At 32.4% G+C, this 72,089-nt stretch overlaps 1 protein-coding gene and 2 long non-coding RNA genes across 3 annotated transcripts; 1 reads left to right on the top strand and 2 right to left on the bottom strand.

The window, feature by feature from the left end:
• Positions 1-34,661: 34,661 nt before the first annotated feature.
• Positions 34,662-35,264, bottom strand: LOC130649176 (uncharacterized). The gene is made up of 2 exons (XR_008983012.1): positions 35,183-35,264; positions 34,662-34,834 (listed from the first exon to the last, which is right to left on the bottom strand). It is a non-coding gene; the product is annotated as an uncharacterized LOC130649176 (long non-coding RNA).
• An 816-nt stretch (positions 35,265-36,080) lies between these two features.
• On the bottom strand, positions 36,081-36,416 carry LOC130649075 (uncharacterized). Its single transcript, XR_008982999.1, has 3 exons — positions 36,366-36,416; positions 36,193-36,256; positions 36,081-36,110 (listed from the first exon to the last, which is right to left on the bottom strand). It is a non-coding gene; the product is annotated as an uncharacterized LOC130649075 (long non-coding RNA).
• A 4,928-nt stretch (positions 36,417-41,344) lies between these two features.
• LOC130648639 (tigger transposable element-derived protein 1-like) lies at positions 41,345-41,866 on the top strand. The gene has a single exon (XM_057454694.1). It carries the CDS (start codon positions 41,345-41,347, stop codon positions 41,864-41,866), a length of 522 nt encoding a protein of 173 aa, XP_057310677.1.
• Positions 41,867-72,089: the final 30,223 nt, after the last annotated feature.

The raw sequence follows: 72,089 nt of genomic DNA, 5'->3' as shown, positions 1-72,089 counted from the left end.
TATATATTCCGCAATGAGCAATGAACTTTATTAGGTGCCTTGTAGAAATGTTTTAAATGCAAAAAAAATGTCAACGAAACAAAGTTGCTACATAACATCTATACTTTCGTTTTGCCATTAACATCAGAACTTCTTACAACACTCGATTTTACGTTTATGTTTTGATGATTGTTAACTCAGCATAGACACTTGGTGTTATAAATTGAGGAATGAGATCTGCATAATGAGACGATGTTGCGTCATCAATTCCATCTCCAACGTTTTGCAATGGTAGTTAGTGCTTATTAACAAAATCTAAATAAAGAAAAAATGGTAAGCAACCTTTTAGGTTTAATTTCTCCAAATAAGACGTCTTAGCGCAATTAGAAGTGTATACTATATAATAATACGCCAGTTCCGTGTCTCTGTGACAGGCAAAGTTGATAGGCTTATTTTCCTTTGATGTTGCCGTAAAAATCTGTGATGTTATGGAAAAAAATATGTCTATTTTGTTAGCAGGTTTACTTTGTTAACATCAGGTGATGAAAACGACTGAATTTGATTTGCTGAAATAAATTTAACGGGTAACCCCCAAAGGAACGATCTTGAAAAAAGTAAAATAAGTGGTTCAAAAAAGCATATTTAAAAAGAAAAAAGTCCAAGTGAAGAAGTAGAAAAGTAAAGTTGGAAGTGAAAGTGGAGCTACGTGGAGCTAGAAGTAAAGTAAATTTAGAAGTAAAAAATAAAGGCCACCAAAAAAAGGCACAGAAGAACGATCCCTTTACCTTAAAAAAAGGGGAAAAAGTGGTTTACAAAAGCATAGCTATATATTTAAAAAGAAAAGAGACCAAGCGAAGAAGTAGAAAAGTGAAGTGAGAAGTGAAGCTAGATGTAAAGTAAAGTTAGAAGTATAAAACAAAGGCTGGAGAATAAGGCGGATTTTAAATCACAAATAGTAAGAACTTTGATATTTTTAGACGTTTGGTTTTTATGTCAGTGGAGCAAGCAGACTCGCATTTCCCAGGAAAAGCCACAGTTTTATATTTTACTGCGTATGTAACCATATGTGTTTTACTAAGCATAAACAGCTAGCTTTAGTTTTAGCGAAGTATTCCCAGTTTAAGTATACTTAACTGGGTATCTTAGCTACTGTTAGCTAGCTAATGTTAGCCTCCAAATCCAGCTCCCCATGCCATGGCTAGCTCCAACCTATGACTTCTGTTCTTATTCCTCTTTTTTAATTATCTATAGCTAACTACTATAGTTTCCAAATTTCTCTTCTTTTATGAGCACGTTATTATGATGTAACAAGCTAGCTAGCTACCTACAAAATCTTTTAAAGACTTAAACTTTTTCAGAATAGTAGGATGTATTTTTATGCCCATAGAGTATACAGATGAATTCCGTTGTTTACATTTTCAGTGGTAGGCTTTTTCGGCTTTGGCATTTGCGTGGCAGGGAAAAAAGATTGGGGTGCTAGGTGAAGCAAAGTAATTATCAGTTCATTTCTTCAATTTTTTAATGAATTCAAATAAATCAGAAGGCATCAACCTACACTCGATAAAAGTTTGTAACCCCAACGATGTCCCCGTTAGAAGAAATCCACAGTAAAAATCTTTAGTCACCAAATCCTAGCATCTTTTTTCCTGCCACGCAAAAGCCAGAGCCAAGGAGCTTACTGCTAAAAAGTAAACAAATGCCGTCAGGCTGGAATTCATTTATATTTTTTTTCACATTGCCTGTGCACTTTACAAGGGGGGGACCACATGTAATATGAAAGGTGGAACGAATTTTATAGAATTTAATGTGTGTGTGTTAGTTATTTTTTATTGTTTAGTTTCTGATTTTGTAATCTAGTGCTCGATGACTGAATGCACTGAAATGACTGATTTTTCTAAGTTTTGATGTGTTTCATAACCTTTTTGTGGCAGATTGATGGGTGATGGCAATATACGACATGCTGAATGAAATTATTTTTATTGATTTAGATGTGTTTCTCAAAAACCAATCTGTTTCACATTTTGTGTAAACTTTTGTTTACGAACCGTATACAATGTTTCCAAAATAATGATCCTTGTTAATTCAATTTTATTCTTTGCTTATTGATTTTTTGACTTTTAGGTTCGGAATTGTTGGTAAAGGGCAGTACGAATCATCAGCCATGGTTCTAGTTAAAACGAAGTAAATTTGACCAAATATATATAGCCTGGCAGTGGGTAAATTTATTTATTTATTTATTTCTTTATTTAAAGTTGGATCCAGTATAGTTACAAAGTACTAATTTACACCAACTATCAAATTAAAACATGTAAATACTAAGTGATAAAAATACAAATGAAATACTAAAATAAATCATCGATTGATCCCCGAATGAGCAGCACATAAAACCTTGTTTTGGTTACTAATTAATTATACAGACTAGCTAGCTACAGGGTGTGCACAAGGTATGAACACACTAATCATATATATATACTAATTTAATTACTAATTACGGTTGCTTTTTTGTAGTGTATGGTAAGTATTGCTATAATATAGATGAATTCTGTTGTTTACATTCTCAGTGGTAAGCTCCTTCGGCCCTGATAGGAAAAAAGATAGCGGTTCTAGGTGAAGCAAAGTAATTATCAGTCAATTTCTTCACATGAAGGCATTTCTAGGACTTTAAATGAATTCAAATAAATCAGAAGGCATAAATCTGCACTTGATAATAGTTTAAAACCTCAAACGAAAAGCATGTAAACAAATAACGCCACGTTGGAATTCACCTATATTTCCTTTATAGGCACAAAAAGCTTGAAAAGTGTGAAAAAATTTTTTTAAGCTTGTCTGTACATCAATTGGTTACTATTATATAATTACAAGTTTTTCCCTCACTCTATTAAGCTACTAAATTTAGTAGCTTAATGGCTACCTGCACTGCATGGGATTTTAACTTCTTAATACCTGCTGTAAGGTGGTCAGAAAAGTAGAAAGAAAATGACAACACAAACGATTCTTATCACACAACCAAGACAAGCAAATTCGGAGAAAGACTTTAGTGGGCTGGAAAAACCTTGTTGGTGGCAGCACCACCACCACACAAACGGTAGCCAGCTAAGGTAGCTTTATCGTTGTGCTTTTTAATTTCCTTGGTAATTTTTATCATTATTTACTTATATTTAACCAAAGTGCCAGACAACGAACGTTTGTTTCAGAATAGCATCCATTCATCAGAGGAGCATCTGCCTACCATTTTTATGTTTGTGTACATTAACAAAAATAAAAGTGTAGACTTACCTTTATGATATTTCTATAGTTTCCCAAAGAGCTCGGCCGTATGTGTTTCAGAAACAAAACGTTTTGTTGTTAATTCCATTCAAGCGGGAATAAATAAAACTAATGTTTTTCATATAACAATAGACAATAGACACGTGCTTAAAGGGAATAATAAAAATTAATTACCCGTGACTTTCGTGTAATAAAGTTTACATCACAATGGTTTTTATGAGAAAAATAAAATAAATTAACCGTATTTAAATCAATTTGAAAAAGCACACAAAAAAGAGAATAAAAATAAAAGTTCAGCAAAAGTGACATGTTACCGCGGCTGTTTTTTTTTTTAGAAAAAGCAACACATCCACTTTGCCTGTTACAGACACACGAAACTGGCGTATTATTATATAGATATTCAAACACAAAATTACAAAACTAAAAGAGGGCGAATACAAAACTCTTCATACCCCACGATAGAAAAACCTATCTGTAGGGTACTGCACATAAATTAGACAATAAAACTGTGAGAAAATTAAAAAAAATACTGGTGACGAGGTTGAGGGGTTTATTTATAATAATGGAACATCAAATCTTTCAGAAGACTTTAGAAAAACAGTAGTGGTTTTTAGTACAAAACAATTTTGTTCTGTATTATAAATATCATTGCCATAGAGAAGTAAATTGACTAGTTTATAATCCGAGAGGTCTGATATTGGACCTATGGTATTTTTGATATTGTCAATGAGTGTTTTTCTTATATGCGTGTAAAAAGAACAGCGCAAGAGATAGTGTTTAGAAGTCTCGATTTCAAGACGACAACTGCAAAGAGGATTTAGGGTATCGCGAAAATTATGTCTGAATTTATGCTCTCTAAGGTGACTAAAGTTTACGCGCAATCGGGTTAATAGTGTTAGTCCACGAGGATCTTGGGTTTTTTACACAGGACGCATTTTTAGCCTAATAAAATTAAGAAGACCTGTTTTAAATTTCGAGATTGATAGTAAGTTTTTCAAATCGGGCCCAAGTTTATTCCACTCATTTACTGTGTACGGGAAAAAAGAATTCTTAAAATATTCAATATTGGCTTTGAAATTCCAAAACAAATTACTTCTAGCCTGATCATAGGAACTTTGCTTCAAGGGAAGCAAATGAACCTAGATAGCCAGGTGAGGGGATACAATATTAAAAAAGAAAACAAGTCTGCGATACCAACGCCTGTTGCTAAGGCTCTCAAGACCAAGTTCTTGATAGAGACGCTCGCGAAAAGTACCTTTGATAACCTTAGTATTAGCAAGAGCAGCATTGTATTGGACAGATTCTATCTTATCGCAGAAACTGTCATTATGTGGCTGGTCATATATTACATCTGCGTAATCAAGATGTGGTCTAATAAATGACTTATAAATACACAATAATGACTGCCGTGGAAGATAATTATGAAGTCTTTTTATAAGCAATATACCTTTGTTAGCCTTACATATCTTCTCATTCAAATGATGATCAAAACTAAGTTTATTATCAAGAATTAATCCGGGATGTTTCTGTGTTGGCAAAGATACTACGGTAGAGTCATTAAATATAAAGGAGGATGGTTAATGGACTTCTTTTTGCGGGAAAAAATTACCTCTGTAGCTTGTTTGCTAGGATCAGGGTTGAAAGCCATCGTTCATTGAAAAGCCCACTTTTTAACAGTAGAAAGATCATTATTTAGGTCTATGCTAGACTTTGTAATGTCATAAACAGTAGAAAATATAGATGTGTCCTCAGCAAACAGTTTGGATTCAGATACAATGTTTTTAGGAAAATCATTAATATAAATCAAAAAAAAGTATTAATATAATTATGCATTTATCTGAATCACTTAATTTATTAATACGGGTAATTAAATAACTTAAATATATAAATAAATTTATTAATTTATTTTATTTGATAATGAGATTTTTTGATTAAACAACCCTTTTGCTCCTAACGATTTACGGAGAGGTCAAAGAAATGCCATTATAGAAATATGCAACATTCTTGTTTTTCAAAAATAAGATGATACAACTGTCTGAATATAGAACAAAGAATTACCGACAAAACAATTTTTAAAATTAATAAAAATATAATTTATAAGAATATAAGTTAGTTAAATTTTTCAACAGCTAAAATTTTGATGACAAAATAGTTTTCTGACTAAAACTAATTATTGACCATTTCATAAACAAATATGCACATTTTTGTCATCCTTCAGATTCAAAACAAAAATTGCAACTTTCCTGTCAAAGATCATCTTCCCCTTCGCTAAATATAAAAAAACTAAACTAATGTCGCAAAAATGAGGAGAGAGAGATACATAAGTGACTCCCTCCATTGTCCCACTTCCAGATGTCAACAGGTTTTGATAAAATGTAAAAAATCTGCATATCTGGTCAAAAACGCTCAGCGATAACATGTTTTTATTTGCCGTCATCTCCCATATCAAAAAGGAAGAAACCAATGTGTGTCTTCTAGGTATAATAGCGAAATATTAGTAATTCAAATAAACTCTTTGTCTTAGGCGATCAGTTCGTCTCAATATGTACTTATAAATGCTCTATATAACTGACCTTCATTTTCGCATGATTTTCATCCATTTCTTGTATATGGAAGAAAAATTCTGATCTCTTTATTTTGACAGAGATAGCGCTGAATGTTTTAGGTTTTTGAATCTTACACTTTGGTGTTGAAAATTCTTACTCTTATAAATATTCTTATTGCTTGGTTGCAAGGAGAGACTACGTGCAGTAGACGAAAAAGGAGTTTCAAATTTTGTAATGTTTATTTTAAGTTTGATTTTAATGAATTCACGTTGTGGTGTTTTTCATTATTAAGTCCCTTAAAGCTTTTTAAACCCAAAGGAGACTTCATAAATTTAACCATATTGTAACTGGGGACTCTTGTTCTAGCATAGCAGCGGTTGTTGGGGGCAAAACTACTTTGGTGTTAAACAGATTTAAGGAAAAACATACATGTAATAAATAATTACATAACTTCGTGGATGCATTTCAACACTATTTAAAGTTTGCTAAAAATTACCCCGTCTGGAAAATACCTATGCAAGATATAATTTTTTTTCCAAAATGTTGTTTCCAGCCCTAGTTGAAACAAGAAAGAGTCACAACAACAAAAAACAGTTAAAAACAGTTATGCCAATTCAAAAAAAATTCAGGCGCTTAATACCAATCTCTCTACCGGCAGTGCTAATAAATTTATTTCTTATTTTATTCCTTTTCATTTAGTCATACCTTTATTTTTAATTTTAACTGATGGGGTCACTATACTAAATGGCACTAAGTTACCATTTGAATGGACTGTAAATGTATCTCCTAATTGGAATGGACTTTAAATGTATCTCCTGGTGATACTATAGTCCCGAGAAGTGTCTACTTGTCACCGAACTTTACTAACCCAATACTAGTTGACAGAATTATCAAAGAAAAAGGTGTAAAATTATTTGATGAAAACAGGAAAACTTTGAGACATTAAACAGAATGTAAAAGTTCGCTTTAGAAATAAGCAAATAGTGGCATTTTAAAGGTTCGATAATTTTAAACAAAAAGTGCTGACATTAGCAGAAACTTATTTCTGCCAATTTTTTCTCTTTATGACGTACTGTTAGTGTTCCAACTAACAGTGTTAGTGTGGTTGAAGATAGCTACGAGAAGATCGTGTTCTGGCGCCGAAACCTGTTCAAACTACCCAGTGGAGGAGCAGGAAAAGATTTCATCAGAGAAGTAACTCGACTAACGAACGAACGCATGGACGGAAAAGAGTCCCCCCTGAGTTGTCCCATTGAAAGGTATCCATATCATGCTCGCCCTGCTTCTGCAAAAAAAAAGCAGGACCTGAAAAGCGAAGGACCATAAAGAATCATTGGAAAGGCGATGAAGATATGGCACCAGGGGAACATTGCAGACCTTATAGACGAAGCAGCTACGATTCAATCAAGGCTGCCAAAAACAACAGACAGAAGAGACATCTAAACGGTCTCGAAAATGTTTAAAAAATATGCAGAGAGGTGACGTGAATGGCGCTATCAAGATCATGACGAACAACATGCGAGGTGGGATACTGCCTTTAAACGACGAAACCATCAGTCTACTACGAAACAAACACCCCAAAGCAAAAGACGCAAACGAAAACAACAATTTGGGAGGTCCTTGCGAAAGAGTGAACCCGATAGTGTTTGAGGCGATTGACGAATCACTGGTCATGAAAGCAGCACTCGAAACCAAAGGAGGCTCTTGAGCATCGGGTTTAGATTCACAGGGATGGAGAAGAATCCTGACATAAAGAATGTACGGTGAATGTGGTAAAGTCTTAGGATCGCGATAGCGAATGCAACCAAGAGTCTTTGTACGGAAAGTCTCAGTGACAAATCCCTTGAAGCTTTCATTGCGTGCAGACTTGTCCTGTTAGACAAGCAACTAGGTGTCTGACCAATCATAGTCGGTGAAGTACTGCTGAGAATATGTGGTAAAACGGTGATGGCGGTGATCAAGAAAGACATCATTGCTTTGAGCTGTAGAGTGCAGATGTGTTCTTGGCAAAAAAGCAGGAGAAGAGGCCGCAGTCCACGCTATGACGAGAGTGTTTGAAAGTGAAGAAGCAGAGGCAGTTCTCTTGGTAGATGCATCAAATGCGTTCAACAACATTAATCGACAAGCCCTCCTACACAACGTCAAAGTGGTATGCCTAGTCTTTGCAAACTATGTTTCGAATTGCTACCGCACCAGCCAGGTGATTTGTTATTGGGGGCGTAGAGCTAAGTTCAAAAGAGGGAACAACTCAAAGTTATCCGATCGGCATGGCAGTCTACGCTACGGGAATAAAACCTCCCCTGGACGAACTCATGTCAATCATGGTGGAACAGGACCAGATGGCCGCCTATGCTTACGACATAACTGCAACAGGGAAGCGCAGATCAGTACAAACCTGGTGGGATAACCTTGCAACTCAAGGACCTCATTTTGGTTACTTCTCTCAACCAAAAAAATCTTAGCTAATCGACAAAGAATTAAATTTGGCCAACGCCATGGAAAGCTTCCGGGGAACCAACATCCATTGCTATAAGGCATTGCTGCGTACTAAAACCTCTCCGAAAACTACACTGCTGCTTGTTAAAAATAGGTTGAAAAAAAGCTTCAATTTGTTCGTATAAGCATTTTTCGAATATCTTAGAGATATTAGGCAGTATACTGACCGGGCGGTAGTTACACTTGTCCGTACGGTCCTCCTTTTTGAAAACTGGAATCACGTCTGCGTTCTTAAGGCTTTTTGGAAAATTGGATTGGTCGATGTTATAATTTATGCTATTGCACAAAACATTTCCAAAAATGTCAGAATTTTCCTGTATTATTTTCGTTGGAATGTCAGACTGCTGTGTAGTTTTATTTTTATCCAAATCTTTAATTTTTTTTGTAACATCAGATAGGCTGACTCGTCTAAAAGAAAGCTTTTTACCAGACTCGCCATAAAACTGTTTGATTTTGACAACACTTGGATGATTAGCAAATTTCGATAACGAGGTCTCAATAGATTTATCATTAAAAATATTATCATTTTGTGGATTTTCATTTAGCTTGATTCTAAGATTGGGAACAAGGTTGCAAAAATAATCATTGAAAATCGATGCTATTTCAAGGTCATCAGTGATAGTTTTTCCATTTTCAACTAATGTTATCAGCTCTTTGTTTTTGACTTTCTCAGTAAAGCAAGGTTTAACTGTGTTCCAGAATTTTTTATTATCTGTAACACTTTTAATCTCTAAATTGTTAAAGTAGGTTTCTTTACTTTTTTGTACTAGTTTGACACATTTATTTCTTTGCTTTTTAAAAGCAGTTTTATTTTCATCGCTTTTGTTTTTTAAGTATTTATTTCTTAGTCTAGATCTAGTTATTATTGCCTTATTTAACTCTTTATTCATAAAAGGTGCTTGGTTGGTTCTAAAATATTTCGTTTTCTTTGGAGCATGTATATTAAGAGTGTTCATGACTTTGTTCAAAGATGCTTCAAGATCAATACCTAAGAAATCGGTTTCATTTAACGATTTAAAAAGGTCCCCCCGGAAAGTTTCATGGTCAAATTTTTTGTAGTCCCTATATTGTTGTATGTTCGGTTTACCCTTTTTAAATTTAGTTTTCATAAAAGTCACAGTCATCTTGTGGAAGTCAGATAAGCCTGTTTCCACAACATTAGTGTGTTGAAAGCTTGATGATTTGTTAGTAAGGATCAAGTCGATGCAAGTTGGGTTGCATTGGCTTTTAAAACAAGTAGGCTCTTTTACAAGGTTATGCAAACCATACATTTTTGCAAAATCAGAAAGTGGAATTCGCTTGGTTCAGCATTGAAATCACCGATCACAAGAAGATTGTCATAAGTAGCAGAATGTTTAGCAAGTTCCTCTTCAATATATTGCAAATGTTTTTTCAAATTTTGTTTATGAGGGTTGTATACGCAACAGAGGAACCACTTTTGTTTCCGCAGATTTATTTCCACTAATAAGTATTCTGCATGGTTTTGAAATTTACAGGTAATGGGTCGGGATGGAATATCTTGCCTTATCTTATATATAATTATGTTGTAAAATATTGCACGCCGATTGAAAAAAAATTAAGTTAAAGTTGCACATTTCTGTGAGATAATTTTAGCATTGTTCAGTAAAAATATTCGCGATTTTGCAAATAAAAACTGGCTACATTTTCCTTACACTGTACCGGCAATGGATTTATTTGACCTTCGTCACGCTACCCAAGAGGATGTTCTCAAACATTTGAATTCATTGAGAAGTGATTGCTCTACTGGTGGTGATAACATACCAGCGAAATTCATAAAACCAGTCGCAGCCCAATTGTCGCCAGTCCTAACAAAGATCTTGAATAACTGCATCGATGCAAACGTATTTCCAACATGCTGGAAGAAATCACGTATCTGTCCGGTACCTAAAGTTCCAGGTGCTTCACAACTAGAAGATTTTCGTCCAATATCAATACTTCCTGTACTGTCGAAAGTATATGAGAAAGTCATTTTATCACAGCTCTGTGACTTCATTGATAGATATAACATTTACGCTTCAACTCAATCTGGTTTTCGCAAAGGTCACTCGTGCATCACGATACTCTTAAAATTAAAGGACGACATTTTGAAGGCTATGCAAAGAGGTGAAGTAACTTTATCAGTGTCAGCAGATTACTCCAAAGCATTTGATACTGTGAAATATGACGTTCTGATTAATAAGTTGAAGAAACTCCAAATGTCTCCTGCATTCATCAATTTGATCTCTAACTATTTGTCAAATCGCCAGCAGTTTGTGCAAATTGATGACAAAAAATCGGATACCTTGCTGATCAAATACGGTGTTCCCCAGGGATCTATTCTTGGTCCGATCTTGTTCAACATCTATGTCTCTGACCTATCGTTGAATTCGTCGTGTAATTCTATCCAGTACGCAGATGACACAAATCTTTACATACACTTCAAACTAAAAGAAATGGATATCGCAACAGCAAAGCTTCAAAGTGACATTAACCAAATAACAACATGGTCAAAGATAAACAATCTGATGTTTAATTCCATAAAGACAAAATCAATTATGTACTCGACAAGCCAGTTAAGCTGTATAAACAATTTAAACTTCAGTAACTTATTCAAATTCCATAGTAATGGTGCTGAGATTGAGCGGGTATCCTCTCTCAAAATACTGGGCATAACATTCGATGAACATATGACGTGGTCTACACATGTGAATAACATCATTAGATCATCATACGCTACGATTTCGACATTAAAGCGATTGAAACGTTTGGCACCTTTTCACGTGAGAAAGAATCTCGCTGAAGCACTGATATTATCAAAGATAGACTACGGAAATCTTGTCTATAATAATATTCCACAATATCAAATGAAAAGGTTACAAAGAGTTCTAAATGTCGCTGCCAGCTTTGTTCTTCAGAGATATGCTTCCACTAACGATGTGTTAGTAATACTGAAATGGCTGCCAGTGCAAGAGCGTGTAAATTTATCGATACTAAAACTGGCACACAAGGGGTTGTATGACGAATGCTCACCTGAATACCTTACACTGAAATGGTACAAAAATGGTCGAAGCCTGCGATCTGATGCAGAAAACAAAAATAAACTACAAAGCGACACATTCCGAAAAACGTTTATGGATTGCTCATCAGCGTTGTTTAATGATCTTCCTGGCAATATTCGTTCCGTTGTCAACCATAAAGAATTTATCAAAAAAGTCAAATTATTTTTACACGATAGTGCTTTGTGCAAACTTTTATCCAAATAATGTGAATAACTCTATGCATGTAGGCTACCTATTTCCCCCCCATCTTTTCATTATAGTTCTACCTTTTTTGTGTGTCCTTACATCGGTGCCATCAATTTATTTATTTTAATTAGTCTCTTCTTTTTTTTTTTTTTTTTTTCTTGTTCAATGTGTCTACTTACTCTACCGGCACCATTTCGTACTCTGTGAGCCCATTTATTTCATTATGCACTTAGATTCAATATATTTTTTTACTGATCTTATAGATTTTATAGATTTTTATAGTTTTTATTTTTTTGTAGGCAGAAGAACCATTTGTAAATTATGGATGCCAAATATATGTTTAATAATAATAATAATAATAATAATATACTTTATATACTTTATATATATTTTTGTGTATTGACCAATTTCATGAAGCTTGGTCTCTTCGGAACAAACTGGTCATTTTCTTAATCACCATTTCAAGAGCTATCTCCTTATAAATTCATCAAAAGTGCATATTCCTATACATTATTTCATCAGCGTTTTAAGCTCTGAATATTACACGCAAGAACTTCCGTGTCCGTTCATACCGATTGCTACAACACTCATATGCCGTGTGTAAGGATGAGGGAGAATATGTTCCTCGATTTTCTCAACATGCAAAGATATTGTTCCTTCGTTTTTTCCTTTTTAACAGTGGCTACGGATTTCTTAACTCTCCCAATATTTGAAGCGACAGCTACTGCTTTCTGTTTGTTGCTATATCTCAACAATATTGACTCGCTTTCTCTTCCAACTAAAAACAAAATTAAAAATTTAAACAATTTTTTATGTGAAACAATATACAACATTCCAATTTTTACCATCATGTTGCTTAGGGTTTGATAAACTGTAATAAATTTCATATCATGAATTTCAATGTAAATATATATTAAAATAACCGAATTAACGAACAAACTAAATGGAAAACTTAGGAAAGAAGCACAAAAAAACTAGCTAGCTGTCTGTCCGTCATTGGCTAGCTGCACTAACTACATTAGCTGGCCTATAGCCAAAGTAACAGCAAAAAAAGTAAAAATGATTTTTCTATTGTTAAAATATGTTATGGTATATTAATTAGCATATAGCTATAGTATAGACAAATGCAAAATATTGACAATAAGAGCAGAACTAGAAGTAAAAACTGTAAATTAAAATTCCTAATTATCAAAAGCGTACTTCGGAAACTTTCCTATTTTTCATGAGAAACTGTTAGCAAAGGGGCTGAGAAGGCACATGAACTTCTGGAGGAATATAAAGCTGTTATCACTTTTTTCTTCTAGTTCGATCTAATAGAGACTTCTCTCTGGCATCAACCGAGTATGAAGTACTAAGAGCAGCTGCTGGAAGTTTTTGCATCCATCCTAAATGTATAACAAGGCTTTTAAATTTCTTACAAAAACGAAATTTTGTAACTGCACCCAGATACTGACATCACATTTTCCTCTTCCACATCTGTGAATATGCTAGAAAGGGTTGCACTCAGATTTGCAATGCTTATGGTCAACGGAATTATTCGCCGCATTATTATCATTTGTTGGTGCACTGGGTAAAGGAACATATAAACTGTGTTGGCTTCGTATCTTACGTTACAACCTGGTACTACTGTTTATCACCTATTTGCATGCATATGAAAAAACGTCATGTGGTATAGAATATAATACATACAGTCTGTTACTTACTCTTTATATCGTTGGTTGTGTCTTACTTCGAAATAGTTTGATCATCAGCATACATGCCAGAAAATTTTCGTGTGATATAAATAGAAAAAAAACAATTGATATTACTTTGCGTTAATAGATGTTTGTAGTTCAGATTTATCGGAATTTTTAAGCATTTTACAATAAAAACATTCAGACTTGTTTGATTTCGAAAAATTGTAAATAAAAAGACCAGAAAATTAAAAAAATGTTGAAAAATAACTAGAACGTTATGAAATGTGATGTTTGATCAAATGTAATTTCAAGTGATTTAGATAAGTAATGATACTTTTCAGAATTTTGAAATGGGATTTATGGACAGTTATACGCAGAAGGACAAAAAATGCAAGTAGCAAACACGGCGAAAGCCTCAAAATCGTTGAAGTGGGCGCATTAAAGCATAAACTGTATACAAAATTCTATCTCAGAAGAAAGTTTTGATGTTCTTATTGACTAATAAAATTCATTTATTAATCGACACTCTGGATTAAAAACAACTAAAAGAACAACAACAACAAAGCAAAGTAAAGGTATTTACTTCACTTCATTCACAAGGCAAATGCTACATTAGTTTTTTTCAACTTTTATGCTATAAAAGAAGCCTTACAAGGTTGGGAGTAAACGATTTAAAGTAATTGGATACATGCAAAGTCAGATTTTATTAATATGCTCTTATAAAAACACAAACAATTAACAGAACCAGCAAACAGCCACACTAAAATTCTTGCTTTAAAACTGAGTTTATTGGGTTAATACAACTTACTTGCAGAAGAAATTTAAAATTAGAACTAAAAAAATGTGGCCTGAACGTTTTAGTTCTTTCTTTTTTTATTGTAGCATCGTGAAAATACTGTCTCCGAAAACGGTTTTGTAGCTTAGAGCCTAATCTTCCTTACGGAAAAAATACAGCATAGATTCTGCGAGCCATTTCGTTGTATATATATTCAATTCTCACTAAAAGTACACTGAAACACAGTGGCCAGCATGCTAAAAGACTGTGGAGGATGTAACAGATGTATAACAAAGTCAAACAGTCGGAAATTAAGAAAGAATTTAAACGTTGGGTAAAAGGCTTCAGAGATACATAATAGTTCTGATTGAGAGTGCAACTCTTAATATTTACACTACAAATTTATATCTATTTAATCCAAGATTAAAAAAAAATTGGCAGAAAATAAACTTGCTAATTTCTACGTACTTATGGCTATTTGTGGCTACGAGACATTTAACAATATTCGAATTCAATTTTCTTAATAGAAATGTGTAAATTAAAACATTAAGTGATGCTCAAATGAAATCATGAAATCTAGTTATTCCAAAACTGTTCTTGTGTAGTCTTATATGCTGCTCCGAAACAGGTGATTGACCAATCTTAGGGAAATTGTTCTAATTTTGATCCCAAGTATTCCCTACTTACCCATACAGGAGATGATGTAATTTATCTGAACCTGTTTCTAACTTTTTTAGCCTCTAACTTATAACTGCAATATAATCTGACACCGCGTTTGTGACAAAATAAAGACTGGTAGTCGAGTAAAACTGATGAAACTTACGAAGATACTGAGTTTCAATAACAATATTAAGCATAGTTTGGCCGCCGGATAGAAAAGAAAAGCTAAAACACAATTTAACCCTATTCGGTCCGGGGTTTTTCGAACATATTATGACCGGGGGGAGCGGAATCAGCCCCCCTCAATTACTTTTATAGGGTTGTTTAAGTTGAATCAGACTTGGCACACCTATAGTACGTTATAAAGAAAACAAAATGGCAGCAATAAATTTATTGCTTGCATCAGCACATTTTCTGTGACGTCATCAGAAGCTTGAAATTTGGTAAAAATGCCACTTTACTTAAAACTTAATTACTTTTGCTCCTGAGAGAATTATTGCAAGTTTCTGAAAGCTTAATAAAAGTTATTTAACATATTTTCTGGTTTTTACGTGTATCGCATAAAAAATTGCTAAAAATTGCCTAAATATCCGTTTTTTTCTTATTGCGAAGGTAACATCCGACAAAATCGGGAAATCGGAAATCGGATAATAAAACAAAGTTGTGTTGCAAGTTTGAAGTTCTAAAGATAATCCCAACAGAAGTTATTAAATTTTCCCCATTATAAGGATTTCATAGGAATTTTTGGGGGTAGTTTCGAGTAATGGCCAATATCAAAGCCTTTGAAAGGTGTAGGACCTAAAAATTTGGCATGCAGATGTAAGTTTCGTAGCCTTATAACATAGCAATAAAGAGTTATTGAAAAAAAACCGTCAGTAGGGCGGAATCCGCCCCCCGGACCAAATAGGGTTAAAAGAGCTAAATTTAGAATTATATAGTATATTGTTTAGTTACGAACCATTTATTCTTAATTTCGTTAAAAAAAACCATAAAAAATCCTCTCACAGAATTGTCTTGATTGTCTGTAACTTTTTCAGTGTAAATGCTATGCGGGAATAAAAGTTGAAAGCCCATAATATTTGCATAACAAAGTTCTTAAAGGTTTAGCTAAGGTGTGAGATGTTATTTCCATTATTTATTAATAAAAAGACAACACATTTTTTTTCCTGTCACCACTATAGTTCGTACGGGAAAAAAAGATATTGTTTTAAAAAATTATTATCTAATGCACAACAAAAACAACAACAGCAACAACAAAAACAACGATTTAAGAGATGCAATTATTGCATCTCTTCCATATGTTCCTAACAATTCGAACCGAATTCTTCTCTAATATTACTGACGTCAATAAATGACGTTCAATTACTCACTTTGTGTTTTACCAGGAGATGGGGTCGGTAAAAATTAATTTTACAAATTTTGTGCTGTTGAAGTGTTAATTTTAAAAAATTATTTTTGGGCCAATGGTAAAATGACTATATTAGTTTAAGAAAATTGCAAGATATCCGTCATAGTGCGCATTGTATAGCTCAATAACGAGTGGTTAGCCAAGGGGCTGCATAATTATTCAGGGTAGGGTGTTTTATCATTGATACATATTTAAAACCACCAACTATGATCAATATTCCTTCAGAAATTTCTGTTACCTTTTCGTAGCCGCAAATCAGCAGAATTAAAGCAATGAGTAGAATGTACCAATCAGAAAAACATATGTTATGTTTATTCAATATTATATCTAAAGCTCAATTATATATCTAAGGTTCCATGACATAATTTTGCATATCTGTATGCTAAAAATTGCTGCATTTTAAAAAAGGTATTTTTCCTTTACCTTAACTTACAGGGGTGCTAACAGCAAGTTGTCCACTGGAGAATTGGAAAAAAGGTGTACCTGAATATTAGAAGAGTTTTTATATAGTTTTATATCTTAGTGTAACGCACCTTTTTTGGATTAGTGTTGCATGATGTTTTGGAGCTTTCATCCAGCAACAACAAATAACCTGCTACAATAATCTCATGTATTTATAATTCATCTGCACCACATAACAAATTTTAACAGTCGGAAATGAAACAGGATGTCACCGTAACAAAAATCTCGCCAAAACAACACAAAAATATTTACGTTATTTCACAGATAAAAGTTTTGCAAAACTCATTTTTTTGCAGAACGGAACTGATTTTTACAGAACACATTTTTCATAACTTATTTTAGCACCTTAGATCCTATTTACACAATTAAGCATTAAAAAAATTCTTAAAACAAAGATATTTAAATACTGTGTTAATGTTTACCTTGAAAAATGTTCGTTACATTATGCGATTATATCAGTGCAAAGAAAATAATGGCTCAGTTGTTGTTTTTGTTCAATTTCCACGCCAATTTTCGTCCGTTTAATAAGAAGAATAAGCCCCTGATTTTAATTTTACTGCAACAATTCAAGGTACCAAAAAATTCAAGCAGTTCTAAGTACAATTTGAAAATCAAAAAAATTCAATACTTTATAAATAAATGCTATAAGTAAATCTTTCCTTTTTTCGTGTTTGAATTTTAACTTTGGTTATCGTTCTAGAACTCAAAAAGTTTATTTATATTTATATATTTATATTTTATTGCAAATAAAAAGTGTTTAAGAAGAATTACATTTTGGTCAAAAAAAATAATAATTTATTACTATCATCTAAATCATAGGTCTGATTACCAGCCCTGTGTTAAAGGAGAAAAAGGAGAAATAAAAATAAAAGAGAAAATAGGTAAGGACAAGAAGACTTGCTTTTAGTGATAAAAAAATGTCTCAATATGAAATATGTATTAGTATTAGTATGGACTTTCGGAATTTACGACATGCTTTACTCACGTTACGAGAAATAAGTCGTTTTAGCCTTAATTTTGGTGTATATTGATTTGATCTTGTGCTATAAAAGGCTAGTTGTAACTCAATTCTGTGGAAGAACATTATTATGAACATTTTACTGGGCTTTTCGTCCTTGTAAACTTCTCACGTTACGAGAAATAAGTCGTTTTAGCCTTAATTTTGGTGTATATTGATTTGATCTTGTGCTATAAAAGGCTAGTTGTAACTCAATTCTGTGGAAGAACATTATTATGAACATTTTACTGGGCTTGTCGTTGCCCGTGGAAAAATCCACGGGTTCGCCCGTCCTTTTTATACCGCAATGCGTGCGTCTGGCTACCTGCGCAGCTAAGCTACCATTTTGCGTGACAGACAGGCAGACGAACGGACGGACGGACAGACGTATACGGGCATTATAATATAGATGAGCACACAATTTTAATTCTGATATGACGGATATCTAAATGTTAACACAATAAACTTTTTACATTCGTTTCTTATACTTTTTCAAGGTCCTAAGACAAAATATTAATACTAAGACAAATTTCAAATATACTTGTATTATAGAATATACCTATTCCAACCAATGTTTTAAAAATACTCACATCTTTTTTAGTGTCAACGAAGGTGTCAATCCACCCATTTTAGAAATCATCGCTGCTCCGTACGTATTATTTGATATATATATTTTTGCTACTACCATAGGGAGATAAAAAGGTGGATTCAAGACAATATTAACTAATTTTCATTCTAATATAACGAATATCTATATTTTAACCCAATAGATTCTTTACACTCGTTTCTAATACTTTATTAAACAAAATATCCAAAATTTGAAATATACTTGTAATATAGAACATATCTATTCTAACCCATGAATTTAAGAAAGATTCACATATGTGTTAACAACTTACTTTTTTTAGCGTCAACGAAAGTGTCAATCCACCCGATGCGGATATTATGGATTCGTACGTATTATTTGATGTATCTATTTTTGCTACTACCAAAGGGAGATAAAAAGGTGGATTTAACACACCCAGACAAAATATTATCTTGCAACCAAACGATTTATATTTATGTAAATATAAAACGAAGCAATTAGTAACATTAACATTCGCCGGAGTTTTTGAAATTAATTAAATAACATTTTTTCGCCGCAAAACGTAATTTTTCCCTCATCTTACACAAATATATCTGGTACTAAATTGGGACGAAAAAAGAACAAAAAAGAGACGGATATATAAATATATATAATGTTTTTAATTCGGGGTATAACTCCTGGTATTTACGTTAAGACGGCATGGAGTCAAATCATATCTCTGACTAATTATGGATTTCCTTATTTATCAAGCTGAATTTCGTTCTTGCCAAGATTTAACATCTAACAGGTTATAATTTAGACTCCAGTAATTCAGCAGTTCCGTACGTATTTTTTTCATGCTAACATTACTTAACAACAAAAATATTTATGTTACTTTTTGTTGATGTGTCATTACATCGTTTTCTTTTTTTTCAATATTTTTTGTTTCCTCCTTTTTTAAAATGCACCGGTATGGATTCAAGAATTTGTTGATTGACAATATAAGTAATATACATTAACTTACTTTTTTCCCTTTGATATGGTAATATGACATATATTTCTTTAATTTAAGATATTGTGTGAAAGCGGATATCAGATGGGAATATATATTTTTCTTATATTAGAGAAGTATGAGGAATAAACTCAAATAATCAAATATTCTAACTTTTATATCTACTAAAAACCCAAACTATAACTCGAGGTCTTATTTCGAAAACTCTGCAGCCTTCTTTGTTTGCCAAAGTTTTTCAATATCAAAATGACAGATATCATCTTTCTCCTTGGGGAGGGGATCCAATTTACACTGCAACAGACTTGTTGTAATTTCTTTAACAAGGTTCAAAGTAATTTCACTCTTAAGGTGCCATGTATAATTTATAAAAATTCCCTACTCATAGAACTCTTAAGCAACCGAAATGGATTACACCTAATTTTTGACAAGTATAAAAAAATTTTCGATAAAAAATTAAATGCAAATTTCACTCAGATGACAATAAAGTTACCCGTGTTTATGGTTTAAATCATTTAGTTTGTGTGTCATAGGGAAATGACTATACGATTAAATAAAGCTATGAAGTTTGACAAAAATTTCCTTCCCTTTATCTGTTTCCATGATTGAAAGCTGCATAATTTTTAAAACAAAATCATATGGATTGGGACGTACAAAAATATCCAGTCATACCACGTGGACACCCAGTTAAAAGAATAATTACGTAACATATTATCTCTAATTAATTTGCATGTTTTCTTCTTTAGAAAGAACTTTGACAGCAATCGAATGCAGTGTCGGCAAATAATTTTTTGTATTATAGAATTGATACAACAAATCTTTTCTACAAATTCGTATTATTTCCCGTTTTTCTGCTAAGTATTCCCTTTGTGGTATGCGCTGATATTTTAATCGAGTAAACTATTTTATGTAAGTACTTAATCTATTATCATTTCTTTGGACATCACTTACTTTTTGTACATGCACACCTTTTGTTGCAGACAAAAGGAAAAGAGAAAGGAGAATAAAAAAGTGCACGATAGAAAAATTGCTTTGAAATCCTTCTTTCTCTTTTCATTCCGTATCTTATAGTGTCTTCGTCATTGTCTACGTCAATGTCTTCTGCCGACACTGATTCTTATTCTTTTTTCGTCAGGCATTAAGTAATATAAGTGTATGGGTTCGCAAGCAACCTGGATTAATGCAGGCCTTTAGAAATTGACAAGATATGGGGTTTTTTAATGCAAAATATTTCATGAATCATTGAGTGGTTGTATTTATTTGTGCGCACATTTCTTATAAATTGTTTAAATTTTATTTTCAATAACATTTTTAGTGCGAGAAGTAGCTATGTATTGCTGCTGCTGGCAACATTTCTACACAGATTTTGGCAGAATATTTTTATGAAAACAGCAGACTGCAATAAAACTTTTCCATATCGCCTGAACAACCTATACCGCAAGTTCTTACAATGGTAAGTTTTACTATATAAAACTTGTTCTGCAGTCTGAAAACATTTTTAACTAAAAAACGCTTAATTTCAAAAATATGTTTGAACCTATTAATGTGTTAAAGCAGCGAATTTTTACTTTTTAAAATAAAAAAGTATATAAAGTATTTCAGGTGTAAAACCATTAAGAAGCGTTAAATTTTAGATTAATGTAAAATCCTGTTATTTTTTACTTCAAGTTTTTACAAAATCTTGCCTACGTATTAATACTACAATTGATTTTTCGTTTCAAGTTAGTTAGAAATTTTGTGGAAAAGAAAGTAATAAATAATAGTAATAAAGTCAATAAGTCAAAAAAAAACAATTAATTTGTGAAAAAATAGAAACGTGGGAATGACAATCCTTTAAGCTATTTGTTTTGTAAACGTACACCTTGTTACATTTCAACTAGTTAAAACAATTAAAACCTAACAATGTCCTCAAGATTTGTTAAAAGAAACCACAAAGAAAGAACAAATTAGCATACACCTATTGATTACGTGAATTTCTATTCTGGTAGTACCTTGTTACCCACTTAGAAGATGACGTCAGTTAGTCCCACTTTTTCAAAGTTAGTTGGCAAGCTTAAAATTACACTGCAAATGCTTCAAATTTAATAATGTCATTGAAATTATCTTTGTAGTTACGCAATGTTTGAATTCCTATTTATAAATGTTTTTTTATTTTATGTTTTATTGCCTCTTTCAGAACACAAACACAAAAAAAAAGAAAGAAAAAGAAACAGGTTCTCACAACCAGCAGCAACAACAACAACAACAACAACAAGTTCAGCAACAACAACAACAACAACAAGTTCAGCAACAACAACAACAAATTTAGCAGCAACAAGCTCCCATAGAAGTGTGGGGGAATGGAGAAAAATTTATTCTGCATTTAATTGTCCGAAGGGTAAGATACCTGGTATAAACCCTCATTCGCTCTAATGACCACTTAATACTAATGGTTTACTTATTTAATTATTTTAGAATCCGAGGAGAGCAGTGAAGAGAGTGGCGTAAGTTTTTGCTATTTATTCATCCTAATGTGTTATCACACTGTGTTTGTTACTTAATGGAGATAATCATTTCTGTTGCAGGGAAAATGATGGTGCAACTGTTTTGGTGAGAGCGGAGGAGGAGGTTAAACCCAGAGGATATTCGCGAAATAGAAGAAGACGAGGATGTCCATATTGGGTAAACGTTGTACAATGATATGGTTTTCTCATTTTCTCGTGTTTATTTTTTTACCTGACAATGTAAGAGTACTTACAAAAATCTTTGTATTTTATTGTGCATTTTGAATGTTTTTTATAAAAAGAAATTATCATGGCGAAGAAAATAATTTCTGTATTGAGTTCCTTATAACGGAAATTGTATACGTTGTATCATTGTATAATAATTTTATTAAGGGGCCTTTGAGCAACCACTAATAGAACCTGAAGCAGTAGCACCCATGCAAGTGCAGGAGGAGGATGGTAAGTAAACTATAATTTAGTTAACAGAATCCTGGAGTATGGCATAAAAGCTAATAGTTAAAGAAGGCATACTACTACCTCAGCCATAATTCCTATGAAAGAACTTACAAACCCAAAAATATGAAAAATGATTTACACAAATTCAATTTGCATTAGGATTCCGTACTTGCCATGGATGCTCACGTGTTTTAGGCATTTTGTTCAGTATCAATTGTCAGTTTCGTAATTCATTGCGGAAATAATACATTTATGAAATCTAAAAACATACGTATTACATCGTCGCTTTCGTGTAATTCTACAAATCAGTTTTTGCGCCTTTTTCACAATCTTATTTCGTCCTTAAAATGTTAACGTAACAATGATTTATCTGAATCGAATTTATTGCACAAGTGTATAGAAAAAGAAACCACGCGACTTTAATTATTTTGATGTAACGCATAAGTTCTATTTTGAACGTTTCAAGTCAATCAAATACTGAGACACGAAAAAATCAGGGTGTTTTGTTTTCTCAACTGGATCAAAACGCTACACCTTAGAATATCTTGAGGTATTTCTACGCAACGCAAAACTGGCAAAACAATGGATGATAGCTATTGTCGTGTTATGTTAGATATCTCATTAAACTTTTCCAGTGAACTGATTTACCAATTTTTCGAAGACAGTAAAAATTCCTTAATTATCTCTCATAAATGATTTCCCAGTATTATGACTTCATATTAATATCATATCACAGCATCTACAAAAGCGCCCTGCATAATAAAACAAAAACAAAAGTTACAGACAGTATGTTGAGAAGTTAAAATTCATAAATAACAAATAATGTTGAACATCAGTAAATTAAGCTGTATACTACATCTCCTAATTTGCTGTTCCACCATATCGCCGGTGATTCCAATGACTCCGTATATTTTTAATTTAGAATTGATCCTCCTGTGAACCTCCAGAACTGGCTTTACGCAATTCTTGAGAGCGGAGCTTACGCATTACAAAATTTACGAAACGTTGCATTAGCAAATCTAAAAAAAAGCTTTTAATTGTTTGCATTGCTTTATTTATTTTGTGATCAAACGAATCCCATAAAACAATGAAGGCAAGCGGCCTATAGATTGTCTGCTTAGGGTTTTGGTAGCTTCGCGTCATTCTTTTCAAGAATGTGCCCTTTATGGTGTTCATTTAACTTACGCCTGTTCTTCACTTAAGAAAACTTCCACCAAACAGAACCGAGAAGAACACTACTGCTTGAGATTTCCATATACTGGTGCACTTCTTCCATACAGAAAATAAAACAATTCTCAGTAAATAGAATGATGTGATTGGTTTACTAATTTTATACCGGTTGTTTTCGCACCAAGGAAGTTGATCTCGATTCTACTTTCCCCGGATCAGAACAGGAAGGAAAATTTTTAACTCACGTGGTGTGAACATTTTATGCATGCTTAGAAGCTTTTCTGTTTCTGTCTAGAAGTGGAAAATAGCTTTTACTGACTGAGGCCATATTTACGTCAAAAATTGACAATAAATTTGAAAGATGTTCTGAAAATGATTACTTGTTCGGAAATAAGAAATGTTTTGTTTTTTACAAGATTTGTCATTCTGATCAAAAAGCATAATGGACATGAATTTTTTTTATAACCTATCGGTACGCAAATTAGAAAACAGGATTAACTTTTAAAACCTACGCACAGCAAAACACAATATTGATATCTGTCCTCTTTTCTAAACATTTCCAGCTAAATCTTGTCCTGAAAGTTAAATCAAAAATTGGGTAGATATGTATACAATTGATGTAATGCAATAAACATTTTTTTACCTTTTGTTGAGACTCGTGAATCCATTCCTTATTTTTATGCAATTCTCATATTATTATTGAAAAAATTATCAAAACAATAAAAAAACCAATAATTTATATGGAAATATGACTTTTAAGGTGTCATTTTGATCAAGTGTTAAGACTACTCTTAAAATTTTCCTAATTTTATAGATATTAAGAGTGATGAATCTACCTATGTGTTTTTTCTCTTAAAATCAGCTATCGTGCATTATTTTATAACTTCGTAATTGGATGTATTCTGATGGTGTGGTAAATTGCAAATTTCAATTAAAATTTAAGAGATTAGCTAAAACAAACCGCCGTTTGTATTTAAAACAAGTCGATAAGGCCTGTGGAGTAATCCACTTAGGAAAAGGACAATAGAAATATAGGTTGTTTTAGACATTTTGCTGACGCCAGCAGTACAAGTACACAATAAATGAATTAAGAAACTTGTTTTCATGTTTCCTCCATTGTGTAGAGCTTACACTTCTGATCAAGAAAATGTATATAATCGAGTGGTTTTGATGAGTGATTAAGGAAATATAAGGGTTTAAAAATTTTGCTGACGTCGGCATGGCCCGTCAAAACACAAAATTTTTGTTTTAAAAATTTGTATACCTGTTGCTTTCATCGTAAAGATTAAGAAAATGTATAGGATCATGTACTGTGGATAAACGGTTGGAGAGATATTGGGTTTTGAAGTTTTCTTGATGACGTAATCAACCCGTCCATTCCGAAACGGATTCGGGGACCCAAGTTTATAAAAATTACCCAAATGAATCCTAGGTGGTCCCTAGTTACCCACGCGGTGGTTATTGACGTCACCACCTCGTTTCCAAGTTATTTGGCCTCAAAATTTTAAGTGCGCTGTAATGGCTTCATTAATTTAACATAGGATATTGACGTTAAAGTAGTGTTATTGACGTCGCACCGTATTCGGCGACTTTAAAGAAAATTTACGCAACTTCAAAGGAAGATGTCAATATCCACTATGATCGTCACATACACTTCGTATTGTTACATTAGACTAAATAAATTTATCGCATAAATATTGCAAAAATGCTATTATAACTTTCTTTCTGCCTTTATAACCATATATTTATATACCACGAAAAATCCTACAATGCACTTTTCTTAGAAATCTAAAATAGATTGCTGGAAATCTTTTTAGCTCGAGTCTTAGCCCTCAATGTAAAAAACAAGACGTTCTGTAAAAAAGATGCAAAGGTAGCATACTAACTATGTGTATAAAATGACAGGCTGATCGTTTTACAGCAATATATGTGCGTTCTCTATTTTTAGCAAAATATTTTCGTAGAAAGAAATGTTAGCATGACGCTTAACAGGAATGTAACAGTTTTGACATGTTGAGTAAAAGCATTGCTGCAGTAACTGTACACAAGTGATATCTGTCTGCATTCATCTCTTCGGTGTATTGCATTATTGTCTTGCTATAAGATTGATTGAGTTAAGCTGGGCATTTGCGCTCCCAATACAGAACTGTGTATAAAGGTGTATTGCTCCGAAGGCAAAATAAAATAATCCAAATCTATAATTATTAAAATAACCCAAAAAAATGAATGAAACTATTTTTTATCCTTATTATGTTTAATTAACTTTCATATATATTATTTTATTCTATCTGATCTTATTACCCATAATTTTATATTTATATTTTTATTTATATTTTATTATTTTATTATCTTTATCATAATTATTTTTATTTCATTATTTTAATTTTATTACGCATATTATTTTATTTTATCTTTTTTTATTTTTACTCCATCTTATATTTTACTATTTTACATTGTCTTTTTATCATTGTCATTTTAAATTTTAATTTTATATGCATTATTTTACTTTATATTTTTATCTTGTTATTTCGTTAAGTGTCTTAGAAAAACAAATCTCACATCTAAATAAATTAAACCAAACAACACTAAAGATATCACAAGACTTCTTAGAATATTCTAAATCCGTCACTGTCTATCTCATCATTTTCTTCTTTCACCAATGCCTCTCCCTCTGTACCCTGGGTTTTCCAATGATGAAGATGATAGCTACAGATGCACGTCTCCACATGCTCTCTGTAATCCTCTAATCAATATGTGTCTTCAGCAAATATGGTGAGAAATGTTTATTTTATTTCTAATCTGTATTTGATGTTCAAAAATGTCTTTCTTGCATTATAGTGACTCTGGTGATTGTTCAAGCTACGTCCTACTGTTCTCGCATGGGTGCTGCTGTTAATATCAGAACATATTTAAATTTTAAACCTTTTTTTTTCTCCTAATTTTGTTTTTTAAATATTTTTAAATAAAATTTTAACATTTTATCTTTTAAATATATTTAAATGCAACTTTAACATTCTAACATTTAAATAAACTAAAGGTATTCTATTATATGTAAATACATTAACATTTATTAACACTACGCAAGCATCCGCAACAAACAAATTTCCTCATTATCAGCCACTTAACTCCTCTCGGTTTGCTGAACTCCTCTGCCAAATTGCTCGCACAATAACACTGCACCACCTCCACCTCTGCACCACATCCACCTCTTCTCGGTTCCAAGGGTTGTTGACATGTTTTTGGTGTCATTTTTCTTTTCTTTGCTTCTTGTTAATTACTTCGCGTAACTCTTAAATAGTGCTAACAAATTATTTTTACAAAACTAAAGACATAAGAACCTGAAATTGTGTGAATTAAACGCCAACATTTAGTGAAATGAGACTTAAATTAAAACATAATAATTTACGTTCTTTTACTTCTTTTTTTATTATTTTTATCATTATTTTATATTTTATTGTTTTATTGTATACTTTTTTCATTATTATTTTAAATTTTACCTTTTTATATGTATTCTTTTACTTCATTTTTATCATTATTTTACAATTTTAGCTAAATTTTATTAATTATTTGTACTTTTATGCTTACTGTTTATAATTTTACCTTTTATCAGTATTTTTTAATTTTATATTTCATTAATATATTTTATCAGTTTTATCATTGTAATTTTAAAAGTTTTCCTTTGTTTTCGGCTTTCCTATTTTATTAAATATTCTGTTGTTACAAATGTTAAAATAGAGTGAATTCCATCTCCTCCATTCTTTTTTAACAAAAGTGTTGTTGCTACTTAAAATTTGATTTAATTTTGTTGTTGCCACTTAAAATTTTTGCTATAGGTGAATTCCATCTCCCTAATCTTGTTGTTGCCACTTAAAATTTGTTGCAATAGGTGAATTCCATCTCCCTATTTTGTTGTTGCCACTTAAAATTTGTTGCAATAGGTGAATTCCATCTCCCTATTTTGTTGTTGCCACTTAAAATTTGTTGCTATAGGTGAATTCCATCTCCCTAATTTTCTTGCTGCTATATAAAATTTGTTGGTATAGGTGAATTCCATCTCCCTAATTTTGTTGTTGCCACTTAAAATTTGTTGCAATAGGTGAATTCCATCTCCCTATTTTGTTGTTGCCACTTAAAATTTGTTGCTATAGGTGAATTCCATCTCCCTAATTTTCTTGCTGCTATATAAAATTTGTTGGTATAGGTGAATTCCATCTCCCTAATTTTGTTGTTGCCACTTAAAATTTGTTGCTATAGGTGAATTCCATCTCCCTAACTTTCTTGCTGCTATATAAAATTTGTTGCTATAGGTGAATTCCATCTCCCTAATTTTCTTGCTGCTATATAAAATTTGTTGCTGTAGGTGAATTCCATCTCCCTAATTTTCTTGTTGCCACTTAAAATTTGTTGTTATGGGTTAATTCCATCTGCCCAATCTTGTTGTTACTTTTATAATTAGTTGTTCCGGGTGAATTCCATCCTACCTTGGTTTTTGTTGTTGTTGTTTTTTTAAAAGAGTGAATTCGATCTCCTCAACTAATTATACTGTTATTTCTATTTGGTAAACTCCATCTCCCATCACAAAATTTTTATATATAAAAATTTTTGTATATAATTACTATAATTTTTCTACGTTTTTAGAATATTTTTTAACAAAGAAATATTTTTTTCATATATAATCAATTTAAAACCAAAAAAATACTTTTAGATATATAAAAAAGTTTTAAATATTAGAAAAAAGAACCAGAAAATGCCACATTTTTCATAAAGTCGACTTATTATCAAAACGTGCTTTTATTTCCACAACATACAATACAAGTACAGTTAATAATATCAGCAAAAAACCTTTACACGTATTTACTTAATTTTTTATTAAAAAATATGCCAATTAATTAATTTGTTCCTTGAAAACATTTTTAGACAAATAAATTTTTTAGACAAATAAAAATAAAATCGAGCAGAAGAAAAATCCTACACCTGATTTGCAGCTATGAACATTTATTTAAAAGATTAAGTTTGCACTTGGTTAATTAAGCCAAGAATGGAATACAAGGTATCAAATTTACAAAGGTATTGTTCACGCGAACTTGCGATACAGCAATTCAATCTAACTCGTTTGCATAATTGTGTTTCCATTAAAATACATGTTTCTGTTTCCGATAGGTCATATTGAAATAAACCGATTTGATGAATTCTTGCCGTACAGTATGTCATACACATAAAAGATTATTTTGGTTGATTTTTTCAACAATTAACTTCTGAAATCCGACCATTATTTGAGAGTTAATAAACGTCGCTATCAGGACGGAAAAGCGTGGTATAACCTGCTGACGAGTCATATGAGAGACCGATTATATAAGTGTACATAGAAACTTTCTGGGTACGGATTACGATGAGAATATCATTGATATCTTACTCAGCTTTCCAATCAAGCACTGTCTGTGCTTTCATGGTTTGTGTCTTGCATAAAAACAAGAGTTGGGTAAAGAGAGTATAGAATATTTACATGGCAATGCAGATTAAACTAGTCTTCGGGAAGTTTAGTGACAAAAAGGGAAGGTTTCCCTTAAAGAGTAAGAAGCCGCTGAAGAAATTTTGATCAGTACGGGACAGCTATGTAGATTATGTCACATGTTTTATTCAACCCATTGTCTTCTCTGCCATTTAAATAACCTGTTACGCTAAAGAATACTGCATTATTTTATGGCTTAATCAAGTCTGAAAGTATGAATGCGAAATGTTGCTATATTTATTGTTGTTGAAATGTATTTAACCCGCCAGTCTTTACTTGTAAGCGAAAAAGAACTTTAACTGTATTAAAGTTATATGTAGTTCCAGGTTCTGATGGGCATCACAGAAGTGAGAAAACGACTGCACCCTTGCAATCTGACAAGACTAGTTAATTTCTTCTCGTGGAAGAACATGCCGTACAAATGAAATCTCCTGCAGAATATGATCAATAATTGAAAGGTTATATTTAGTGCTAAGGAAATGTAATTATTATGCAAGTCGTATCTATTATGACAACTTATTGTAATACTGTTTTATATCGACCTATTTTACTGACACTGTTGTCAGTATTGCCAGATAAATGTATTTCAGGGGAATACAAAATGTATTGTTTACTACATGTTCATTAACTGTGTGACACCTTTTTGTTCTACTTTTTCTGTTTGTTAAAAATATACGATATCATTTGCACTGGATGGTAATGTTGGAAGCGCCACAGATAACATGCACGGCAGTACGAAAAACACTTTATAATTTTTCACATTTTTTTCGTTGCTGTATGTTGTTAACAACAGTCAACTTCTGACTTGTGTTAAGAAATTAGACGAGTTTACGATTAGCAAAGTATAAACAAGCAGGAAAAGACAACCAGACAGTTATTTCAACTTTAGAATAGAGTGCATTGAAGTATATCGACATTTTTCCCTTTTCTAGTTTCTTCCTCTGTAATAACTAAGCTTAAGACTTTCGGGTGTTATTGCAGCTAGGTATAGAGTGGCCACACAGACTGTAATTAAGATATCAAAATTGATATTGAAATTGAACGATGCGATTGTGACTCGACGAAAATACGACTACTTTTTGAATGTGAATTAAATTCGTGTGTGGAAGTTGTCTGCCTAGGTGACACGTAATGTGAAAAACAAAACGACTGTATAACGAATGGTTCCGATTAAATTATGTGTGAACGTTGGTTTGCAAGTAATGTGGAAATTGATTTTTGTTGCTCGTGTAGCGATATTAATACAAAAACAGATGCAGATCAAATATGGCTACCGAAATGAGTGGGCGTGATACACATGACTTCAACGAAAATGAAGTTATTCGCTAAACAGTCACCGCCTAGCGAATACGTACGACTTATTCAGTATGAACATTATAAGGGTGACGAGAGATAATTATATAATTGCTTGAAATGTAATCACACTATTAAACTTAATTCTATTCAAAAAATTCTGCAGTTGCTGTTCTTGCTAATGGAGAATCGTCTCCAGCAAAAAATAGATTATTGTAATCAACACAAAAAGCATCAAAAATGTTTTGCATAAAAATGAACTAGTTGATAAGATCAAAGGAACAATCTACAAGGGCAAAAGAAAAATGTTTTTCAATAATTTAGTAAACTAAACATCTTTACCCGTCAAAGAGCGTGTAATTTTGTATTACTTTGTGTTGACATTCAATAAGAATTTCAATTTGTAGCAAAGCTTTTACCATGAGTATAGTTTACACGATATTCTCAATTTAGGTCCTGCTAAAAGTTACGAAAACGTTTAGGCATGTGCATGCAACAAGAGACTAAACAAACAGGTATTTAATGGTATTAAGATTTTTTTTGCGTTTCTTAAGACAGTTTTGAATGTTGGACACAAAGAAAATGATATGTCATTTGGTTCGGAAACACCCGTCATTCTCATCAAAACTAAAGCGCGTAAGCTCAAGAATAAGATGCTTGGAACGTAGCTATGAACTTCTCGTGATAGAGAATTTTCGTGGAAATTAATTCTTGCGAATTTAGCGAGGTGGTGGTTTTTGCGAAAATTGGATTCGCCAAAATGTTATTATGAGTATATGGTTTAATGTGAGTATTAATATATGGATATTTTTTAATTAAAAATATAAAATGATTTTCTATCAAATAACTCTCCAACATGATGTTTGAGTAACGATTTTGTGATGGCCTAAATTTTCAGAAGAAGATAAACATTACATACAAGGAATGACTTTATTCGGATGTAGGTGGTAATATCCCTATTTTATGTGCAAAAAAATTATTGACCCGTTTTTGTCGCATTTAGCTTTGAATTGGCTTGAAGAATTTACAATATTGGAACAGAATTAGGTGGTTGTGTTTGTGAAACGGAGTTTATGTGATTGTTACTCTAAATTAACCGCAGAAATCATTTTGAAAATTTCAGTTCATGTATGCCGTGAATGTTTTTATGAAAGTATAGCATTTAAAAGGACAGTCAGGATTTCAAATATTCGAAATCGCTACGTATATATCTATATTAAAAATATTTGAAAAGTTCTTAGTTATGAAGTATTCTTTTAAATATTTTTAAAGTTTCAGATTTAATTGGATATTTCCACATAATGTATTCTTGAGTATCGGAAAAGCAATCAACTACTACCAGCGGATTGTTGTGCATAAAATCATCAGTCGAAAGGAATTTCTTGTAGCATTTCCCGTAGGATACATCAAGTCAAAATGCTGCATCTATACCAACTGTTGCTTTTAACGAGTCGTGAACTTCATAAGATATGTATCGCCTTGTTATCTTAAATTCTTTAACAGGAAAAACATTTGTCCATGTTTGTATGAACCATTCCTTGTATTAGACAGCACCAAGTGAAAGATAACTGTATTTACATTAACACTGCAATGCGATATGCCACATTTCTGGTAAATGTAATACATCAATAGCCAAATTGGTTTAAGTCACTGCGTGATTATTTTTTATTAATATGAAACGGCAGCATGGTTCAAATTGCGTTTTTTTAAGTTGATAATAAAGATCCTATGCAAACAATTGGATTATGTCCATCTACAGGAATTGCTCAAAGAGTTCTTTGATTCCATCAAAGTAACAATTGTTCTTTTCTAAAAAAATACAGGTATTTTAATATTTAAATATACGTAAACAAGACCTTTAAAGCAAGAAGAAGATACTTTTCGACAGTTCAGTTACCAAAGCACATGCGTAGTAAAGTTAAAAAAACTGAAAGACAAAAGTATAAATTACAAGTAATATGATAAAATTATATTTCTCTCACCTTGTGAAAAATTGACATCCATGAACTGAAAATTATCTGAAATTTAAAATACTACGACACAAGTGCACACCAACTGCGTTTCACAAACGTTACCACCAGTCGTAAAGTTATACTTTGATAGAAATAATTTTAGCGATTGAAAACGCGGATGCTATGTTTATTCTTAGCTCTGTTTATATACAGTGTACCCAGCTAGAATTTTGAGCGAGTAAAACTAGGAGAAGCGATGCAACCAAAACATAGTTTGTAGTATAATAATATCCTAGTTAAAATTATTAAAAATCATTACAATTGGTACTTCAAATCCACGTCAAAAGGCCATTGATAGTAATTTTAGTCCAATTGACAATTATTCGACAGGAACTTTCAATTGGTAATAAGAATTGCATAAAGATCCAATATACGCTATTTCACTGACAATTATTGTCTTCTTAGTTATTGTTTTTACTTTATTTTTAAATTATTCACCTGTAATATCCTTCCCAGTTCCTATTGGTAGTACTATCAACAAGAGTTCTGGGAAGGGCGTCTATTGCGTTTAAAGCTCCTATTTGATCTACAAAAGTCGTGCAAGCAAAGCAATCGCTGAACTAGACAACTGTATAAGATATCAATGCTATTTCTATGCTGAGCGCTAAGCAGAAAAGACAAATTTACACTTTCATAGTTTATCGCATGACTTGGGCAGGGTTCACACTAAGAAAATCCGCACTGTAAGCAAACGCTATACCGCAAGACTAAATAAAGCTTTTTGAAATCAGAAACATTTCATAGTGAATTTTCAGGACTGAATCTTGCCATTCTTGGCACAAAGAAAGTATGTAGTATAGAACTGCCATCAACGTGTCAGTAATTTTAGCTGAGAGAATTATTTTACAACTCTTAATCCGCATCTGTGAAAACGAAAAACGGTATTTAATTTTAGCGTCAATTATTTCCCGCAAAATTGGCAAGTCCTATGTTTTGCAAAAATATATTAAAGTATTATTAAAACAATCCGCAAAATATATTTGTTTTGTTTGGTTTTCCATACGCAAAATCTTTTACCTATATCTTCATTTTTACGTAGGTGTATGTATACTCAACATCAAGAGAATGGTGACATTCATTAAATTCAAATTAATTTCTTAATGCAAATAAATGTTTTAAAAGATATTATAATAACTAGTCAATTAGGCCCTTGGAAAACTCCACTTAGGCAGATGGAATTTACCAAAAATGTTCTAAAAATCGTACACAAGATGTCAAATGTCAAATCGCAATAAATCCAACATACAACCGACCAAAATGTCAATAAGAAAGACTTGCAAGAGTAAGCATTAATCTATGAAAATAAGTTCTTAACACATTATGTTACCAAACTAAAGAAAAGGATACACGAAACAATATACGAGCCGTATCAACTTTACGTCATATAGAAAACCGACCCAACAGGCAAACTATTTATATCATTCTTGTATAACAGTCCCTCCAACTGATTATTAAAATACTGTGTACAATATACTGTAATACACTTTAGGGCTTATATAAAATCTGTAAATGGATATTACACTAAGAAAACATTAATTTAACATCGTCGAAATTGTATCGAGCGTAAAATATAGAATTAATTATTTGGTAATTTCTAGCTTTAAATGAATACCTCCAACGTTATAATTGCATTGTAAATGAGGTATAACCTTAAAATGTACTTACATTGTGCTTTTCGCGGGCTTAGTGGGTAATAGACTGGGTTTAGCACTATATTAAACAGCAGAAGCAAGCTAAAGTTTTACGACTACTTCGTAACAGTAGGAGAGCCTTGTTTTTAAATCATCGAAACTACATCCAGCGTAAAATTAACTGATTTCTTTTAAATCGCGAATTTCTTTAAAATCCCGAATATTGATAATTGACGAGTAGAATTTATATACACTTTCTGTTTATTTAATAGAACGGCCGTATATTGATGGAAAAGGAAATTGAAAAGCTGAGCTTTTATTTTTCTACTTATTGTATCTTTGAAACAAAAAATATATCACAACGCAGAAAGTACATTCATTTTTTGTACATTTATTACCTTGTATTTAGCGCAAATAAATTATGTTCTCAGTCAAAGACCAGTTTCCAGGTCCATGTTTTGTTTTAATGTAGTCCACTTTATTAGTGTGATGTTCTTTTTCATATGATCAGTAAGTATATTCTAGCTTTATTTTCCGGAAACTCGAGAGCGATGTGTTCGATCTAGATTTCCACTGAACAAAGAAATGTTAATCAAATTTTTGAAAACAGACTTATTCATTTGAAATTAGAAATAATAGAAAATTAAATGTACTATCTATGAAATGAGAAGTTAATAAATTTACAAACCGGAAGCAATGTCCAGTGGTAAGCCAGGAGGCAGAGTTTAGTAGGACATGAGACGAAGTTAAAATGTCGGAGAGATTGGGTTACTTTAGTGTCGTATTGTGTATAACAACAAAATACAAAAGTGTTTTCACTTTATTCTTGTCGTCGATATATTTCCTTTACCTGAAGAGCACTATACTACATTTGTATTGTAAATTTTCAATTAACATATTTTCTGCCGATATCTTCATTCTCATGTACCTATTTCTTTATTTAGATTCCGAAGACTAGTGTCACTCTGCGGCGTAACTTAGTAATATCGAGAGTTTGTCGCTACATTCCTGTTGGTACGAATATGTCGCAACCGTTGAACGGTAGAAATTGTCCTATGATGTCTAGCCACAAAAGACAAATTACGCAACATTTTCGCAACAACTAATACTTCGCATAAAATAATTTCAGTTTTGTTCATACTTTTCACTTTTTTAGCGCGGAATTGGTACCACAGTGAAACTCCACAGCGCGTACCTAAAAGCGTCGGAGAATTACTGCAGAAATGAAGTCTCGTATTGCTGCCAGAGTTAATACTGCCGTCCTAATGTTTTAATAAAACCCAAGCATGCGATAGGTTTGTGATTACAAATTTTCTTCCATTATAATTCTAGCTAAAAACTGATAGAATGATCTGCTTTGTCGCCGTTCTTAACAGCGATTTGAAGATGATATATAAAAAAGTGATGATCCTAGCTACATATCTTAGCAGAAAAAAATACACAGAACTAAGTTTACTATAAATGGCACACCTACTGCACGCTGCTATTTGCTTATTGCTTCACAGTATAAAAATGAATACACAAACTTAAAAACATTTCATACCACTTTGGAACAACCTCTCTGCGTCAGTCAACTTTTTTTCATAGCAACTTTTTGTTGTCATCATTATCTTGTTAAAATCATCTAAATAAGTAAATACAAATTCGTTAAAGAACTGATAACTGTCGTATATTGTAGAGCAGATTTAGCTTGAGTAACTGAGACCTTATTAGTTAACCCCAAGTATTGTTTGCATTTTACATTAATTGTTAAATCCTGATTAACAAAAGCAGTGGCGAAAAGTTAATTAGAAACATAAATATTTCCATTTTGATATCCGTAATCATGAAATTCGCATTTATTCCATTTTCCAACCTGCAATTAACTTTGATTGTTTCAGTTATGTTTAGCAAGTCATTCTGTCATCAAGACCTTTGAAAAAAGTTTTTACCTCGTGTGTTTTATAAAATCCAAGTCCTATTAGTATGTTCATACTTTGTTTTTGTTTTCGTACAAATTGTTATACAAACCCCCACAGAAAATAAATAAATAAAAACAACAAATCGGGTTAGAAAAGTGTGATAAGCACAGACGTAAAAAATGAGCGACTATAAAACCGAATATTTCTTTTTACTTTTAAACATTTTGAAGATTGAAAGACAAAGGTAGTTTAGGCCTTCTTCAATTTACTGGATGCAATTTATTTTTCCATTGAAAACATATTATTGTGCACAACGTTTAGATAATTTTCGGAACCCGACAATTTATTTGTCTTGCTTCCGTCATTTCGCATATTTCCGTATTGCTTTTAAAAAATGATTTGTTATTTAGAATATAAGAACAATTTAGGTTTAACCTAAATATTAACAAGCGCGGATAAATTGAATTTACTAACAAAAATCTGCACTCACCATTGTTATTTTACACCATTGCCACTTCATACACCGTAGTTTTCTGATATTTCGCACCATTTTGTATATTCGGTTATTGCCTACAAAACGAATAACGATGTTTACACAAAAATCTACGCACTTTAAATACTAAGAATTGATCGCTTTAAAAATATTACTTACTTTTTTGAAACACGTTGACTTTGTTGCCTTTAACTTTGGTAAAATTCTGCGATTTTCTTTTACACTATAAACGAACATTTTTTGTAATGTTTCTGTATTCAGAAAACTTATGGACGAAAAATAGTTTTTAATATAAACTTTGCTTCTGAATGAAAAAATAAAAATTAACTCACCATATAAAACACTTTAATTCCTTCCTCTTGCACCTTGTGTAAAAATGTTTGTTAAGAATCATGGTTTGTCTTACAGCTTTAAGTAAGCAAATTTTCTTGGTTCATTAATTTTTGAAAACAGAAAATTTCCATTGTGTCAATTTATGGTAACTTCACTAACTTTATATGGGCTTAGAGATTAGTGATTATCAATTTCATTTAGAAGGCGGGAGTAAAATCGACAAGAGACCATTCAATGTTAGTTTCATGTGACAGTCGCACAGTGCACGCTATATAACGCTGGATTTAAGGATAGGATTGTGATCGAAATCAATATAGAAAGTGTTGCGGAGAGGTTGCCAAGGCAAAGCACGGCAAGGAAAGGGCACGGCAAAGGCAGGCAAGGAAACAGGAAGAGGAATCAGCAAGGCAGGGTTAGGCAAGGCAGGGGCAGGCACCTTAATAGAGAATCCCCCTACAACTCAAAGATTCGTATACTCGATATATCTAAGATATGTATCATATTAATCCAGGAGTATAGAAAATATTGAGATGCAAATATTTCAAATTCAGTAGCTCAAACAAAGCTCTCAAATTTATATCCGGTCAATATATATACAGTGAATCATGTTAGCAGAATTATGTGCCAATACAAATATTTAAACAATCGGTCATAACGCCAAAAAAACTATCAATTTTTAATAAATCTGAGATTAAAAGTTAACTTGGTTCCAATGACAACAACATTAAAAAGTCAAGATATAGAAATAATTAGAGAAGTCCACGAAAAAGGCGAAACATTTACCTGGTTGTTGTAAGTGCAAGATAATTATGTTTTTCCTAGCCCTGTCCAGGATTTGAACCTGGATCTGTCATTTTAATTCGAAAAGTCGCCCGAACTCGCCCGTATATATGCGGGCGTTTGCGGCTTATCGGCACCCTCTTTATTTAGCTAGAAAATCTGAGCCACTAAATTATGTTTTATGCTTTAGTTAGGGAGCTTTTTAGGGGTGTGAATGACCTAAAAGTGAAAAATAGTGATAGCTCTACATAACCTTCCATTTTCACTATATTTTTCAAAATAAATACTATGGACAAGGTTGCAAAAAACACATTATGGAGGTTGCATTTATTCTTTTATTTATAAAAAAATCCAGGCTCTTCTGCTAAAAAGAATATATGTCTATACCAATGTTCTTTTGCTGATTTGGCTAAACTTTTGGTTCTTAGTTTTTTGTCTAAAATTGTTAGAACCAACATATTTTGTGGATAATTGTAGATATTTGATGGTACTTTCCTAATCAGAGCATAATTAACTCATTGTGCAGTATGTGTATGACTAGAAAATATGTCTTAAGGATCATTTAAATCTAGCTACATAGCTAATTTTATGCCGGCCAAGTAGCCAGTTTTATGTCAGATAAGTAGCTAGTGAGAAAAACAGTTTTGTGCTGGTTAACTACCTAGTTTATGTTCCTAGCTAGCCAATTTGGTTATACCAGCTTATTTTGCCACATATGTTGGTAGTTATTTGCTAGTTAGGTGTGGGTGAGAAGAGGTTCATTACATGTAAAAAATAGTGATATACTAGCTAGCTATTCATACTTCCCTCTTTCGTTTTCTTGAAAATATCAGTTCGTCCCCATTTTCCGCTTGGCACCATCTTTAAAAAACAACAAACACTCCATCGCTTTGCTCCTGATAAACACGTTGTCTCGCTTACTATAAACTGTACTAAAGAATGACCACATTAAATTGCTGGATTACTGTGATTTTTTGTTTGAATTTTTATAATTCGGATGTATAGGGACGAAAGCTCATAGAAATGCTATATACTCTCCATCGTACTTCTTTTCCCTTATATTTGGCTTATATAATGAGGAAATAGGCTCCGCTACTCTCCGCAATTATTAATATGGTATAAAAGCAAATTATTTCTTTAAATACTTGTGCCAGGAATAAATATTTCAATTAAAAGGAAGAATGTCTTTCTCGCAACGTCTTCTCAACGTTGAAACAACGTTGCAAGACGTTCTTTCAACGTTGAAAAGATGTTGATGTTCGACGTTGAATAGACACCGGAAAAAGACGTCAAAAATCTTTCATTTGCAACGTAAAATCAACGTCTTGTCAACGTCACAAGCTACGTTGAAACAACGTCCTGTCTTCAACGTTGAAATAACGTCTCGCTACGTCTTTTAAACATTAAAATAACTTTTCGCAACGTCTTTTCAAGGTTGAAAAAACGTCTAACAACATCTAATCAACATTGTTTCTGCGTTGTTTGGAAATACTCTCGCAACCATTATTCAGCGTCTTTTCAACGCTTAAGAAACAGACAAACTTGACTAAATCAAATCATAATCGCCATCGTGGCTTCAGTTTCATATGTCCATAGTTTACATGTCCATGTATCTATTCCCTAGCATGATTCCGACGCTTATATTTGTGTTACGTTATTTGTACATGGTTATTGCGAAAAAGAAATAAACTCATTTCTACGATATCTTATTTTTTTATTATAAACATCCGCAGTATATGCAACTTCTCCGCTTAAAACTTTGTAAATGAAACTTAACGGAGTTTTATAATACAAAATATAAAAACGATATTTCAAGTATTCACAACTTGTACTATGTGAGAATCTCCAGTGTTCTAACCCAATGCAAAAAATATAACTCAGCAATGACGAGGTTGTTAAACAGTGCAGTATTTGCAAATTTATAGCTGCGACTTCATGTGCCCAGCACGCCTCCTGATAAGGCAGCCTGTTAGTTTGCTCAAATCACCTAAAGTGTCAAGCAAAACTGTTGCACCGAAGTCTTTAATCAAGCATTGGTTTGAGAAAAAGTATGTTTTCTTTATGAAGTGGTGTTTGTTAAGAATACCAGTTGCGAATAAATACGATCATGATGCTATACTATATAAAAAGTGTGAAGAGCCACCATCCTCACCAGGTGTCCAGGAATCGAGGTTGAAAATTACAATAAAAATATAATGAATATTATATATAGCACTGCATTTCCTTAGAAAAGCACCCACTCATGTATGTTCCATACTTTTTCTAGTCACAAGTGCGATTTCTAGTAGAAACACTAAAAATTGTTGAGCTAAAATCACTTTAACATTTTGCCATTCTAATTTTCTGTCACCCAATCAAAATTAATATAAGCTAGAAGAATTTATTACGGCGCTTGAAAAATTTATAATCCTCTCTGATATAAAAGTTGTTTTTGACAAGTTGGCAATTATTTATTACTAGAAAACTATTACTAAACACCAAGGTGATAAATTATTTAAAAATTAATCGACTTAATATTCTTTGGCATTAGTTCTTCCTGCTCCTCCACATCTATCAAGCGCATATTTAAAGATTGATGCCATACACGCACGAACTTCCCCTTCTGTTGCATTCTTGTCCAGTTTGATGATTTCTCAACACTGCATCTAAAAGGGTGTTTAAACTCAATGAATTTGAGATAAACTAAGAAACATTTCACAATTTTCTGACTCGTAAAAGTTTTTTTTAAAGTGACTAAAATAAATACATTTCTCTCCATTGATAGCTTTGATAATGTTTAACTTTTCAAAGAAAAGTTTCCCTGCATTTCAGCCCATACTGTATTTCGACTGTAAACTGTTGGCCATAAGCCATAAGCCTATAAACAAATTTAATCTATACTTGGTTGACAAAAATCATTAACGTGTATAAAAGGTTCCTCTTTGTGATAGCATGTGTGAAGGAACTAAGGGACAGTTTGTTTGAAATGACGAATGTTTAAATTAACGGCATTCAAATTAGCGGATGTGTACTGTATTAAACTAATTATCCAAATTTTAAAAAACTCCAGGCTCAACCAAATGCTTCAATTTCATATAAAAAGCTGCACAACTAATTTCATACTTAGGCCACCTTATTGTTCGCGTGATAAAACGTAGTTGGGTGACACTAACTAAACATATTTTTGAGTGAAGCCTAATCAGTACTGTTGAACTTATGTTAAGTCGTATTACAGACTAAAAAGTTAAAAAAAAACATAGTACCATAGCTAGAGCTAACTATCTACGCCTTTTCTTTTTTCCTTTAGTCAGAATATAAGATAAAGCTAGCTAGCTTTTATCGATCAAAAATGTACAAAATAGTATATAAAGCTATACAGCGTTTATTAACCCCTAAAAAATCACTGCTTACTTCCTTAATAAAGCCTGTTCCTTTCTTCTTTATTCCTTGTGTCTGACAAAGATCTTGTAATGATGCTCTTGCCGATCAATATTGATTGACTAATTTACTCTTTAAATGTTAAAGTTTTAAATCAAAACAAATTAAGGTGAATTTACCTTCCAACATTCAGTTTCAAATTTTCTGATAGGAGTAACTAACAAAACATTATTGCCAAATTATAATTAAAAGTTTATTAAAGCAAATTTTCTTGTTTGGCATGCCATTTAATTGTAGGACACAATTTGCTTGTACATCTAAAAAGGAATTCCCCTTTTAGATTTACAACCAGATTTCGTGAGATTTTATCAGACAAATTGAATAATACTGCACCTTGCACACTATTTAAACAATAAATTCTCTGCTTAGCCAGTCTTTTATAATTGCATTTCGTGTATTTGTGCAACAATCTTTTTTTTTTTTTCGTGCAGTACTAGTAGGCTCGAGCATAAGCCAAAGTTACCCGTTACGTTTTAAATCAAAAATTCTAGCGACTGCCCAATAGCGTTCTCCTTTAAGTTTTGTAAAATACAGTGGGATCCCGTTAAAGCGGAAACCCTCTAAAGCGGACAGCCCGTTAAAGCAAAGACTAGCACCTGGAACGGACTGATTTTAAGTCAAAACTCTTATAAAAAACTCTCTATAAAGCGGACAGTCATAAAGCGGACACTCGTTAAAGCGGACGATTTATTTTGCACCAAATTAATATTTTCCCTATAAAAACTCCCTGTATAGCGGACAGTACAAAACAAAAAATTGAAACAAAGATCCTAAGTCTCGGATGACATCGGATGTCATGGAAACCGTATTGACACGTTTTAACAGAAAGCTGGTACTCGAAGATAGAAAAGTGATCCTTTTTCTCGACAATGCTCCCTGTCATCCAGAATACATTATTGGTCAATTCTCGCAGATCAAGATCGTCTTTTTACCGAAAAATACAACTTCGAGGTTGCAACCACTAGATGCAGGCATCATTCAAAATTTCAAGGTCAAGTATAGAAAAAGACTTGTTAAATACGTATTGGCAAGAATCCAGGAGAACACATCAGCAACTGAAATTGTGAAGGCTATCAACGTGTTTGTTGCTATTCGCTGGATACAAGATGCGTGGAAGGAAGTATCCAGCTTGACAATCAAAAATTGTTTTCAGAAATGTGGCATCACAACGTTGGACAAAATGCGCCGTTGTACCGTCTTCGATGAAGAAAGTCAAAAATTGCTGACGGCAGTTACAAAAAAGATTGAGGATCTACAAATTAAATGCAAGAAGCAAGCCTCTATCAAAGACTTTTTCTTGTAAAGTTTAATTAATGTTTCTGAATATAGCTTATATACCCTCAAATCCTAGCCTCTTAACTTCTTACTTTAAGCCCAGTAAAGCATAAATCACCTTTTTCGGTCAAAATTCCATCTAAAATAAAATTTGACACAAACTCTCTATAAAGCGGACATCCTGTTAAAGCGGACAGTTTTTTTTGATCCCAATGGTGTCTGCTTTAACGGGATTCCACTGTATTGACCCAATTTCAATGAAAATTTCCTGTTGCGTTTTGCAAACGCAACAGGAAATTGTATTTGCTGGCTCCAATGCCATTGCAAGTAGCTACATTGCAAAATTATAAACAAAGATAAATAGTTTTACATTAAAAGAAGCTACTTTGCGCATAACTAACGTACCGCCTGGAAGTGCGGGGGAATCGTTCCGCGGACCGGGAACCGGGAGCTGCAGACAAATACGCTACACTACTTCGACAATTATGTTAGTGCACAAAGTACCTTACCTTCACTATATTATACAGAGATTATGATGGTCATAATCGAAGGTCCGATCGGGGTGAAACATTCTCTGTTGTAAATAAACAATGTACAAAAATAAAAAAAAACAGGTTTTGTTTTAGCTTCTGTTATCCAAAGCTACTAGAATTGCTGAACTTCCATTTTACGAACAATGACAAGCTATTAAATAAATATTTTTTAAAAAAAGGAAATAAGTTTTTATAATGTGGTTAATTATGCGCATAATAATGGTTGTGCGTGTTATATCACTCTTCTATGCGCTTTTAGTGTCATCTGCAAATTGGAGTCTTTATTCCTATATTTTGTGTATAGTCAAGAAAAGAAAAAACATATCCACAAATCTGATCAAAATTTATTGAGATAACACAGTTATATTTAAACCTCGTCACCACAAGTAATAAGAAAATCTTGTATCTTGTATAATAGATTTGTGTCAACGTTTATTACAACAAAATCACCCACGGCCTTGAGCCTTTGTTTCTACTTTTTAGTAAAATTTAATGAGATCAAATATTAAAGCTCCTAAAAATTTTTAAAGGATTTATGTTGCGACTGGCAAAGAGGGGCGAAAGTCCAGATAACAGAAAACGATATTCAAAAAATTGTGATAACATCATAAACTTGAATAAACTTTTTTCTGGAAGAATAAAAAACATAAAAATTAATCCTACTGCTTTTCAGATATCAATTAGGGGCAATTTTTGCAATGTGATTGTCGTCCTTTACCATCTCTTATTTACGGACTTCTACCGAATTCAATTATTATTAAAGCGTGAATATAAGTTTTTCTGCCATGTACTTTCAAGAATTGGCATGCTTTCGCTTAGATTACTGAAAGTTTTACAATTTAACATTTTGCTAAAACTACACAAAATCATCTATGTAACTTAAGCTGAGAAAATTCTTTTTTTTTTCTGCAACTTGGCAATTTCAGGACATTAATGTTAGATATTATTTTGTTTAGATAACAAAATCACATCCTTTCTTTTTCTTTCGATCATAAATCATAAAAACGTCTAGATACATATTTGCCAATGATCTTTTTGATAAATAAAATTCTGAAATATCAGATTCGTGATTGGATAATGTTTATAGCTCACACCACAATACATTTATTGGAGGATATTCATGCTTTTTTATAAGAACACTTTTATCAGAACTAAAGCCTCTAATTTTGTCAAAAAAATACGGACACAGTAAGAATGATCCCGGCTTAATACTGGAACTTAGAGTACAATTTTGCAAGAAAAACATCCAAAATATAAATTATCTTGCCATGTATGTGATATAGTCTGAATACCGTAAATCCTCTATTAAGCGCCGCGCAGCTTAATCAAAACTCGCTTTTTTGTTGCGGCGCGTAATCGAGAGCAGCGCTTAATTAAGGGCGGTGCTTATTCCAAAACTAAAGATTTCAGACAGACCCCTCTTTTTTCTTTAACTAAAAAAATAGAAGGTCATCTGCTTTACCAGACAATTTCGTGATGATAACATTCTACATCATGAACATATTCGAGGGCGGCGCTTATTCAAAAAGAAGCCTAAAAAGTGCGGCGTTTAATCGACGGCTGCGCTAAATCGAGGGTGGCGCCTATTTTCCGTCCTCCCCTTGCTTTGGTTCACAAGTAAGAAAATGTGCATATATAACTTGACGAGAATGGAAGACTCAGTTGAAATAGCCGACAGCGTTTGGCAAGAAGATTTCATAAAAAATAAGCAAGATTTAAAGTGTTAATTTTGTATTTGATTTAAAGGTTTATATTGTTTAGTTTACTTTAATTTTAGTAAAAATGAACAGAAAAAATGTAAGTATCACTTTCAATACAATAATTATTACATAATAATTATTACAGATACCACAAAAATGTTATGCACCAAAACTCTTGCAAGTCCACGGGCGGCATATGTGTGAAAAAGAGAAGACGCAATATGATTGTGCTGGAATTTATGACCTCAGTTTTCCAAAAGAAAATGAAAAACATCTTTTTAAAAAGAACCATTATTACGCTCAATAATTGTTGTATCATGGACTTACTTAGGCATCAACTTGAAACTAGTGGTGTTTTTCTTCCTATTCTTATTGCGTTGTCATAAATGTGTTTTTTATATATCCGTATTTTCCTCCACATCAATGTAACAAGATCTTTCCCCGAATACAGAATTAAAGTTGACATAAATGCAACAAAGAAATCAGATAAACATTGATTGGATGGGATAAACAGAATTCTATACGTAACTATATTTGTTAGATCAATAATTAAGTTCGATTAGACATTAGACAATTGTAGGACTGAGAGTTGTTTTCGGTGAAAAACTTTGGCGTATACCACAATAAATACCACTTCTAAAAAGTTTGGAAATTGCAAAGTACCACTGTCTTAGTCCGTTATAGAAATATCATAAATGAACTTGTTTTTTTTGTTTAGAGTCCGCGATTTCCGTAAGTAAACAGCTGACCACTTGTTTGGCTTTAAATTATTCATATATTCATTTTATTCCGTGTAAGAGAGCATAGTTTCTTTAAGGCATGTAAGAATATGGGTAAGTTTTTAATTGGTGATGATAAATCAAGGGGTTTCTTTGTATCCTCTATTTCAAGAAACAGTGGAGTAGTGAAAAAAAATTAATAGATCAAAAACATTTTGCAAAATGGAGAAATACAAAAAGTGATTGCTATTTATAAATATTGCTGAGTAAATGTGTAATTTTTTTAGATCAAACTTTGCCTGCACATATAGAGATTTAGAGGTTTAAAGATGAAAACTTCAAAAGTTGCTATAATGAAACCGCTGATAAACATATTTTTTCAATTCGTCACCTAAATGAAACGTCTGCGAAACAATTCAATGTCTTTGTATTAAGATGTTGATGATTGCTATTGCACATTTCTGTAATTACGAAACAAAGTTGGCATATGGAATATTAGAGTCATTTCTAATGCTGGAGAGTTTAATCTGTCAGGCACTTTCACAGATCTTATGATGCCAGAGAGGTCAGAAGAATCATTTTAATATTTTTGAAAGCAGAAATAAATAAATAGTTTCGGCTACCAATCAAAATCGTCACATAAAGCATTATCTAATTTGACTTAATGTTGGCGCTGGCGGTAATGGTTCTTATATTGAAGGATATATTCTCACTGCTCCTGAATATTTTAGTCAACAAACTAAATCAAATTTAAAGACTGAAGCAAAATTTCAACACGATTTTATTCAGATAACTGGTTAAAACATCTTTCCGGTAAAACAATACAAAGACAATGGGGGCAGTAGTAAGTATCGGTTTGTTGTGGTGTATATGTAGATGTGTTCTTATAATTTAAAATCCGCAATATAATTGAAATATCTACTCAAGCAGGAAAATATTTAATCTACATGTTTGGAACATCTTAGTACTGCTAGTACTGGTACTGCTTCTTTTAGCTTTAAATACTATTAGTTACATACATACCTCGTTCCCGGGATTTATTAGATATTTTATATATAATTTTGTCCAACTTTAAGAAGCCTTTTACTAATTTTTTTTCAGATGCAAAAACTAGGAGAAAATAAATGATTACAAGAAATCATTTATTTAAGAAAATATTTGATCCAGGAAATAAATGTTCTTCAAATTCTTAAGAAAATTTTGTTTCCTGGATTGATCTTTATGAGTGCTAGCGGAGAAAAAAAAAGGTTTTTAAGCTAATTGTTTTAGTTTGTACGACATGTTTACCGTAACGATTGGTGAAATAAATTATTTTTTTGACTTGCTTAACCAATCCTTTGAAAAATGTTTAGAGCAGTGGTTTCGATGTGTGACTCAGCAATTTTAAAATGTACAATATTGTATTTATTTGCGCCCCTTTCACATAAACGCCTCACTCGTTTAAACGCCCCTCCCATAACGCCCATCTCGTATTTGCAGCCACGTTTCTTTGTATATTTTTTTATAAGCATCTCTCTCAAATGATTTCCTAGGCGTGGTTCTTTGTTATTTTTGTGTTTGTGCAAATTGATAAAACCCTCTTAAACAGCTTTCTGCTTTCGTTGAAGCAGGTCGCTATTATTTCATTGTAAAGAAAATTTAAACATTTACGCTCAGAGACATGTTTTACTAGCTGATATCTGTTTTTATTTTGGTATTTTGTTACTATTATGGTTACATAAACACAAATATGATAACCACTCCCGATTTGCCGTCCCTCTCTAAGTGCTCACTCTAGAAATCAAAATTTGAAATAAACGCTTTATTTAACGTATCTTAGACGTTATATCGAGCACGTACATTTCGGCTATTTTTGTCCTGAAAAAATTAGATGGCAAAGAATTAAAAAGAAAACAACACAATTCTGAAAGAAACGAAGGTTTCAATTATGGTAAAAAAAGCCATCATTGTATTCTATAAAAAGTTGAATTAGTTCGTGACAGCTGTCTAACCTTAACGGTTTACCTAAAAGTACTGGAAACGAGGTTGAGAAATGGACATCACGCGTTCGGAGGAACATCCTCGCATTTTGTTAGTGTGACATTTCGATTACTTCTCAGTCAACGCATATCAAAAAGATATGCGTTGAGGCAATATGCCTTTTCGGAGTTGTGCAACCATATTTCATTTTTCACGCAAGTGGTGCAAGTTGGACTTTGAACCCTCTGTTCTCGGTAACGAATCATACAAGAAGTACTAAAAAAGAAAGGCTATCTTGATAGATTTATCATGTAGAATCTTCAAAAATTAAGAAACATCTGCTAATACATTCTATGACTATTTTTGAAATAAGAAACGTTTGGAACTAAAAACATGGAATTTCAGCCTACAACTAAGAAACTTTTAGAACTAGGCCTTTCGTCAGGTTTCTTATAAAAAACCCGTGTAATCTTTCTTTAAAACAAGGCTTAAGAAGCCTAAAATACAATGCTGATACATAAAAATAAGCAAAAACATCAAGGTAATCTGTAAATCTCATAAAAGCGCCTTCTCTACGGATAGCCGGAGGTCAAAGTCTAACTTGATCTACTTTAGAGGAAAAACATATGGCTGCAATAATTCAAAAAAGGCGCATGAGTCTTTAAATTTGTCCAAAGTAAAAAACATTAATTTGTTAAAATTAAAGTCATACGTAGATCTAGAAAATGTTGTCGGCCTAGAATTACTGAGACACGTTTACTCCAAACTGTTTGCAACCTCGTTCCCAGGATTTATTAGATATTTTATATATAATTTCGTCCAACTTTAAGAAGCATTTTACTAATTTTTTTCAGATGCAAAAACTAGAGAAAATAAACGATTACAAGAAATCATTATTTAAGAAAGTACTTGATCCGGGAAACAAATGTTCTTCAAATTTTGAAGAACATTTTTTTTCCTGGATTGATCTTAATTTTTGTCAAAATTCAGATACAAATTATGCTATAAAAGCTCCGAAGGCGCACATCATTGCTTTCAAAATAAAAGCAATTATTTACGCTTGAAAATGTTGGTACACCTTTTCAAAATTTAAGCCTGGTATTCTTATAAAATTGTTCGTGTCAACATAACGTGATTTGCGTTGTTTCTAAATAAAGAATTGCACTTCAAATATTCACGACTGCGTCAGCAGTATAAGAAGGTGATTTGGTGTAGAAAATCTTCTTTTATTCAACAGATTCAACGTAGTAAATTAAATTACTTTCAAGGTTTTATCAATTTAATCATTAAAATAAAATTATCTTTTCATTACAAACATAAAGGTGAATTATTTATAGTGTTAAAATTCAGCCACACGGTTAACATGCGAAAACGATTTTATTTTTGACTTATTTACCCTATGAATTCAACCACAAAAAACTCAACCAAATATTCAATTTACACTTATTGACGTAGATTTTAAGGGAAAATTTATTGAATGTTCAATATAACGGTATGATCCAAAAGCAAGACCCGATCAGGGACCAGAGACCCCTACAATGGAGTATGAATTTGTTTAATAAATGGGATCCTGTTGAAAAAGAAATCCTGGATAGAAATGAACATTTTTTCATTTTTTTCAAATTTATAATAATCTATTTCGTATTTGACATTAACTTCAAATTCAATATTCACTAGAATATTCACTATCCATATTTACCTTTCGATCTATAAATGCTTCTTTTAGTAACAACTATATAATAATACACCAGTTCTGTCTGTCTGTCTGTGACTTTTGCAAAGTGGATAAAATTTCTTTGATAAAGTCTATAAAACATCGCCTATAAATTTGTTCTGTAAATTAGCAAACTTTGACGTTAGAGCAATATTGACGTCCAAAGAAAGTATACTAAGATTAGTGAAGCCATTGCATTGCACTTTTAAATTTAAGGCTAAATAACTTGGAAACGGGTGGAAATAACTGACGTGATCTCCTACGTGGGTAACTAGGGACTACCTGGGACCAATTTGGGTAGGTTTTCAAAACCTAAGTCACCGAATCCGTTTCGGAAAGGACGGGTTAATGACGTCATCAAAAAACTTTTAAACCCTAATATCTCTGCATCCGTTTTGTCAAAAGTACACGATCCTACACATTTTCTTAATCAGCGTTTCAAGATCTATACGATGAAGGCAACAAGATTACACATTTCGGAAAAAAAAAATTTGTGTTCTGACAGGTCTCTGCTGACGTCATCAAAATTTAAATGACGGTTGTTTTTCTCTGTTATCCTGCCTCAGTGGATTTTTCCACGGGCTTTATCGACTAGTCTATATAATAATACGCTAAGTGTGTCTGTCTGTGTGTCTGTGACAGGCAAAGTGGATGTCTTCATTTTCCTTTGATGATAATATGTCAAATTTTCTGACGTTACGGCGCGACGAAAATAACACTACTTTAACGTCAATATCCTATATTAAATTAATGAAGCCGTTACAGTGCACCTAAAACTTTGAGGCTAAATAACTTGAAAACGAGGTGGTGACTTCAATTACATTTCACCGCGTGGGTAACTAGGGACCACCTAGGATCAATTTGGGCTATTCTCCCAAACCTGGGTCCCCGAATCCGTTTCGGAATGGACGGGTTGATGACGTCATCAAAAAACCTTTAAACCCTTATATATCTGCAAGATATATACGATGCTAAGGGCTTGACGGGCCATTGTTGACGTCAGCAAAATTTTTAAACCTTTATATCTTCTTAACCGTTCGTCAATAGCACATGATACTATACATTTTCTTCAGCAGCAGTTTAAGCTCTACACAATAAAGGCAACGTGAAAACAAGGTTCTTTTATTTTGTGAATGGGTTGCTGACGTCATCAAAATTCGAATGACGCTTATTTTTCATATTTATCCTGCCTCAGTGGATTTTTCCACGGGCTTTATTGACTAGTTTAAAATAATTCTGAGTAGCCGAAAATTGGCAAGCAAGTTAATTAAAAATAATAAAAATTAGTTTTTTACCCGCTTTGGATGTACAAAAACTTAATTTATTGCAATTTGCGTAGAACCTGATGTATTTGGTTATTAAAAATTGTTCTTGTAAAATTGTTCTCAAAAAATTGTACTTATAAAATTCTGTTCTACTTTTAAAATGCTTTTAATCGAACAGTCCCACTTCAGGAGGGTTTTACTTTTGAAGGAAGCACGGTCATGTTTTTACGCCTTGAACCAACTGTCAATATTTCACTAAAATTTTAATAAAGCAGGAGTCCATATATGTCGTGTTGAATGAAAGTGAATAATTGATTCGAAACAAGGAACAGAAAAACATGCAACAAAACTCACGACATGCCTTTACTGCATCTACTCGGGTATCAATATGATTGGTTAGTTTCTCACACGTGATTAGAAACAACACTGCTTATTGATTATATTTTTGGGTAGCAATGGGTATTGTTTTCAAAAAATTTTATCTCATATATGATTTTTCACACAAGGATCAGTAATCATTTTTGTTCAACTGTTCATTGGAGGTGATACACACAGACAGTATGGCTTTCAAAGTTTTGACTTTAATCTTATTGCTTTTTGCTATCAAATACATTCTCACAGAAGGTAAACTTTACCTCATACACAGCGTTAATGACATCAAAAATGGGAAGATTATAAAACATTCGAAAGGATTCACAAGAACAACTTGTTTATTGAAATGCCGCAACAACCAAGATTGTGACACGGCATATTTCAAATCAGATCAGGGTAATAACGCAATTGGAGAGTGTTGGTTTGTCCAAGAAGGTGGTGAAGATGAGTTGCAGTTACCAAATAAATCCGATGGTGGAAAAGTGGAGTCCTTTGAGGTAGGAACAAATTATAAAAAATTAATATAATAATTAAACCCATTCGTGCCCAGGGAGGTGGCCTGGTGGGAGGAGCTAAAAAGTTGCCTCCTGTTGCTCCCAATATTTTAATAAGTTCTAAACCGTACCCCAGTTGAAATTTGGTCACTTTTCGTCATTTTAAGCAAACTTTTGTTCTGGATATGACGTCACGTCTGCTAGATGGCTACTTATTACTTAATTGATGGTTAGAGAAAAATTTTGGCGGAAGATGTTTGAGGATTTTCAAAGTCGTATTTTTATGCGTTTATTAAGTTACCAATCTAAAAGTTATATCTACGAATTTTTCTTATTCTAAAGTTATTGTTCCACACTTTTAGTCATTTTTTAGGTTTGGATTTTTAAGTACCCAGCCTTTTCAAAGCCCCTAAAATGCTCGGCCTAAATAATAAAAAATGAGAAACTACTGAATATGTTTAAGTATAAGTATACTCTGACTTTTTAACTTTCTATTGTATCTTGTTTAAACCTGTTCCCATTTTTTCTCTTTTAAACAAACGAAAAGCAATTAATACTTAAATAGAAGGACTTGGTACGAGGTTCGAATTATTGGAATATACGTTGTGTAAAAAAAGAAGTTGTATAAAATAGCATAACGACAATTTAATATCTAAAAAAAGTTTAAAAAATATTCCAGATAACCCACAGTTAAGATTACCAACAACAAGATATGTTTGTGATTGTACTCCTCTTGTTAAAAATAAGAACATTTTGATGCTTCTCTAAACTCAGTGTTCTTAGAAAGTGACATTATGTCCATTTTGTCCCCAGGGTTTTGTGGCCACTGAGCCGTTATTAATTTTATTAACAAGGCAAAACCTCCAGGAAACGAGGTTGACATTATGTTATAAAAGCTAACATTTTTAAATTATTATAACAGAATAGTAACATTTTCGTTTCTAGAGTGTTGACTATTATGAGACTAAGAAGACTAACACGAGCTCCAATGGTATGATTTTCTTTAAATAATTTATACTAATGATTTATTCATGTTTGTTTTAATTTATTTCAATTATACAGAACTTATTTTGTATTCATGTTAGTCAATATGTACATTTAACTTATTCAGGTTCGGACTTGGATTGTCAATTCACAGTTTCCAATGAAAAGTTTAAAGCTTCAATTGCATCAATTTTACTTTTTTATGATGTTATAACCTCATTTTCAGTAAATAGTCTTAAAGGATAAAAGTTCTTGTAATTATTTTATTTCCCCAAATTATGATTTTTTCTTCTGAATTTCTTTATATCGTGATGAACATATTTTTCTATGAATTTATTGAAAGATGTGTGATGAAACAGACACAAACATATAATACACCAAACACGAGAACATAAGCTAGTTATCATACCCTCCCATCTTATGTATATTTTAGTCACGAGAAGAAGATAACTGCTGTATATCTTTTTTAAACAAACTCTTAGGCGCATTTTAAAATGGGTGGATGAAAAAATAATCTGAAGTGAAAACAGTCGTAGGTGCTTACTCGTAGAGGAATTCGATCGAAGCGGCTGTAAATAAATTCTAATGATGTATCTGATTTCTAAAATAAGGTGTTTGAGGAAAACTGTGGTTAATACTGTTTCATCCAGATTGCCTTGAAACACGCATTGTTTTAAACTCCTATATGTTGGTAAATTCTCACAACAGTCAAAACTTAAACTACAGGCCTTAGTTAACAAGTATTGTAAACTTAAAGTAAACTTTAGAATCAAACTTAACTCTTTTAAAATTCAACAGTACTTCTCTTATAAAGATAAACTTTACTAACCCTAAAAATAAAGTAAATTAAAAAGTGAAAAAGCCCTTATCCAATGGAAAAAGTCTGATCTCAATTCTTAAATTGCTTACTTCGCACTTTCTTTTTCTCTTTCACTGTGCCATTTTTTCCTTTTTACTCCCCTGTTTTCTCTCCTTAATCTTTATCCGTCTTTTCCTGACCTAAAATATTTCTTAAGTTACAAAATGTTTTAACGAAGGTTATAAAATGCTGTTACTACTATAGTACGGAAAATTTTCTTGGTTATCTTGTGTCAAAGGTCTCATTTCTGATGTTTACTGGTAAGTTCATCTAAAATCTACCTATTTCACCCCATATTGACATGAAAATTCTATACAAATTTTACTAGAAAAATACATAAATACTTAATTGTGAAATACAGTTATTTATTGGTTATTATCATGTGGTTAGAGTTTTTCTCGCACTGTGATTGGCTATTCTACACGAAATATATGCTATATTTTTACTTTCTACGGAAGAACAAGTTCAATATTTACTTTACTGATATTTTTTCTCTGATTGGTTAAAACTCCCTGAGTAAAGTTATTTTATTTCTTGAAAAAGTTCTGACGTCATCCAAAATTAAATAATGGTTCTGTGCTCTTCAAAAAAGAATATTGAGATAGAATATCAAATTACCATGACAAAACTGAAGTTTTAGACCAATAAAATATTCTGGTTGGGTTTTATTTAGATTTAAAGAAAATAAATATTTTGAAAACGAGGATATTCTTGGAAAGGTGGAAATATGAAGGGTTTGACTTTAAGCTCGGAATTTTTGGCTGTTAAACTTCATAAACCGTGACTGAAATTAAACAATCATCTTCTGAGTATATCAAATTACAGTAATTTATGCTCAGTTCATGTGATAAACGAATTATTGCATTTGTTCTCGAAATTTATCGACATATTATTTTCGTTTTTTAGTTCTTGTATATTTCACTAGCCCACAACCTCGAGAAATATGTAAACGAAAACATAAAGAGCTCAAAATTATATTTCCGATCTTTTTTTCGGTATTGTGCTAACTAGTATAATATATTTCAGTTAACATATCATGACCAAACGGACAGAGTTTCAACAAATCGTGATCTCAGCAATCCGATTGGTTTGTTTCCCATGTGATCGAATTTTACGTTTTACAAGAAATTGTTACAATTTAATATTGACGCAGTATTTTTTTCCCGAATGAACAGTTTGATACTCTTTGATTAAAAAATAACATTATGTATAAAATTTCCAATATAGTTTTCAATATGCTTTAATAATGATTATAATTTTATTCTAGCCAACGATTGGAAGTTACAAGCCACAAATGTTTGTTTTGGTGCAAAGAATGATAGTTATGGTAACTTTACGTTAAAGGATAATGGCACTATCACAAAGTTGAAACTTGAACATGCGGGTGAAGAAGCTTCATTGAATTGCGCAAACCACCGTGGTAACGTTGGCTCTCGATGGGGATGTCATCTTAACGAACAGTGGATTTACATCGCAATCACTGACAAAAACAACACAGTCCTAATTCCCAATGTAAAACAAAGGCCTTTTCGTTACTTTCTGCCTGGATATCATGGAAACTCGACATTTCTTCAATTTGATAATCTAACTATACCTTCAAAATGTGGATATGAGCTCAGGATCTGGTACATGATGGATTTAGGAAATTATTTTGAGGAAAATAAAGAAGGAAAGTCATGTGCAGACGTACATGCAGTGTTTTACGACTAACGTGAATGTTTGAAACAAAATTTCATTCACATGCAGCGTCTTTCGTTCAAAGAAATTTATTAAACGGATAAATGAATTCCCGTCATTTTAAATGTTGCATGTAAATTTTGTTTGTTGTAAATCTGGAGATTTAGCTACGTGTTATAAAGTACAACGTAAAAATATGAAAACGAGGCAACAAGCGCTAAGAACGAGGTTGCGTTGATACATTCTATAGTTAAAATGTTTGGTTTTTATCCCTCAACTGTTTGAGTCTTAAATAAATTTTAAAGTGATTTTTAAATTGCAGCTATTATGGGTAAGAAAAAGCGATCGCAAGCAGTTATGGACAATTTTGGAAAAAAATTCTAAAAAATTTATTGCCTAGAACAGCTTTAGGCTCAAATAACTTTTTTAAATTACAAGTAACCGAAGCTAATTTTGCCATATAATCAAATCCATAATTTCAATTGCCTTGCAACTCTACTTCAAGTTATGGATAATTTTTTTATTTGCGATTGCTTCTTTATTTCACCTACGACTGCGTAAATACTCATATTGACTTAATTGATTAATTTTTTGTAAGCAAGTCAATTTCGAAAAAAATTGTAGAAAAATTCATAAAAAGAATAAAGTGAGTCAGAATTCCAGTGTTCTCTTCTTAGTATTAAAAAAACACAAGAACAGCTATGTCTGTTTTTGTAGTTTTGTAAGAACGTGTGATATGAATGCATTTCTTTAAATACACCCGGCATATGACATAAAAATTGGGTTTTAGAAACTACAGAAGAAGTAGCATTGTTTTTTCACCTTAAAATCATTTCACTTATGGCGACTTTCTTTATGTTTATTTTCTCCCTACAAGTTAATATCCACTGAACATATGATTCACATTTTGTTTATTTCGGTAGCAGCAAAGCGGATAACGTATTAGTTTTGCCGTGGTACGACGACGACTCCTCTGAGTTACCCAAACTTTACGGAGATATATTCAAATTAGGGACAATTTTGTCATGGTTAGCCAAACTTTACGGATATATATTCAAAAACTGAATTCACAACATTGCGTTTTGTGTTAGTAAATGCGACCAATATTCTATTTCACGAGACAGCTCTCTTGTGTTTTCAAGATTGAAATGTTTTTTTATTCAGTGACTATATTCTGACTGGCAATTAAATATATATATATATTATCCTAAATGTTGCTTAGGTGGGCCCAGCGTGCTAAAACATTACATATTACGGGGACATTTGATTAAAGGGGACATTTTCATGTCCCCCTTAGTTTTTAAAGTAAAATTCTTGCAAAAGGGGACATTTTTAGCTTAAGCCGGTTAATTTTTTCTAATCTGTTAGACACTAAAGTCTAGAAAAACAGTTCAAAGTAATTCAAAGTAGTTTCTCAATTATCATGGATTGAACATTTGACGTGTATATTCTCCGTATATGTTGTTGTCAACTTAGGGGAACATTTAAACTTTTATGAAAACTTGAAAGCGCATGTGTGTATTTTACTTTTTATTACACCTGTGCGTAGCCTTGCCTTAGTCCTTCTTCCTCGCATATGAACCATTACTGGCAAATTTGTACTTCTTTTGGTTTTTATAGGTACGTTAATTTTACATCGATTTTGATGTTTAAATGTCCATTTCACTTCTCCATTTCAGTTTTTATTATTTTTACAATGTATAAATCTAGAAGAATAAACGCGTTAATTTTTCTCTAAATATATACTGCTGTCCTCCTAATGTGCATTTTTATAGGATTGGTGGAAAAATTGAAGTATAGGAAAACATTCGTTCTTGGAGCTACAGCAGGCACGGAAGTGTGTTAATGTCCCATTCAGGTCTCCAGTTGAATTTTTTTTTCTCAAAGTAATTTTACATGGTATAAATCCAGAAGAAGAAGGGCAATAATTTTCTCTATAAATCTACTGTTGTCCACCTAACATGCATTTTTTAGCAATATTTGCATAAAAACTGAAGGATGGGAGGACATTCGTCCTGGAGATAAGGAGGCACGGAAGTAATTTTTTTCCTTTTCTGTACATATATTGAACATAAAAAAAATCCATTTACGTCTGTAGTTCTGTTTATAAAATTTGGAAAATGGTAGTTTTTTAGCGACATTTCAAAATTCGGCTGATTACGCGCCTTTAAGATTCACAGCAATCACAAAGAAAATAATTTGCTATTTATGACGTGATTTTTTAGCCAATGTAAGTTTTTCCGGGAACGGTAATTGGTTTCATCGTGCTACGTGTCAACTGAAAGTTGATCAAATTTTAAACTCGTTGATGGCAATACGTTTCCATTTTTTTTATTTTTTAGGGAAAACCACGAAAGTAAAGCAATGAAATCTTTTGTTTATCAACTTCTACGTTTTGTCAAATTGAAGGTTCATAGGTATGATCATTATGTATAAGGGAAATGCAACAGTTACATAAAACAATGATAGACATCGTCACATGTTGTTCTCTGAGGAATGTCTTTATATTGCTTATTTCTTTATCAACGTCTTATATATGATAAAATTGAAATGATAATGTTTGTTGTTTAGTTACGACTTGCGAAGATATTGGTTATTTTAGGGTGACAGAAAAGGTCGGTTCTAATTGATAGAATGGATTAAATAGCACATGCTTATAGCATGATTACTATCGGAAACATTGCGCATTTCTCTATTTCAGTGTATGTGCTTATTGATGATATTATTTTGGTTTTTCTGTTCAGTATTCATATTACTGTGGAAAGTTTATCATTTCTTGAACATGATAGTTTAGTAGGCGACGTTTCTGGAGATCCTTCTCCCATCATCGGGCAAAGTAAAATGATGTTGCGCATGTATTTATATAATTGCAGAGGATCGAAATTCATAAAAATTAACCAGTCAGAAACGAGTTAACATTTTCGGACCTAGATGTAGGTAACTACTTCTTCTGTAGGGCTGGCAACCAAATGTAAGGAAGTTGATACGAGATGCTGTTTATGTGTTTGTTACGTTCTACACTGTTGATGGTTTCTTTAATCTTCCTGGTCGTTGTTTTGGATTCTCTGTCAATGATTTTCTTCTCATCCCAATTAAACTGATGACATCTGCTCCAGCTGTGGTCCGCAATTCCGTTTTTCTTCACATCTCCGTTTCTCGCTGCGCGCATATGTTCTTGTACTCGTTGCTTGAACTTTCTTTTTGTTTCGCCTATATACACTGCATCACAATCTTTGCACGGAATTTCGTAAACAACATTGCTTTGTTCTTCCAGCCTTTTGACGTCTGTCTGACGTGACTAATGCTGCTGTCTCGTGTGCTTGCATGTATATTTCTGCGACCACTGATGATGCAGGGCCTCCCATGGCAGTACCTTAACTTCGAACCAAACCATCAGAAATCTTGCAAAGAAAGTGTCATATCTTAGTCAGTGACAAACAGGAGAGGAAAATAGATATTCGACGTGTAACAAATGCATTAATCGCAAATGGATACAGTCATAACGTCATCACGCAAGTAGAAACTAAAATGAAGAGAAGATGCAACGGAGACAACAAGGAAACATCAGAGGAATTTATCGCATCAGCATTCCTACCCTTCGTACCAGGTACCTGCGAGATCCTTCGTCGAGTTTTAAGGCAACACAAGATCAAATACATCATGTACTGAAGCAGTACATGATGTATTGTTTGAAGTAAAAGAGACAGCGTTTATATAACGCATTAGTCAAAGAATGTTTTTACATCGAATATGTAAAATATGTTTTAAACGGTACGGTAAGATATATTGCTGGAATAATAATTCCTAGATACCTGGTTGCTTAGGGGAAAGCTCGTTTCAAGGTTATAAAAAGCCGTGTTAAATTACAATTTTACATTATGAAAAATATTTTCACATCGCACATTTTTACATTTTAGGTTTTATTTTGTTGTCCCATTAAAAACATCGGGTATTTAAAATATGTTAAGAACGATCTCTAAGCGTTATTGGTAAGCTAACATTTATTCGAAATTAAACTATTATTCGGATTTGTGTAGAGAGAGAAATAGTTAATATATAAAAATATAAAGAGTGATAAAATCGCGCATGTAAAATTCTAAGAAGGTTTACACCATTTTTTACTTTATTTCAACACATATTTCGTTCTCCCCCTTAACAACGTCAATCATTTAAAATGTGCCTCGAACAAAACACTGTCCTTGACAATCAATTTCAGGCTTCACTTTGTTGTCACCCTTAACAACATGGTAATATAAAGCAGATTCAAACGACGCAAGTAATAACTTTAAACTTTGCACTTTTGCGTTGCTTGGTTGTTTAGGGCGACATAATAAGTCGCTTCAAACCGAAATAGACAATGTCAAAATAGCACATTATTGTGGAAGTATATTCACATAACATAATACTCCATTTCATATTTTACTCCTCTGTCTCACTTGACAACAATGTATAATAAAAATATTTTATCGGAGGATCCGAAAAAATATAATCCAGAGTCACACGCTCAAGTTACTTGGTTGCTAGGTAATAATAAGCATTGTTTAAATGGCATATGATAAAATATCATTTTAGGTTTTTTTGTTATTTTCCCCCTTAACAACATCGTCTATTTTAAAATATGATAAGAACAATCCATGAGCCTTACTGTTAAGTTAATAATTCGAAATTATGTAATACTAGCCGAATTTCCGTGGAAGAATCCACTGAATCTCTCATTGAATGCATGTAAGGGATACCAAACAAAAACATACAGCATGGTAATTTAAATTTTTAAAACTTACAACACAACCTCGGCTCTTTGTCTCTTTTTATAACGGGACGGAAAAAAAGAGAAAAAGCCCTGGGATCGAAGTGGCTCACAGTCTGCATTACTTTATATTTGTACCCGTTGAAACCAAAACGTTGAAATATAAGCAGGTGCAACAACAACAAAAAGCAAAATGCAATATGGCCAACAAAATCAAAAGGCGTCTAACAACCGTTACGTAAAAAACGAAATCTGCTAAAATTTATACTTACTTTGCCATGCCAGAAGTACAACAGGGAAAAAAGTATATCAGACATTTAAAAAAACCCAATATACCTTGCCCAGTTATACAAACAAAGTTATTACAAAAAGTTTGTAACACGTCATACCAAAATCAGATAATCAGTCTATTGCATACACAAAATATAAAAAAATTAAACAGTTATCTGAATTCCCGTGGAAGAATCCATTGAATCTCTCATTCAACCGATGTAAGGGATACCAAACAAAAACATACAACACAGTTATTTGAATTTTTTAAAACTCACATTTCAACCTCGACCCAGGGTTCTTTGTCTCTTTTATAACGGGATGGCAGAAAGATAAAAAAATGCTTTGGGATCGAGGTTGCAGACAATCTGCATTATTCTATGTGTATAACCGCTGAAACAAAACGTCTAAAAATATACGCATGTGCAACAAATAAATAAATAAATAAATAAAATTGTAAAATAAAAATGGAAAATGTCCAACAAAATCAAAGATGTCTAACAAGCGTTCATGCTTTGCCATTCCAGAACTCAAAATATAAGAAATTAATAGTTAAAACACATAAAAGAGAAATACAAAAACTTGAATCATTTGGCATACTGTATATCTACCGAAATATTAAAAGAACAGACCCAAACTTATAATCAAGAAAATCACGCATAAAATCAAAGAAGATAACAATGCAGCGTTTTCGAATTTAAGAATCGAATATATTTCAAACGATTGTAACGTAACAGATGTAAACATTGATTTAGGTTTAGGATTTAGGTTTAGGTATTTTATAACGACATCAACACTAAATTACACAGTTTGTAGTGTAGTAACAACAGAAAAAATACCTTTACAGTTTATGTAAATTCTTCTCTATGACATGCACCATGTATTGTATAAGAATTATTCCGTTTCAGCCTTAATGTTCTTAACTTTTTGAAAAATACTATCCTCATTATTCTGAATATATTCTTAGCATGCCCATGTCCTGAAAATATAATGCCTTAATAAAATAAAGCTTGCTATAGCCATTGGAAAATTGTTTTTATATTTATAACAAACAATCGAGGTAGGACATATTCTTAAGATATTCTAAACTGACCCTGGGTATACTCCTACAAAAAAGAATATGTTCAGGCACAAGACCTATTTCACTTCATATTTAAAGGAGTGTTTAGCTTTGAAAGTGTAAACAGCTTAAATATCGTTATTCAACTACATTCATTTCTACTAAACTTTGCTTCATGCCAAAGAAAGCAAATTGAAAATGTATAGCTAGCTATACAATTGTCTGATACATTTCCAATCAGTTCTCTTTTTCACGTTATGTCATCGTACGTTTTTCTTCTTTGTAACAAATATTTCTGACAACAACGTAAACTTTTATTTTTATTTATTCTCGCTCGACAACAAAAGCCGCTCTACAACAACAGTTTTGCTTTTTACATTTTAGAATCGAATTATCATTCGAATTAGATAGTTTTTTTAAAAAGAAAGCAACGTCGGTCCCAGAACTCAAAAATGATAGGAGAAACAAATAAGCTTTAATCTAACCTCATGATGAGTAAACATTGTTTGAAATAGCTTTTTTCAGGATTAATTTGAAAAAGAGACAGCCTTCTTCGCTTCGGTTTTCTTTTTTCAGTTGATAGGCTTTGTTTCCGTGAGATACGGCGCGCACACAGTAAACCGGGGGGGTTAAATTACATTATTCTATCCATAACCACCAACGGGGTTTTTAAAACAAAAAAAATATAAAACATTTAGGATTAAAATAAAAATTAGTTTTTTTAAACAAAAAAAGAGTTTTATTTTTAAAATTAATAGGAAAAGAAAATTAAATGTTTAAAAATAGTAACCCCCTGATTTGCGTTTTTTTAACTTGGTAAATTTTAGCATAACGCCACGTCGTAAGAAATTCACCCGTACTTTTCGTGTCGTGGACTCACATAGTTACTGACACAAGCGTAATATTATATAGATTCTGAGATGTCTTTGCACAGTATAACACCTTATTTCAACATATATTTCGTTGTCCTCATTCACAACTTCAACCATTTAAAATGTTTCTGGAATAAAAAGAAGCAGCCCAATTAATAATTTTAAACCTTACACTTCTATGTCGCTTGGTTGTTTAGGGGGATTAAACGGATCGGTCAAAAATTAAAAAAAACGCGTTAAAATAGCATAATATGGTAGGACTATTTTAACATAACATAATTCTCTATTTCAGGTCTTATATTCTTGTCCCCCTTAACAACATGATACAAATAAGATAGATTAAAAGCGACGTGAATAATTATTTCAAACTTTGCAATTCCACGTTGCTTGGTTGTTTAGGGGGACATAAATGTTCGGTATAAAATAAAAAAGACAGCGTTAAAATAGCACATTTTTGTTGGATTATCTTAATATTGCAGAATTCTCCGTTTTCGTTGTCCCCTTAACAACATGATATATATGAACTAGATTGAAAGGGACACAAATAATAATTTCAAATTTTATTCACCTTTGTTGCTTGGTTGTTTAAGGGGACACATTGGTTCGGTATAAAATGAAAAAAACAACGCCGAAACATAACATTTTTGTTGGAATATTTTCACATAACAAAGTTTTCCATATTACGTTTCATTTTGTTGTCCCCCTTAACAACACAATACATATAAAATAGATTATAGGCGACGCGAATAATAATTTTAAACTTTGTACTTGTGCGTTGCTTGATTGTTTAGGGACATAAAGGGTCGGTCCAAAATGAGAAGACATTGTTGAAATAGCACATTATTGTTGGAGTATATTCACGTAACATAGTTCTTCATTTCAGATTTTTCACGCTCAAGTTACTTGGTTGCTAAGGAGGATAAAAACCACTAACCGTTATTGTTAAATTAATACTTTTTCATGCAAAGAATAGTACGTTCTTCATGGTACTTATTTCATTTTATTAGCCGAGGGACCCGGCGTTTTGACGCTCGGTTAATTCACAAGTAACTGTGTGAGCCAGTGTTGAAAGTCGCGTTGATTGCTTAATCAAACTGAGAACTGTAGCGTTCCGTGTGGAGGCCTTTAGTACAAGTATACTGTATATCGGGAATCGAGTTAAGCGCACACAACAATGTATATATAGTGTTTTATGTGTAAAAAGTATAACTTTCCCGCAACTTCATCTGAAATGAAATTGCAGTTTACAAACCGTTGTTATCCCATCACAGCTAAAACAATCGGTCAATATTATTTTACGGAATAAGCTTCCGTGAAAGTTATAAAATTAATTGTGACACCTGGTTGAGCAATTAGCACAGGTAAGTCGCACATGTACATAGGTGTGATAGCCTTCTCCAAAAAAACTAGAAATGCAGGAAGCAGCCTGTGATTAACGTCAAACTGAGCACTGAGTACAGGTAAACCGTTTTGCACATGTGTATACGTGTAACACCTGTTTTAAGGAAACGTTTATCGCAACTTCAGTTTAAATAAAAACATAGGAAACAGCTCGATGTCCCCAGGTATAAAAGACACGCAGCAATTTTAATTTTTGGTGTGGTTGACATTACTTAAGCAGAAGGTAATTTCTCATTTTGGCTTTCAAGTAAACCCAGACAGCGCAGCGAACGGGTACGTCCCTATTTTCGGTATTAAGTAGTCATAATTTCCGTTGCTTTGATGCTGCAATGCAGAAGAAGAAGAATTTGACAACGTTGCCAGTTGTGGAGTTGGTGTCTGTGATTGTGTTGATACTTGCACAGGTGATGAGACGTGGGGAAATAATGTAACTTGTGCAGGAGTTGAGGATGGTTCTTCTGCCAACGTGTCTTGCGTTCCCTAAGGAGAACATTTGCAATGAAGAACTTCGATGCATTAACAGTAACTAAAAGATGAAAATGGATTTACCAGTTTGCCCCAGTTCAAAGTTTGTGTGCTAATAAGAAGGTTAAAAAGAAATGAAGTAAAAAAACAAGATACTTCAACCACAATAAAATCTTTGAACTAACCCTAGGAGATCTTATTTAGTTAAGTCCAATATATACATAAATTTATAAAATTCGTTTAGGTATGTTGTCTATATAAGTTCTTTCTCGCTGTATTTATAAACTTCTGATCAAGGAGGTAAACTAATGTAGTCTAAGCAAATATTTTTCTAACTACAACACACAAACATTTTCCAAAATGTAACCTAGTGTTTTACATTAGGATCCAGTCCCTAATCAAATAACACTTGTATGTATCTTTCTGGAGAAGAAAAGGCGTTACAGGCTAATACAGCAATTTTAAATAAGAAAACTAAATAAAGTATTTTTTTTTCAATTTGTTTCTCATCTATTGTATATACAATAAAAATACTTGATTTTAACTATGGTGAAATGACTTTTTTAATTTTTAATAAATAGTATTAACTTGCCTTGTTAACTGATGGAGATTATGGTGAATGTTATGAAGTTAGATAGCGGACACATTCATTGAGTCAAACATTCAAGTTAATGTTTCAAGATGATAAGTCAATTGTTTAAGTCGATATTTCTAACTGTCAAATTGATAAGGCAAAGGTGCAAGGCAAAAGTGCGACGCAAAGGTGCAAGCCGAAACTGCTAGGCAAAAACTTGCAGGTCAAGCATATTTTACAGACCTACATTATTTGAGTGGTCTGTACTTACGTACATTGAAATTCCAGTTGAAAAGCACATGATATACAGAAACATGGCTACCACAGGACAGTTAAGTGCAGAAGATAAATTGATAAGTTGCGTGTTTTGCAGTATTGATAAAGTTATTGCATTATATGCCAGAAGTATTCCCAGCCGCCACAAAGACGAAACGCCTAAAACTAGTCTATTTTGAAGGTTTATGTCAAAGAGCTCTGAGACGAGAATGCATATTGAGTGCTGCTTTCTTATAGCATAAAATGACAAAATCGTTTCGATTCAATCGATTTATCAACTTTTGTCTACTTTTGAGTAAGTACACACAAAAATTATAAATTTAAATTTTGCTAAAGTCGTATCAGCTTGTATGGCCGAGTGGTTTAAAGTAGTCCGGGTTCCTGACGCTCTCGGCATTATGGGGACTACACGGTACCGGGGCCACGAAAAGTAGAAAAAAATCCAAAGTACAAATTAAACAGGAGAGCGTCAGGTGGACCATCCTTGAATTTGAATTCACAATCTGAATCGCTGATTGGCTGAGATTTTGATTGTCAAGGTGAACAAAAAATATTAATAAGTTGTCGGTGAGACACGTTCAACGAAGTAAATGACCACATTTTCTCTGATAAACACGCGAATGATGTCTTCTATTTTTATGAAAAGACCTTCTCGAATACGCTCTAAGTTTAATATTGTAAATATGGACGAAAGCCGAAAGTTAAAAGAAGCTGTGGTAAAAATATTATCATCTCAAGAAACGAAGATCAAAAGTAAACAAAAACAATCAGTTAAAAACTGCCTGCCGTGTGTAAAAAGCTCGAGAAGTTTTCTAACTTGGATAGTCCCACTTTTGTTATTGTTTCTTCTCAGCTTGATTGAATATCAAGTTGGTCTACTGGTCTACTTGAAAATTTGGTCTGTTACCAACTGCTTTGAGTGATAAATTATATTCAGACAAAGATCGAGGAGAGTTTATTATAATTTTTGGAACACCCTAGTTGTCGAAAAGGTGGAGGGACATGTTGTCGTCCAGTTTATTTAACAAAAATGTTGCATGTCTTGTAGTTGATGAAGTACATTTGGTTACATGGTTAGTCATATTGTTGAAGTTCCAAACTTACGCTTGAACATCACCCCATAACATTGGAAATGAAACGATGAATGCATTGAAGATTCAGAGGTTTCACAAGCAGGCATAATGCATCAACTTCGTTGCAAAAATTGCCGCCGTTGAATTTGCAGAGTGCGTGAACACTTCTGTAATTGTTGATTTCTTTAGCAATTCTATCATTTCGTATGCGCAAATGTTCTTAATTTCATCAATCATAGCTTCATCCAATATACCTACAAAAAATTAAGGGTATTTCAACCGCGAGAAATATTTCAGTTGTAACACCCGATAAATACCCTAGGACTAAGGTTGCTATTATTAAGCCAATCTGTGGATGTCGTTTCTGTCATTTAGATGATTCATGCTCTGCTTTTTCCTCTTCACATACCCACTGTCTTTTTCTCGTACACATCCACTTATTTTCTATTACATGTGCATCTTCCAAAATTTTAATGCTTCTTTTGCATTTCAAACAAATGGTTTCAGACTCGTTCTTTTGAATTGTTATGCCTACGCCTTTCAATAATCTCTCTTGAATATTTTTTTTCTGTTTCACGCTTTTTGAATAAATCGAAGATTGCGAATGTTCTTACTTACCGGATACATCTTGCCGCACAAGCGATAAGCTAATATTTTGATTCGCGTGAAATAAACACATGAAACACATTGTCACAGCATAGTTAATAGTATTAACTATGGTCACAGAGAAACTACATAGAAATAAGAAACAAAAGCTTTTTAATCAACCTAGACCCCAATGTTTGTTAACTTTATTTGTTTAAGTTGCCGAGATTTAAGTAATAAATTGTTTAACCGGTGCCGGTTAATTTACATATGTTGGCAGCTGTTGGGTTTCCATGAGCATTAGCTGTTGGGGTGGTTTGTTTCTGCTTTATAATAAATAATTATTGTCATTTCTTTTATCCTTATGTCATTATCTATATAATAATACGCTTGTGTGAGTAACCATGTGAGTTCACGACACGCAATGTACGGGTCACTTTTTTATGACGTGGCGTTACGCTACAATTTACCAAGTTAAAAAACGCGAGTCAGGGGGTTACTATTTAAATATTCTCTTTTCTTACTACTTTAAAAAAAACTATTTTTTTTTATTTTAATAAAACTGAATTTTATTTAATTTTTAAATGTTCCTATTTGTTTTTTTTTGTTTTAAAAACCCCGTTGGTCGCCATAGATAGAATAATTTATTTTACCCCCAGTTTACCATATGCGCGCCGTATCTCCTGGATACAAGTTGTTTATCAACTAAAAAAAAGAAAATCGAAGCGAAGAAAGTTGTTTTTTTTTCAAAGTAATCCTGAAAAAAGTTATTTTAAACAATGTTTACTCATCATGAGGTAAGACTAAAGCTGATTTGTTTCTTCTATATTTTCCATTTTTTTGTTCTGGGACCGAGGTTGTATCGCATTCGAATATGAATGTCATTCGAATCTCATATGTACAAAACAAAACTGTTGTTGCAGAGCTACTGTTGTTGTCGAGCGAGAATAAAAAAAAATTATGTTGTGGTCAGAAATATTTGTTATAAAGAAGAAAAACGTACAATGATATAATGTGAAAAAGAGAACTGATTGGAAATATATCAGACATTTTCATACATTTTTAATTTGTTTTCTTTGGGATGAGGCAAAGTTTAGTAATCAAAGAAAAGTACTGATCCCTTAGATATGAAGTTAAATATGTTTTGTCTTCAGCCTGAACATATTTTTTTTTTGTAAGAATATACTCAGCGTCAGTTAAAATTATTTTAAGGATATGTCCAACCTTGATTGTTTGTTCTAAATGTATAAAAAAATTGCCGATAGCTACAGCAACATTTAGCAAACCTTATTTTATCAAGACATCATATATTTTCAGGACATAGACATGCTAAGAATATAATTAAGAAAAACGATGATAGTATTTGTCAAGAAAGTTAGGAATTTTTTTTAAGAATGTATATATTTTCAACAAGACCCATTGTTTAGATTATTCTAAGAATATGTTTAACCTTGATTGTTTGTTTTAAATTAAAAAAAAAATTGCCAATAGCTATAGCAATATATAGCAAGCTTCATTTTATTGAGTCATTGTATATTTTTAGGCTACGAGGATAGTATTTGTCAAGAAAGTTGAGAAATCATTTTGTAAGAATATACTCTAAGCAATGGGTCAGAATATCCGTAGAATATGTCTAAGCTTGATTGTTAAAAAATTTGTATGATGACAAACTTAATTAGAAGTTTACATTTTAATTGCGTATCTCACAAAATCAACTTTTTCTATTCAACGCAATGGGCCGTTACATGCAGTAGAAATTGCCATTAAGAATAGTAACTTATAAGAGACTTTTTTTTTAAGGCATTATGTATTTTTAGGCCATAGTCATGCTAAGAAAATATTAAAAATAATGGGGATAGGATTTGTCAAGAAAGTTAAGAACATGAAGGCTGAAACGAAAACACTAATCTTATAAAATACAGCATGTATAACCAAGAGAATAATTTATATAAAATGTAAAAAGTAATTTTCCGTTGTTACTGTTTTTAACGCGACGAAGTGGGCGATGTCGCTATAATAAACCTTAATGTAAACAAAGTTAAATCAATGTTTACATCTGTTGTTGATCGTTTGAAATATTCTTCGATTCTTTAATTTGAAAATGCTGCATTGTTATCATGCACGGCACGATTGTGGATTGACAGGAATGCTGTATGCAATAGATTAAATAGCTGATGCATTAGTGCCAACTTCCGCACTTGATGCAAACAGTTAAGATCATCCAACTATAAAAATTCCTGAAATTCGTCATCATAGTACTTCAAATTAAAACATTCAGGTAACTTCACAGGTGAATTTGCAAATGATAAACATATGGTCTCAAGTAGTTCTGCAGAATTCATAATAATTTTACGCATATTTTCTAAACAACAACAAATTTCTTTTCTTCAGGAATGCAATATCCATTATTATTGTTGTATAAAATAATTTTTTTATTTAATAAAACTATTGGATTAAACGCGTTTACTGAGTTAACAAAAACATTTTACATTTATAACCCCTTTTTGAAAAGAAATTTGACGGCTAAAATGTTTTATCTTAATGAAATATAACATTGTCAAAACATGGATGGTCAATAAAAGAAAAGAAAATGTAACCTGAAAGTAACCATATTTAATACACTCTTCAAATTTTAAATAAATACCATCAAGAAAAACAAGAGTCTACAAATTGAAATAATTCGACAGCTTTATTGTGTCTTTATCAAACAAATATATACAAAACAAAAATTAAAAAAGGTAAAAAATAGAAGAGCTTAAGCAGGTATTAAAACTTATTTAGCACATAATACACAATTTATAACAAAACAGACTAAAGCAATACGTGATGATGCAAGGGTACATAAAATTTTCTGTCAATATAATACATTCCTAATGGATGAAAGTCCGGCAGGTGATCAATTCTAATTAGTATACCGTTTTCACTTCTACGAACCAGGTAAGCATGAAAATGTGTGTCAAATGTTTCCTTATCAAGTTTTTGACATAACAGAAACGGTGAATCATTGATGATAAACACTGTAATTATTTCACCCATTTCAAGATTTTTATCATCAACAGAAACAACCACAACACCACCTGAATAAAACTTATTTCCATTGTATGTTACACCCTGTGCTTCGAGAAGACTATGTGCAGCATGTGGTATAATTGGATTTAAGAGATCTTTATACAGTTCTGGAATTTCATTTATTGATTTTTTTTTACAACCAACTGGCATAATGTCATGAGATGAATAGTATGAGTCTTCCTTGTTGTACAAATACAAAAGCCTATGATGATGAATAGCCATAGACTTACATGCATTCATATAATTCCGTGAATAAGTGATTGAATTTTTAAACTAGCTGTGTTTGGATTTAAAACGAAGAGTCTTTATGAGCGGCCCAAATTTCCGAATGTTGTTTGTTTTATTTCCCAAAGGATTGACAACCTGAAAATCATCATGATAAAAAATTATTTGGAAACTGTTTTCGAAAGCAGAAAATATTGGATTGCTTTGAAATAATGATCCATCCGAAAAACTGCGTGAAACCCCATTTTCTTTGTATGCAGATTCAGAAAAAATGTCATTAATAACATCGTCATGGTTTATAATCTGTTTTAATGTTTGTAAAATAGGTACATAATACACACAATCAGACATTCCCTTTACTGTGTCAAATCCAATTACTTTTTCAACCGGTGAAACATAATGATCATTTTGTTCAATATATCTATTTAAGGATGCTCCATTTGTAAATTTTAAAAGTGTCGATTTAATAATTTTTATTTTTTGAGAATATCTGTCTACTTGTACAATATGAGCCATTCTATGAGCTATAAATGATATTGCAGTCTGCGGTACATTATACTTTTCTCTCATTTCAAGTAAACTGTTGGCAACAATGTCATCAAAATTTAGGGATTGGTGTGGATTCTCGATAAATGCATAATCTTCAGCACTACTAATAATAGAATCATCATTACCATCAGCATCTAAATCAACAGTAGCTACAGTCTCTTGCTCGTCACAAACTTCTTTATTTGAGCTGTCACCATTTAATATATTTTGTGCAATATTATTTTATTTATTAAATTCCATGTGATTTTTTCTTATATGTCTTCTAAAACTTTTTTCATTTTTGAACTAGCTAACGCAACCTAAAATCCCACATTTTACAGAAAAGTTTGAATCTATTGAGTGAAAGTTCCATAAATGCTTTATAAGCCAGCTATAAGTAACAGTATTATATCCACATTCAAATTGACAAAAAACTTCATTTCTAAAAATCTATCCAAAAACCTTGTTTTTGAAAAAGTTTTGCGATGCTAGCAGTAGAGCACAAAGAACTTTAGTTTCTTTTGTTTATTCCGCGCGCTTTCTTTTAATTGGCTTAAACGAGTTCTCTTGGTTTACTTATTTATTTATTGATTTATTTTTTAATTAGAGATTGAATCTCTCCACCTTGGTGGATATATGAATAATACTTTGTTATTTTTCTCTTCTTCTCTCAACTTTAATACTTTTTTAATGTCTAAGTAATATTATCCTAAAACTGTTTGAATGTTTTAATATAATAGGTCTTTTCTGGAGCTGGTATTTTTTGTATCCAAGCATTCTCTTTAAAGTCTCTATACAGGAGAATTTTTCGGCCATGTGACGGCAAAATCTCAAACTAAAAGGACAGCCACAGCTACGGGATATTTAAGTTTTCACGTGTTTTTAATCTTATATTTAATATAATCATGGGATTTTGCCGTGTTTGTAAGCAAATGATCAAGAATTGCTGTATGAAGGATCATATACAGGAACACAAAGATGCTGTTTCTAAAAGTTGTGACTAATGTCAACAAACCTTTCGTGGAAATTATGAACTAAAACAAAACGTCTTGACATCTCATGAGGATTTTAGAAACAGTTGTAAACAGTGTGACAAAAAGTATCGCAGTAAAAGCGACTTGGGTATCCACTTAAAAGTGGAACATTATCCTGTTAATATTGTATACCCTGTAACTAACTCAGTTGAACTTCTTCAAGATAGCTCATTGCAAACTGGAATGTCCCTGTATACTTGCGATATATGCGAGAGAACATTTAAATGGAAGCATAATTTGTTACGACACAAAAATACGGATAATGGAAAAAGTTGCAGAAATGAAAATAATGCCAATAAATTATATTTATGTAAATTGTGTGTTCCATTAAAGAGGTTTAAACAATTTAAATACCTGAAAGATCATGTAAAGTCTTTTCATCAAACTATGTCACCAGTAAAAGATGTGAGAAAAACGAATAACTGCTATCCATGTCAGAAGTGCAATAAAATTTTTGAAACACGTGCTGGAAGGCTATACCATTTAAAGAAAATCATATTTCATAAAAGCCCTTAATCCAGGAGAATAAGAACAAAAAAACATTGTTAGTATATTTCTTGTATATATTTTCTTTCTTATATAAAATTGTTATTTCTTATATTATATTTTTATATATTTTGTTCTTATATAGACCATGAAGAAATTCAGGCTGGGTACGTTTGGAATTATGTTCTTAAATTTTGGCATTTAAATTTCAAACACAACGCAAAGGACCTTCAAACATTTTGTTGGTGCCGTTAGGGGGTGGGTATGTAATTAAAAAATATCCATTAAGGATCAGGAATTTTCAAAAATTACTTTACGTGCGTATATTTCATTGACAAAATAGCCTTAAAAAATGAGTGATTGTGCAAATTCTTTTTCTAGGGATCTATTAAGAATGTGAGGGATCTGACCCTTAATGGCGATATACCGTTGATGACACGTGAAAAAAAAAATTTAAAAGTCCCTAAACTAGGTTCATATATAACTTTTGGTAAAGGAAATTTAGGAGAGAAAGGAATTTTGCAGAAAGGAAATTTTGGTGGCTGTCGAAAAAAGCTTTATTTTGATAGGAATATAATTTGGATTTTTTTTTACAAGCCCAATAACTTGTTTCTCCTAAAAAACACAAAAAAGCTATTGTTAGCTAAAGATCAACATTTTTATATATTTTTGTTAACAGAAGGGAAAATTAAAGTTGATTGCTTGCCCTAGTTTATCTGTCACTTTTTACATTTCAACAGCAATTTGATGCATATATGTGCTTTTTTGTATAATTTTCTGTGATAATATAATTTTATAATCATCCATGGTAATGTTTTTCATACTGGTCTGGAAAGCATCCTGCAAAAAGGAACTTTCGGTCTTGACAAAAATTTTAAAGGAACAAAGCCTCTATGATTTAACCCTATTCGGTCCGGGGGGGGGGCGGATTCCGCGCCCCCCTGACGGTTTTTTCTAAATAACTCCTGATTGCTTTCTTATATGGCTATGATACTTACTGAGTTTTAACATTTATCTATTAGACACCTGCATGCTAAATTTTTAGGTCCCATATCTTTCAGAGGCTTTGATATTGGCCATTACTCGAAACTACCCCTAAAATCTCTATGAAATCCTTATAATGGGGAAAATATAATAACTCCTGTTAGGATTATCCTTAGAACTTGAAACTTGCAACACAACTTTGTTTCATCAAGAAAAATCATTTTGAATAATTTTGACACGTGACTATTCCGATTTCCCGATTTTGTCGGATTTTACCCGAAAATCGGAAAAAAACGGATTTTCGGGCAATTTTTGGCAATTTTTTA

Source organism: Hydractinia symbiolongicarpus, chromosome 7 (genome assembly GCF_029227915.1).
Source record: "Hydractinia symbiolongicarpus strain clone_291-10 chromosome 7, HSymV2.1, whole genome shotgun sequence".
In the NCBI taxonomy this organism is placed as follows: domain Eukaryota; kingdom Metazoa; phylum Cnidaria; class Hydrozoa; order Anthoathecata; family Hydractiniidae; genus Hydractinia; species Hydractinia symbiolongicarpus.
The sequence above is the reverse complement of the archived record's forward strand: the minus strand, read 5'-3'. Positions and strand labels throughout refer to the sequence as shown.

Bases quoted from the DNA above. Each gene is read 5' to 3' on its own strand.
- LOC130648639 (XM_057454694.1), top strand. From the start codon at position 41,345: ATGACATCGGATGTCATGGAAACCGTATTGACACGTTTTAACAGAAAG.